Genomic DNA, 65,367 nt, shown 5'->3' with positions numbered 1-65,367 from the left:
GTGCAGACAAAGTGTTTACAAAGAGTCATTTTCTCTCACATTTCCAATCAACCAGAACTTTTTTGTTCTTGGCCAACAGAGGCCTTTTGGTTATTAAAATATTTGCAGTTCAAATGAGTGAAACTAAACTAAAAATTAACATCATTATGTACAACTGAGTTTTTCTCTCAAACATTTCTTCTTCTTTTGTAATTCCTGCCCTAAAATGACCTTCCTTGTTCTTCCTCTTCACTCCAGCTTTTGCTCCCCTCTCTCCAACTCTGATTATTTGTTCTGTCGTCCTCCTGCTGTGTTTTAGACTCAGTGAGACCAGCTGAGTCAGACAAAGGCCATCTGTCTTTGTAATTGGGGCAACGCTGCATTACACAAATAAATATTCTCTAACCCTGACCTAATAATCAGCAGTTAAGGCCATGTCAGTAGACATGGAAACACCTTTTAAACAGTCTGGATAAACAAGTTAGTCACAAGTAGAAAAATCGGGTTCTGGCACATACGTGGATTAAAATACAAGACACTGGTACCAACATAATGAAGTCAGCTGAATAAAAAACCCCAATCTGTTACTGATAAAAGGGTTGAACTAAACTATAAAAGACGAACAACACTTGTGACCGCAAGGGGGTTAAACGCCGCAGGGTCAGTAGATACAGGCTCTGTATGCTTTGCTTGGGTTTTCTCATTCTGTGCATTTCTTACTTTAAATCCAGCACACATTCATTTGTTTAGTATGTAAAAGATGGATGTGTCACGGCGATTGAGAAGAGCTGTGTGGAAAAGGAAAAGGAGGATCCAAACGCAGGCAGCCGTGAAGGTGATTTATTGAACACGAAAATAAAGAGAGACAAACGGAGAACTAAACTACTGAGCACGAACACGAACCTGAACCTGAACATAAAGGAAGGAAGACAATGGTACATGATGATGCCGGCAGGGACCACACGGATGAAACATGGCAGATACACAGACAGACCAGCAACTACAATGACAGAGGACACGACTAAAATACACGCAGAGAAACACAGGGGAATAACACAGCTGGGAATAATCAACGAGACGAGAGGTAAAACTGAACACTCACATGAGACAGACCTTCACAATAAAACAGGAAACAAGCGATCACTACACGAGGACGCAGAACTAAACTCACACAAAACATGACACAAATCCTTAACCACGAGTGAACAGAAACATGGAACTTAAATAGTAACCAACAAATCACAAAGGTAACACAACGATCATTCAAGAGATAAACGAAAACATAATAAACTCAAAATGCCGGGTCGAACCGACCCAGAACCGTGACAGGATGAAACCACAGTGATGTCATCCAGTGGTCTTTGGACTGTTTGTTTTATGGAGAAAAATGTTTCATCTCAGTTTGCTGCTCCGTTTGGTCCCATTTCATTAACAGCTAGAATCTAAAGCTAAACTAACTGTAGCATAGAGCAGCTCCAACACCACAGTGCAACATGCACGTATATAGTGCATATGTTCAGACAATCTGTGTGCTGTGCTGCACACCTGCACTGTTTTGCTACTGTCGTTAACTAAATGTTTTAATAATATTCCATCACCTTTTAATGTTATTTTATCCTTTTTTTTAGACTTTACTCTTTTTGCCAGAATTAAATTGAGAAATACAAGTTTTAGTTTATTTGGAGAGAAAGGTCACAGGCATGTTACAGATGCACGTCGATTCAAATCAGTTCGTAGTGTGTTTGGAAAAATGACAGCTGGATAAAATGTTTGGCTTCTGTCGCTTTTACGGTCTGCAGTTGGTCCTCTGCTGCCGCTCAGTGGACACAGGTTGAACTGCACCAAGCCTCCTTCAGCTTTTCAACATTTATCTGTTTTCAGTTATTAAAGTCACAGAGCAGATATCTGGTGTCTCACTTGGCAAACTCTTGAAGGCCAAAATCATCTGTCCAAAGAAAGAGTTTAAAAAAGTAAACCAGTGCCGGCTGGCGAACAACATAAGCCTGAGATCGTCTGTCCACAGCTCTGATCATTTATTTTAATCTGGAGAGTCTGTTTGACGAGTGTGCTGGTTTATAGTTTGAGATATTAAATAGCAACACAGACTCATAGCAGCATGAAATGAATTTCATCCACTGGTTCATGTTCCTGAACATGAAATTCAGTGTTCATGTACCGAACTGCAGTATGTGAAAAACTGCTGTAACTCAGAACAATCATGAAAGTGGACCTTTACATATGGACCCACATAAAATATGCAGTATGAGGCTTTGATGACTGCTTTGGAATTTAATTAGAAAAAAAGAAAACTTTATATTTTGAGACATTAAATTTTACTCAGTTTATGTTTCATAGTAAATGTGGATTGTTGTGCCAAACTGATGTGAGTTCACACTGGTTCATTTTAAGTTTGTTGCATTCATTTTTTCTCGCCTTTATTCCAACTAAAACACTGAATTAAAACTGTTCACTGCCAACTCATCTGTAGTATTTCTTGATTGAGTGTGAATGTAATTTTGTCGTATCATATTCAGCAGATAAAACCTTTGAAGCTAATAATATTATTTATTGTTATTCATTGGTGTCACACTTAGTCACGGTCTGCTGTGCTTCACAGTGTTTGTGTGATGGCAGTGAGTGTTGTAGGTAGTTGAGATCACGCTGCGACTCTTCAGAGGTCCATACACGCAGGTGTCGTGTCCCCAGGATATGGGTGGTGTGTAGGGTGGATGATGGCTTTTTCTGCTTCTGTTTGGGAAGTGACTTTGTTCTAGCAGCTGCTTGTGGGGTCTCAACACCTTATAGGGCTTTGGAGTTGACGTCACGCCGCAATGTATAGTGGGAGCGCGGCGCCACAAATCAAAACAAACACACTGTGTTGGAACGACGACGACAAGAAACACGGTTAAAAGCAGCTCAAAAGAAAACAGATGGTATAGAGACCGACTGCGTCCAGAGGCGAAGCGGCGGTAGGGGAGACCGGGGATAGTTGTAACGTGGGTCAGTTGTAACACTTCCAATTTCTCCAATCAGGGCTAAGTTTCAAATGATGTGACTCATCCTGTGCATGCCCGATTCAGTTCTGCTATCACATGTAAAAAATCAGCACATTTTGTCAAACACAGACAATTTAACATGAAAAAAAGTAATTTGTATGCCAAAAAGTAAGTTTTTCTACTTTATTTCAATTTCTAATAGCATTATCTGCTTTGCAGTTAAACTCATCAAACTTAAATTATGTTATTTGTATGTCTATGGGGATATATTCTGTGTAGGTCTTTAGTGCTAATGTTTTAGCCGTTGGCTGTAATGTTAGCTAGTTCATGGCTATAGGAGTCTGGGTCAGTTGTAACAGCAACAGTCTGGGTTAGTTGTAACAATAATGCAGATGTTACAACTTACCACACTATTACTTTAACTTATATTAAACAAGTTGGGGCAACGACATCAGCAGAGAGAGGTTCACTGGTCACCTTTGTATATGCGGTTAATGCCATTGGCAACACAATTCCTCCACTGTTTGTGTTCCCACACACACATTATGCAGACCACTGTGTCAGAGATGGACCAGTAGGAAGTACTGGTAGTGGAAATAAATCAGGATGGGTGCAAGAAACAGATTCCCTCATCTTTCTGAAGCACTTTGCAAACCACACCAAGGTAAGCCATGATAAAAAGTAATGGAATTGCGATGCTGGTGAACAACTACATTTTTTCAGCTTCATTATTATGTTCAAAATTGGTGCAAGAGTTGTAGGTTATAATGCCCACTGAGCCAATGAGGCCAAACTCAAGGAAGACCAACCAAAATTAAGGAAATATTCAGTTGCAGAAAATTCCATAATTTGTCTTTTTTGGGGGGTTGGTATATGTTCAAAAGTTAGATTTCTGTATTCTGTCACACACACACACACACACACACACACACACACACACACACACACACACACACACACTGACACACACACACACACACACACACACACACACACACACACACACACACACACACACACACACACACACACAGCTACATAAATGGCTCTAAGTGCATTCATGTGTTGAATAAACAAAGATTACATGTTAATGTTTTGTTAGTACCCTTATTTCATTGTGTTACATTTCACCCCAGGATATGTTACAACTAACCCAGACTATGGGGTTAATTGTAACATTTCACTCTTTGTGTTTGAGGCCATACCATGCAATGGGTAATTGTGCTGCAGAGAAAATAGCTGCACTATTTAATAGCAGAGACATGTAAATACTTTGCATTACATTTTGAATCCACTACCTTAAAAGAGCTCCAATTTACAGACAGAAATGTCAAAAATGTTACAACTATCCCCGGTCTCCCCTACTTGAAAAAAATAGAGTGCATCGCAAATGTGGACCCGTATGAAATACGGCCGTGGAGTAAAGACCCCGACCACTTACCGCCACTGTCCTACCTTCACATATCTTGTTTGTGGAGTACGCGCTTACACTGCGAACCAGTTTCGTAATTACAAGTCGCTGGAGGCTCACATCCAATTTACTAACGGCTGGGTGCAGATTTGGCTATTTTCAAGCCGCCAAACTGTGAGTACGTCATCATTCAAACCAGGGTAAGTCAGCTGGAGCGCATCGAGTGTAATAGCCATGGTTCACCCCCCACCACAGTTGATGTTATACATTAATCAATGAACTGCTAAAATCTCGTTGTCATATTATGTGTCCATAATTGTAAAGTTGATGCAAACTCCCACATTGATAATCGGGCAACATATTACATCCATTTCATAGGCAGGCTTCCCTACAGTTGTGCGAAAGAATTAGCGAATCGTTACATAACACGCATGTCTGCAAAGTCACTCCATTCGATGTTGGTTCGCAATTTCTATGACCTCCGAAACCACCAACGATAATATTATTAAGCTATAAAGAGTGATATGAACACATACAGTATGTAGAACTTACTGGAATGAAAATGTCCGGTAAGTTAAGTGAACTGGATATCAGCTCGTCTCACGGCTGCTATCCAGGCTGGACGCCTTCTTTTTGTAACGCCGCCATATGAGCTGCCTCATGGTGCTTCCAGATTGGCAAAGAATAAAAACACAAACCCTTTTTAAGCGTATTCCTGTGCCGGTTGTGCGATCGAACATTGCAGCCGACCACACAGCAAGTACGAACCACGGCTGTTGTGTGTGCTTTCGCTCCTTTGTCGCTTGCGCTTTGTTTGGACCCGGAAATGGCGCATCAGGCCAAAATCCTTTCCACGCCCACCCCTGTGACATCACGCTCCAAAGCCCTATAAGTGTTGCTGTCCCTGAGGAGTGTGCTGATTAGGAGTGACACAGTGCATCCACACTTTATCAGCCTCATAGTCTTCACACGCTGTGAATACTGTGAAAAAACAACACGAAATTATAAATTTTTTCAGAAGTTAACTTGTCTTGGAACGTATACACACCCAAAGTGGCGCGCTTTTACAGAAAACCTCCTCCCAAACACACCCCTCCAGGTCTCTTTGCCAATGTGAGCGTAGAAATCTCCCAGAAGAACAACACAGTCACCAGATGAAGCAGCTCCACTGCCCCACTCACTGACCAAACTGTAAGCAACCTTCTCATCCCTCAGTGAAACCTGCAGCATACCCTGCTCACTGCCTTTCACCAACTCCAGACTAGAACAGAGTCCAACCCCAGAGCTGGGCGTTGAGGTGAGCACGGGTATGTCTAGTGAAAATACTGAATATTAACTACAATACTAACACCACGTGTGTTTTAGTGTGTTTGACTCACATGGTGTGGGGCACCTACTGTAAACTGAAGCCTGCTGAACTGAACATTTTGTCAAATTAATGCCAAAAATGATGAAAAGAAGGTGATAAAATGTCATACTTAGATTCACATTTAGATACTTTATAGGAAAGAGTCTAACCTCGCTGACTGATTGCTTTCTTTTTCAGAGAAGCCACAGCACCCTGCGTCACACGCACTGAGGATGTAATAAGATTAACAACATGATCGACTTCTGTGAGAGCAGGATTTAGGTAGCTGCTCTGCACACAGATATAGGAAATGACAGAGGAAGGATCGCTTCCTTAGAGTTGCACACAGAAACCAGCCCTCGTGTTTGTCTTTCCTGGGGAAATACAGGTCTTGCATCATTTAGTGCTTCGCACCCAGGGGTCATGATAGCAGCTGAAGGCTGACCTGAAAAGTGTGATGAAGAGTGACATTCATGTGGTGTTGCATCATTCTGAAAAATTTCCAGTTTTGAGCAACATAAGAAACCAAAAAATAAAAAGGGACATGATAAGTGTTTTCACATAAATGATTCGACTTGTTGTGGATTATTTCCTGGGGTTCACCAACGTCTACACCAGCTTCTACTTGTCATCACAGAAGCTATAGACCCTGTGCACGAGAAAATGCTGACCTCCTGTATTAAGACCTGATGTAGAGTTGACCGTTTCCGGTAGCTTTATTTTGCGGTCAATCGCTAGTGCGAAGATGGACCCAAAAAACACAAAAACGGAAAGATTGCATTAAGTGACAAAGAGCAGAAGGTGGGAACACCCACCACTGCTGTGTCATAAAAACATCACATGCTTAATTTTGACGTTTGAAGAGTGCAGATCGATTGGTTGTTTACATCACTCAACACAAGCAGAGCTGCATTACAAAATCAGAAGCACATCTCTGTACGGGGACACTTCTTATGATTCAAACTACAGGTGAACAATAGTCAAAGGTTCCCCGTTAAGTTGATATCAGCTGGTCAAGTGCACACCTACACAGCATGTCAACAACAAAAAGCCACAGAAATAAATAAATGAATGATTGCTGGTAGGGGTCTCTATATATTAGTATTTACGAAGGGTATGTTGAGATCTTCTTATGGCCTCTGACAGCGGACTCATGTCCGTGCTTGTTCTGCTAGACCTCAGTGCAGCACTGCAGTGGTTTGTATCATATCAATCTAATAGACTTTGTTCACATAAATGGAGAGTCCTCTTTAAACACTAAGGTTCTGGAGTTCCACAGGGTTCAGTGCTAGGACCAATTCTGTTTACATTATACACTCAACAAAAATATAAACGCAACACCTTTGTTACTGCTCCCATTCCCCATGGGATGGACGTAGAGACCTAAAATTCATTCCAGATACACAATATAACCATCCCTCCCAAACAGTGGTCACAAATCAGTCCAAATGTGTGGTAGTGGGCACATCTGCTATATTGAGATAATCCATCCCACCTCACAGGTGTGCCACATCAGGATGCTGATCTGACATCATGAGTAGTGCACAGGTGTACCTCAGACTGCCCACAACAAAAGGCCACCCTGGAATGTGCAGTTTTTTGCGCTATTGGGGGTCTGGGGACCCAGAACCGGTCAGTATCTGGTGTGACCACCATTTGCCTCATGCAGTGCAACACATCATCGCATGGAGTCTATCAGATTGTCAATTGTGGCCTGTGGAATGTTGGTCCACTCCACTTCAATGGCTGTGCGAGGTTGTTGGATATTCGTGGGAACTGATACACGCTGTCGTATACGCCGGTCAAGCACATCCCGAACATGCTCAATGGGTGACATGTCCGGTGAGTATGCTGGCCATGCAAGAACTGGGACATTCTCAGCTGCCATCTGCCCTGAACAATGTGAACCATGATTCATCCGTGAAGCGCACACCTCTCCAACGTGCCAGACGCCATCGAATGTGAGCATTTGCCCACACAAGTCTGTTACGGCGACGAGCTGGAGTCAGGTCAAGACCCCGATGAGGACGACGGGCATGCAGTTGAGCGTCCCTGAGACGGTTTCTGACAGTTTGTGCAGAAATTGTTTGGTTGTGCAAACCAATTGTTCCAGCAGCTGTCTGGGTGGCTGGTCTCAGACGATCTTGGAGGTGAACCTGCTGGATGTGGAGGTCCTGGGCTGGTGTGGTTACATGAGGTCTGCGGTTGTGAGGCCAGTTGGATGTGCTGCCATATTCTCTGAAACGCCTGTGGAGACGGCTTATGGTTGAGAAATGAACATTCAATGCACGGGCGACAGATCTGGTTGACATTCCTGCTGTCAGCATGCCAATTGCACGCTCCCTCATTGCTTGTGGCATCTGTGGCATTTTGCTGTGAGACAAAACTGCACATTCCAGGGTGGCCTTTTGTTGTGGGCAGTCTGAGGTACACCTGTGCACTACTCATGATGTCAGATCAGCATCCTGATGTGGCACACCTGTGAGGTGGGATGGATTATCTCAATATAGCAGATGTGCCCACTACCACACATTTGGACTGATTTGTGACCACTGTTTGGGAGGGATGGTTATATTGTGTATCTGGAATGAATTTTAGGTCTCTACGTCCATCCCATGGGGAATGGGAGCAGTAACAAAGGTGTTGCGTTTATATTTTTGTTCAGTGTACATGCTTCCCTTAGGCAGCATCATCAGAAGCCATAGCATACACTTTCATTGCTCCATCACTCTGCATTTAATCATTACTTATTTTTCATCTCTGGCTCTCAGTGTCTTTTGTCCCGTCTTCCTCCCCTCACCACAGACTGATCGTGGAGATTGCTGGCCATCCCTGAGCCTGGTTCTGCTGGAGGTTTCTTCCTGTTAAAAGGTTTTTCCTTCCCACTGTTGCCGGGTGCTAGCTCACACAGGGTTTTCTCTCTATTGTTGTAGGGGTATACCGTGTAATATAAAGAAGCTTGAGGTGACTGATGTTGTGATTTGGCGCTATAATTGAATTGTGTTTTGCTGTTGTGGTTCTGTTGGCTTCATCAGGTAGTGGCCTTCAGCATACAATGGACTGGTTCACAGGTGAGTCTAAACCAGGGGTGCCCAATCCCGGTCCTCGAGAGCTACCGTCCTGCAGCTTTTAGATGCATCCCTACTCCAACACAGCTGAATCAAATGAATGGCTTGTTATCAGGCCTTTGCCAAACACGATGGCATGCTGAAGAGGTAATCAAACCATTTGATTCAGCTGTGTTGGAGTAGGGATGCATCTAAAAGCTGCAGGACGGTAGCTCTCGAGGACCGGGATTGGGCACCCCTGGTCTAAACCACCAGGAATGGGAATCAGCACCTCCAAGTCTGTTCATGGGGGAGTGGAAGATTAACCGATGGATTGGTCTGTGGTTAAGAGAGAGACTGCACACTTCCTCCAAAGGGTGCATGGGAGTTGCTGACACTTAGAAATATGGCAAAGAGTGTAATCATTTAGGAGAAACTCAGAGTGGAAGTGCAACTCCATATCGAAAGGAGCCGGGTGAGGTGGTTCAGGCCTCTTACTCAGATGGTGGCTGGATGAGGCATTCTGTGAATGTTCTACCAACAGGAGGTCCCGGGGCAGACCAAGGACATGCTGGGGAGATTATATGTCTCGACTGGCGTGGGAACACCTAGGTGCCTCCCCACATGGGCTGAAGGAGGTGACTGAGGAGAGGAAGATGTGAGTTTATTCACTTAAGATGCTGCTCAGCCCCTGATAATCAGGAGAAGATTAATGGGTAGAATATGATATAACAAACACTGGATGATATACATATATACTATATTAAACTGTAACATGAAAGAAAATGGAAAAAATCAGAGGAAACCATGAAGCAAAGTACGATGCAATGTATTTGAATCCAATTTCCTACATTTGATCAGTTTCCTTTGATTTTACATTTAAAGTTGTACAAGTTGTACATGGGAAAATGTGATTACAATTATTATCATGCACACAGTGTTGACTCATGAATAAATACAGTACATTTTCTAATAAGTGAAAAAAAATAAAAGGATACAACAGCAACACAAAGCGAAAATTACCAACAAAACAACAGTTAAACCAATTTTTTCTTTAGTCTTTTGTGGAGGCACAGTTTTTATTTTATATGAAAAGAATAATTCGGTGCTCCTACTTCTGATTGAAAACTGACCTAAAACAGAGTTTTTAATAATCTGAAAGCTTAAACGTTTACCCGTAGCGTTATTATTTGAATAGGGATACCACTCCTCAGCTTTCATTATTAATGTGTTTGATTCATGCATATACAGCAATAATCTGACCTTCTGATTATTTTCGATTGAAGAGTTCAGGAACATCTCAATAATCACTTCATCAACATTCATGATAAACAAACATCTGAGTAAACGTGATTCAGTAAAAACACACGATATGATAATAACCTCACTGTTGATCTTCATGTTAAGCTGACTTTAATGAGTCACAGCTAAATGAATTTCACTGTATAGGACATGCACCGCTTTTCACGGCCACAACTGTAGCTCCAGCTACAGCTCCCACTACAGCTCCCACTGCAGCTCCAATTGGGCCTCCTACAGCTCCAACACCTGCTCCAATAGCAACTTCAACAGCAAGTCCAACACCAGCTCCCAGACCAATACCAGGAATTGCTCCAGCAGCAGCCACAACGGCCTGGATGAACCAGTTGTCTTTCTCTGCCAGTCTCCGTGCTTCCTGGGATGTCATGCCTGGATTTTCCCTCAGAAGTCGGCCCATCTCCTCTTTTATGGCTTTCTCTGCCTCCAGGAATTTTTCATTGGTGTAGCAGCTTCCTCCGTTTCTCTGAACCATTGTGTTGATCTTCTCCAACAGCTCTCTGACCTGAGTGGGATCTTTCTTTCTGTTGTTAAAAACATGATATCTTCTCTGACACTGATCGAGGAAGTCATTGAGAGCTTTACTTTTATGGATAAATGTTTCTATGTTCATGTCGTCGGCCTCCAGGTTGTCTCCATGTGTGAACAAGGCCATAGTGTACTGTGCTGCTGTTTCTCCAAACACCTTCTGAAGGATTTTCACTGTTTCTTGTTCTTCTTTTGTGAATCTGCCAGCCTGTAGCACAACCAGGAACACATGAGGACCAGGAGCAACAAATGAGATTGATCTAGCGATCTCTCTTTTCACCTCCTTTTCAGTTTTGCTGGTGTCGAACAGACCCGGAGTATCAATGACAGCCAGCGCGTGACCACCAAATTCTCCCGTTTCCTTTCGGCACTCTAACGTTACTGTGGAAGGAGATGTTGTGGATATAAAAGTTCTTGTTCCTAAGATGGTGTTTCCTGTTGCGCTCTTCCCAACTCCAGTTTTCCCAACGAGGACTATCCGGAACTTGGGTTCTTCCTCTTCTTCATCATCTGCCAAACAATGTTAAAAACATGACGCTGATGTTAATGTTGATCAGATGTGTACATCTGACATTTTCGTTCCATTTTCCTTTGGAAGGAAATGTTTTTTTTTTTAAAACATCAGCTCTAAAAAGTATGCTTTAGTTATCTGGAGCCTAAACAGTAGTAACAGACAGTACCAGGCTGCTGAGATGGATGAAGGAGAAGCAAAACCTTGCAATTGTGATGAATTTTGCAAGAAAGAACTGCAAGAACGTTATATTAATACGAACTTTTAAAACAGAAGTTACATAGAATTTACAGGAAGCAGAGGGTCTGTTTTACGTGTGGACCAATCCATCTAAAATCAACCTGTTTTTACAACATTAACATTATCGTGTTAAAATGTTTAATAACTGGATATTTACAATATGAAAAGGTTCAGCAATCCCATATTTCAGCACACACTAATAGAGATTGACAGACCACGTGACTTTCGCGCATTGCATTTTGCATTTTGTATAAGTTCATACTCAAGTTTAAAACAACAACTACACTAAAGCTATTCTGTTATACCTGTATGCAAAAAAAAATATTTCATAGTTCAGCAACACTGATCAATCTAATAAACTTAAACCTACACCATCCTCCCTATTCTGGTATTTTAAAGAGTACTTAGCGTAAATATTAAGCAACCTAACTAATAGGGTTCCAACTCCCAGCAGCAACAAAAATAAATAAATAAAAAATAGGGAACCACCCCTCACGCTCCACCTCATGATGCTTAATCGACATAATCAACCTTAATTTGATGCAGTGTGAAAAAAAATGTACAGAAATCAATTATTTTTCAAGAAATATTAAATAGATTCAACATCTTTCTTCAGCAAAATTGCAGACTGCACAGATGGTACCTTCCCAAAGGAAAAAGTACTATAGCTTACTAGGGTATATATATTACCATAGACTTAATAGTCACTATATACAGTAATTGACTTCTATTCCTTTTACATCAAATTAAAACTTTGGGTGTCAGATAATTATTTATTAAAAGCTCGACATTTTAAATGAGAATAAGAAAGAAAAGTATGTCTTTGTGCCCCCTTTTCCCTGTTCATGCCGTATCGGCCCCCCTGGCTAAACTTTGCTAGATCCGCCCCTGGACAGTTACGTCAGCTACGTAGAAAAAGATCCTCGAGTAGAAAGTAATATTAAATAAATTCTAACAACAGCTGATCAAGCTTAAACGTGCTGCTGTTGTTCAGCCGCTGGTTTCCTCTTTCTGGTGCAAAGTGGGCCAAAAACAAACCAGAGAGACTCACGACAGAAAAGCCGATCAGCTGATCGTTAAGCAGTTTCATGACTGAAGTAGCAGCAAGAGGAGGCAGTCGCTCCATATATCGCTTGTTAAGCTTAACGCAGGAATGCTTTACAAACATTCAGAGATGGACTTACACACTTGCTTTACTTCTCTCGGGATAACTTTGTCGGAGATGAAATGCCGGGTTGCTAGCGAAGCTCCACATGCTATCCAGACCACCGACAGGTCCCGCATGCCACAGCCGCTCTATCACGTGATGCATACTGCTCCGACGTGCTAACGTTCTGAGGTGAGTTACGGCGTGTTGCAAGTTTTGTGAGGTGCTTTCGTGATATTTAATGGATCGATTACATTTTTTATTTTTCTCCGATATCCGATCCAGTAATTTAGGTCAGTATCGGACCGATACCGATACGTAATATCGGATCGGTCCATCTCTAGTACAAAGACAGACTTGATGAAAACTCAAAGAAAAGATACGAGGAAAAAATCAAAGGAGCGAAAGGGTCAGACCCTTACGAGCACACAGAGTGGACAAAAGACGTTAGCGTGCTGCCCAACTTTCACCACGCTCAGATTTATAATTATACGGTTCTTGGAGTGAGTGCATACACTCATGAAGTTTAGTAACTTCAGGTCACTGCAACAAGCCCAGGTACAGTTTACCGACGGATGGGTGCAGGACCTTGAAATGCACCGTGTAGAACGAAAGACCATCGTACCTATCATAAGTTTACCAGTCTCACAAATCGTCTCCATAAATACACATTCGTTAACCGTTTATTAATACGACCTTTGAGCTCAATGGTAATTAATTAGTAGTGGAAATAATTTCTGGTTCATTACAGAAATGTAGCAGTGACCAGTGTTGGTCAAGTTACTTGAAAAAAGTAATCAGTAACTAATTACTGATTACTTCCCCCCAAAAAGTAATCCCGTTACTTTACTGATTACTTATTTTAAAAAGTAATAAATTACTTAGTTACTTAGTTACTTTTTAAAAACACGATTTACAACCTGAATAGGTGATAAAGTGATAGATCTTTCAGCCCAATTCTACTTTTTCTGCATAATCCATCATACAAAATGTAATCAAATGGAAAAGTCTCTTTTTTAACTTGTTTTATTAGTTAAAGTAACGCGTTACTGCCCATCTCTGGCAGTGACAATTCACTATTTATGCACAATAAACAAAGGAGCATAGCGCGACAATTTCTGTTCAGCGCCAGACTTGCTTGTAACCTATATCACCAATTATGTTATGAAAATGACATATTAACTAGAGATGGCACGATACCACTTTTTTATGTCCGATACCGATACCGATATCATAAATTTGGATATCTGCTGATACCGATATGAATCCGATATAGTGTTTTTTAATCAACAAAACTGTTTTTTAAAATATCTTGCTGCATTTTGCAAGTCTGCAATTTCATACTCAAGTTTAAAACAACAACTACACTAAAGCTATTCTGTTATACCTGTATACAAAAAAAATATTTCATAGTTCAGCAATACTGATCAATCTAATAAACTTAGACCTACACCATCCTCCCTATTCTGGTATTTTAAAGAGTACTTAGCGTAAATATTAAGCAACCTAACTAATAGGGTTCCAACTCCCAGCAACAACAAAAATAAATAAATAAAAAATAGGGAACCACCCCTCACGCTCCACCTCATGATGCTTAATCAACGTAATCAACCTTAATTTGATGCAGTGTGAAAAAAAATGCACAGAAATCAATTATTTTTCAAGAAATATTAAATAGATTCAACATCTTTCTTCAACAAAATTGCAGACTGCACAGATGGTACCTTCCCAAAGGAAAATGTACTATAGCTTACTAGGGTATATATATTAGACTTAATAGTTACTATATACAGTAATGGACTTCTATTCATTTTACATCAAATTAAAACTTTGGGTGTCAGATAATTATTTATTAAAAGCTCGACATTTTAAATGAGAATAAGAAAGAAAAGTATGTCTTTGTGCCCCCTTTTCCCAGTTAATGCCCTATCGGCCCCCCTGGCTAAACTTTGCTAGATCCGCCCCTGCACAGTTACCAGCGTCAGCTACGTAGAAAAAGATCCTCGAGTAGAAAGTAATATTAAATAAATTGTAACAACAGCTGATCAAGCTTAAACGTGCTGCTGTTGTTCAGCCGCTGGTTTCCTCTTTCTGGCGCAAAGTGGGCCAAAAACAAACAAGAGAGACTCACGACAGAAAAGCCGATCAGCTGATCATTAGCAGTTTCACGATTGAAGTAGCAGCCGGAGAGCGAGAGGCAGTCGCTCCATATATCGCTCGTTAAGCTTAACGTGGGAATGCTTTACAAACATTCAGAGATGGACTTACACACTTGCTTTACTTCTCTCTGGGATAACTTTGTCGGAGATGAAATGCCAGGTTGCTAGCGAAGCTCCAAATGCTATCCAGACCACCGACAGGTCCCGCATGCCACAGCCGCTCTATCACGTGATGCATACTGCTCCGACGTTCTGAGGCGAGTTACGGCGTGTTGCAAGTTTTGTGAGGTGCTTTCGTGATATTTAATGGATCGGATTACATTTTTTATTTTTCTCCGATATCCGATCCAGTAATTTAGGTCAGTATCGGACCGATACCGATACGTAATATCGGATCGGTCCATCTCTAGTATTAACTACTAAAAAACACTGACCTTCGTGTAAATGCTTGGAGCAGACTAACCTGTGAGCTGGAGTGTTCTGGGACGTTATATTTGATCTTTGAATGGCTGCAATCCAGACCATCCGTCGCCTGTTTGTCACTTCGGAAACATGGCTCGAACAATTTCTCTTCAACGACATAATCCGATAACAACCGATCTCTTTACCCGTCGGCTTCCCGTGGCTGTCATGCGACCGGCTATTGCAGTTAATAATACAACAGCTTCTTGACATTTTTGTGTTTCTTTTTATCGCTGTGTAACTGAGTTCAATTGAAAGCCTGCGTGCGCTAGTACCTCTTGCCACGAGTTCCCAGAATCCTTTGCGGTTCTACCCGTGAATGACGTCACATTTTCAATCTCTATATAATATGCATGTTAAATTTTATATTTGGGGTGAAATATCAAGTCTTTTCAAGTAAACCGGTTCAAGTCCAATTCAAGTCCCAGGTCATTGGTGTAAAAGTCCAAGTCAAGTCACAAGTCTTAGAACATTTTTTCAAGTCAAGTCTAAAGTCATAAAATTAATGACTTGAGTCTGACTCGAGTCCAAGTCATGTGACTCGAGTCCACACCTCTGGCTCTTTGTTACTTCGGAAACATGGCTCGAACAATTTCTCTTCAACGACGTAATCCGATAACAACGATCTCTTTACCCGTCGGCTTCCTGTGGCTGTCATGTGACCGGCTATTGCAGTTAATAATACAACAGCTTCTTGCCATTTTGTGTTTCTTTTTATCGCTGTGTGACTGATTTCAATTGAAAGCCTGCGTGCGCTAGTACCTCTCGCCACGAGTTCCCAGAATCCTTTGCGGTTTTACCCCTGAATGACGTCATATTTTCAATCTCTATTTAAAAAAAAAACATAAAAAAACCCCCAAAACAATTACTGACTGAATATGTTAGATCAGATTCTACAAATAATAATAAAAACATAAAAACAACAAAAACAAAACAACCAAAGAAATAGAGAAGAGAACATAAGTGCTAAAAACAGACGTGTAGTGAGCTCTATTAGTTTCCATGTACTTACCTAGCAGAGCATATGTGCTGTCCATGTTTGTCCCTCTGTAAGCGGCTTGTTTGTAATTGTGTTGCATGTCTGACTGCTTTCTGTTTATAGTGTCTCAGTATGAGAGTCTGCTTCTAGTCCTGCCCTCAAACATGTGACATCGTTATACGCGCTCACAGATAGAAGAGATGAGGAAAAATGGGTAACCCAGGTTACAAATGTTACCATGATGCAGCTATAAGAAAAGAACAACTTGAACAATGAATGACATCAAATACAACGTTTGATTACAACAGCTGATTGAGCTGAAAATTAATTGCAATTTTCCTCTGTAGGTCTCTGTGGACCTTGTTTACATCCACAACACTAATGGTTGCATTTAACACGTCATAATCTACGCTCATATACTCATAAAGTAAAAAAATCGTTTGTGGCAATGGTCCTAACATGATGTGGTGGTGTGACCGTGAGTTTGGGAACTGTGGGGGAGACCCAAGCCAAACCCATGTGCTGTTACTGTGGCCGAGAGTGAAAGAGAAAGTTTCATATGCTCCAATGACTGGACAGAAAACCGCTGCAAGTGTTACGCAAGAAAAGAAGGAGAGTATTCATAGTAGGAATTATGACCGCTGGCCCCAGTCTTCTCTAACATTTGGAATAAAAATGGCTGCGTGGAAATGAACCCTCCAGAGAGGGCTTCTTTAACAGAGTTTAGACTGTTAGACTGTGTTTTAGTGTTTCCACTGAGATCTCAGTGAAGTGGTTTAGAGGATGTGGGGGTAGGGAGGGGGGATCTGGGTTTAGCTCTATGAAGATCAGTCATTTTATTGGTTCTATATTCAAAACATTGTTCATTCTTTTCCAATGAAGATGATGAAGATTCAGTGTGATAAGATAAGATAACCTTTATTAGTCCCACGCGTGGCAAATTTGGTTTGTTACAGCAGTGGACAGTGCAAAGTTGCACAGAAAAATTAGAAGAAGAAAAAAACACTGGAATAATATATCCATAAGATATTGTACACAATAGAATAGAATAAAACGAAATGCTTTATACAATATGAGTACAATACAACGATGCCAGAAAGAGTACTGCAATAGATGGGTAGACCGAGAACCAATCACAGTTAGTTTTAAAAGGATTCTGGACGTGTGACCGTGGTTAGTGATGGAATGTGAAAGACAGTAGTTCCCTGAATTTCATCTGGTTGTCACAATCAACGGAAGCAGGACCCAAACACAGACACGTGAAAATGAAACTTCTAACGAGCTGTTTATTATGGCTGATTAAGCAGTACAAAAAGAAAAAGGCCAAGTCAAAACAAAAGTGGACAAAACCTAAACTGGGAAATTAGAAACATGAAAAAACCCTAAACATGGAAACCTGACAAAAAATATCTGAATATCTGAAAGTGTGAAATCCTGGAAACATGGCAGGAACATAACAAACGACCTGACCGAGAATGAATGACAGCAGAACATAAAGGGAAGTGGACGCACACGGGGTACACCGTTGACACACATGGACATGACGCCTCATGGGAAGCAAAACTAAACACAATGACCACGGAACACGAGGCTGTCAAAATAAAACAGGAAGCAGAGACACAAACTTAAGTGGGATAGTTAAGGAGATGATGGGAGACAAAGACATCACCAAAACACACAAAGGGCGAGGGGGACTTGACAGATGTGACACTATAAGGCTTTGGAGTTGACATCACGCCGCAATGCATTGTGGGAGTGCGGCGCCATTTTCGGGGTCTACGAATCAAAACAAACACACTGTGTTGGAACGACGACTACAAGATGCTTAAAAGCAGCTCAAAAGAGAATGAACTGTATAGAGACCGATTTCATTCAGAGGCGACGCGGCAGTACTTGCAGAAAATAGCGTGCATTGGAAATGTGGACCCGTATGAAACACGGCCGTGGAGTAGAAACCCTGAAGACCAACCGCTATTGACGTAGCCTGACATATTCTCGTACCTTGTCAGCGCGTACAAGTCGTCATTCAAACAAAGGTAAGTCAGCTCGAGTACTGCGTGTGAAATGCGTTTGATTTCCCTGCAAATATTCATATTACTGCAGCATAAATTCATTCATGAGGGGAAATTACAGTGAGAACATGTGGAGGCTGTTAGGTGTATAACACAGTGAGTTCAGTGCATTGATGAGACACTGTCCTGAAGGATTTAGTTATTCTTTATGGTTAAAGAAATTGCAATCATTTATTCATGTTTATTATAAATAATCCTAATTATATATCTTGCTTCCATGTTTGTATTCTGTGTCACTAAAAATACATTTTATTGTAGTTTTATACTTTGATCAATGACCTGCAGAATCTCCTTATCATATTAAGGGATTCATAATTGTCACTTTATGCTTTCTCCATCTCTAAAGTGATGACATCCTTGCATTACATCCTTTAGGTTCATTTTCTGCAGGCAGATTTACACTATAACCTGCAGCGTTCTATAGATGGACACATAAAGAAATGAAAAATTACATGTATGTGCTAACTTTCTAAACACTTTGTTACATTTATGATAAAGTAGATTAAACACATTTGTGTCGGCCTTGGCTCATAGTTCTTGTCTTTAAATGAACTTTGTCTGTGTGTGTTTCAGGTCCTGCACTCTCAAAGACTGAATGAACCAGCATTGCAGCCATGGGTCACTGTGAGCATCACAGGGAAGGTTGAAGCCGCCCACTGCAGCTGTATGGCCGGAGTCGCAGAGACCTGGAGCCATGTCGCTGCTCTTCTGTTTAAAGTAGAAGCAACAGTGTTGATCCGTGGCACAAGGACTGTTACAGATGAACCTGCATACTGGGTTTTTCTGGGTAATATGACCAAGATACAGCCAGAGGTTGGCCATAAGATAGACTTCTCCTCTTCAGCTGCCCAAAAAAAGGCTCTCAATCAAAACATAAACAGACCATCTGTAGTGACAGGTAAAAGGAGCCGTCCTCAAAACAGAAACCTCCCACCTGCTACTGTGGAGGAGTCGTCACTGCTATAATGCCATCATGTTTTATCTAGGGGTCTAGATTTATGCCTGTAGTGCACTGCTGTGTAAATAATTTGCATTTACTGAATATGTACTGACTGAGTCCCGCTGTTCAAAACTTGAATAAAGAAACAAACTAATTTTTGCCTCTTTTTTTAAAATTAAAACCACTTTATAGAACATCACATCAGTTACAATGATGATGTCATTTATAGTTTACAAATGACAAAATGTTTACACAAAATCATGACAGTGTTTACATGATATCACCCACTACTAACATTACTTTATTTACTGTGTCTTTTGAAAAAATACAGCTATTTATACAGCAAAAGACTAAAGAATATTTAACAGGAGCAGGTTTCATTTTCCCTGGTTTTATTATCACACTGTTCGCCAAACGCAGCAAACCTTCACCATCTTATCCAGGAGGGTCACCTCTTCACCCTCACATGGAAGAAGTAATCTGATTGGCATGGTGGTCTGTTTGAAGCAGGTCCCTTGTGTAGCACTGGAACCCAGTCACGATGTTTCATCCATTTCATCGGCTGGTTTGCTGCAATAATGCCAAATAATTAGCAAGTCTATAAACAGAAGGTAGTTCTGCAAAATCATTCAGTAGGATGTTTGTTCTAATTTGCTCAGAGCGCATCAAAAATAAAACTAATAGGCTATAAAGATATGAACATATTTAGAACTTACCGGAATGAAAATGTCTGGAGCACCAACAGATATTTGGAGATGGAAGAGAACTGCACGTCAGCTCGTCTCACAGCTGCTATCCAGGCTGGACGCCTTCGTTTGGTAACATCGATACACGAGCTGCCTCATGTTGCTTCCAGGTGAGGAAAGAATGAAAAGATAAACCCTTTTCAAGCTTATTCTCTTGCCGGTCGTGCGATCAAACATTGCAGCCGACCACACAGCAAGAACGAACCATGGCTGTTGTGTGTGACTTCGCTCCTTTTTCGCTTGCGCTTTGTTTAGACCCCCGAAAATGGCGGCTCGGGCCAAAATCCTTTCCACGCCCACCCCCGTGAGTGAGTCAGTAATAAGCCTTAAATATTACTGAATCACTTTAAACCAATAATATAATAATTCCCAGGTCTTGTCCACACATATGTGGGCATTTTGTAAAATGCTGCTTTTTCTCAGTGTTTTGGCCAAAGAGGTGAAACTTTTTAGATGCAGAAGGAGAATGCAGATCACCCAACCCTCTCCCCGGCCAGCGGTCTCAATAGACCAAGTACACAAAATCCTGAGGAAGATCACCCCCCGCAAGGCAGACCAGACAACATCCCTGGACAGGCCCTTAAAGCATGTGCAACGAGCTGGCTGATGTTCTCACCTCCATCTTCAACCTTTCCTTCAGCCAGAGCATCGTTCCCACATGCTTCAAAACCACAACTATGATCCCTCACCCCAAGAAAAGCCCAGCCACCTGCCTAAACGACTACAGACCAGTTGCACTCACTCCAATTATTGCAAAGTGTTTTGAGAGAATGGCGCTGGCCTACATCCAGAGCAACATCCCAGACACTCTGGATCCCCTGCAGTATGCCTACGGCCCAACAGGTCCACGTCAGACGCCATCGCTGCTGCCCTTTACTGCTCACTCTCCAACCTAGAAACAATGACTCCTACATCAGGGTACTATTGGTTGATTACAGCTCCGCCTTCAATACTCTCATCCCACACAAACTCATCCACAAGCTGGCAAAACTCGGCCTGCACCCCACCCTATGTGACCGGCTACAGGACTCTTTGACTGGCAGGCCACCGTCCATCAGGATCGGCAACAGGACTTCAGCCAGCATTATTACAAACACTGGCGTTCCACAGGGTTGCGTCCTCAGTCCCACCCTCTACACCCTGTACACCCACGACTGTGTCGCCTCCAACAAAGAGAACATCATACGAGGCGGCTTATAGGAGAGAGGCGGCCGGTCTGGTGTCATGGTGTGAGGACAACAACCTCACCCTCAACACTGATAAGACAAAGGAGATGAAAGTGGACATGAGGAAGAAGAGGAGGCCTCACCAGCCGCTGTTTATCCGGGAGCGTGAAGTGGAAAGAGTGAGCAGCTCATCTCAGAGGACCTCACGTGGACACCGAACACCACACAGCTGGTCAAGAAGGCCCAGGAGCGGCTTTATTTCCTGAGGAGGCCGAGGAAATTTGGTTTGTCTGCCAAGATCCTCAGCAGCGTCTAGCAGAGCAGCACTACTGCTACGGACCGCAAACGCCAGCAGAGAGTGATAACAACTGCAGAGAAGATCACCAGGACTCTGCTGCCCTCTCTGCAGAGCATCTATCATCGCAGACCCCACACACCCCCAACACGGACTGTTCTTCTGTCCTCGGGGCGAAGGTGAAAGTGATGAAGTGTGAAATCTAGAACATCTCGACTCAACAACTCCTTCTTCCTCACTGCCATCAGACTCTTGAACAGCGAAACTACCTCAAATGCAATTTTGCACATCAGGACACTTTGCACATGTTTTTTTGCACATTAAGCTCCTTTGTACATCCATCTACATTGACATCTGCATACACACGTCTTCACTTACTTATATTTTGTACTTATTTATTTATCTCCATTATTTTTCTATCCTTATTTTTTATCTTATTTATCGCATTCTTTTAAAACTTTACCTAACTTGACATTTGTGTTTGGACAGCAAATGGAGGAATTTCATTGCACAGAGAAAATTTCTTCTGTATGACAATAAACACTTTGAATCTTGAAGGTGAGTCCTTCGTCTGTGTGGTTAGGGTCACATCTCCACCCGTTGCACCGACATTCTCTTCACAGCACTTGGGTTTGGCTTTTGCATCGTCATGTGGAGATAATTCCCCAAACTAAAGCTGAAACCTTCATTTAAACACACGCCTGTATGTTTGATCGTAGCCTCGGTGAACTGCTCTATCTACACCGACAGACGGGGTCTAGAGGGCACGTGCACAGTCAGCAAAACCAAAAAGGAAAGCCACGCAGCTAAACGTGCGCTAAACTGCTAAAATCTCAAATGTTGCTGTCATCATTTGAACAGTAACAGGAGCGACTCTTGAATTAGGCTGTGCATTTACTTATAATGGAAGCTGTGCTGAAACTCGAGGGTGAAAGTGGTTGTAGGCGGAGGGAGGACGGTGTTTGTTTCTGAGCTGCTCTGTGGGGGCGTCAGGCTGGAACCCGGCGGTCAGAACAAGACAAACACTCGCCCACTCTCTGCTGAACGTATGTGCACGCAACACGAAGGCTCCAACGTGGAGGATCATTGCACAAGAAACTGTGTTTCAGTCCAGGGAAACGTGGTGGCTCCAGCTTTGATTACCAGCTGTGCAGCTATGTTTAACTTAGCTTTCATTGTGAAGTTTAATTGATGTTTATTTGCTTTGTTCACTGCGGCCCAACGTTGGTATTAAATTAATTAAGCTTTTATCATTTTCCCTTGAAGTCTAACTGGGCACAGCTTCGTTACACTTATTTGAGCTTAGCTGTTTTAGTAACCTAACCTGTGCTGACTTGTGCAGAAAGAGGCTTCTTTGTTTATGGTTCTACACATTTTCTCAGCACACAATCATTTTCAAACTGCACTTAATGATTATAAAATACCAGCCTGCACCTACAAGTTATACTCGATTTTTTGGCTCTGAAATCAAACGGCAGTAAGCTGCTGTTCCAGCTCTTTATGACGCGTTTTCCCAGCTCTTTGGTGTTTTTGTGCCAGACGGCGTGATTGTTTAATTTTCCAGAAGATGCTTCCAGGGGCCAAATGATTGGTGGAGTTTGAAGGTTTAACCTGTTATTGAAAGAAAGTTTTATTATTTGTAATGTGCTCTGTAGATTCAGAGTTACTTTATTTGTCATTTTAGAATATTTAACAAAGCTTCTTGCACTGTTGCTAAAAAAAAGTCTCTCCTTGTAAAGTAAAAAAAACAAATGTAATAATAAAGTAAACATTTACCCAGAGGCTTCATGACTTATTTACACCATGTGTACGCTGTCAGTGTTAAATGATATCATGCTTTTTACCATAACTGTTGTTCTGTGTGAGCTGTGACTAAAGTAAAACCTGTGTTGGTGAAGGGGACTCACTTCATGCAGAAAGTATTTTGGACTATAAAGTTAACATTAAGAGAAAGTACAGCATCGTAGTATTACTTCCTGTTCATTGAAGCTAAATAACTTCCCAGCAGTGTTTTCAGTCTGGCAGCTTGTGCAGAGAAACATCCTACAGTTTGAAAAGCAGCTTGTCTGTCAGACTGTAGGATGTTTTTTACATTGCGTGGCGGCAGCAGGCACCGAGTTGATCATTAACTAGCCAGCAGAGGGGTGGTAGTAGTCGGGTCCAGGCGCTACGCTGTCCAGCCTGGAGAAGGTTGGTTTGTCTTTCTTTACTTTTATTTTATCTCACCTTTTAAACCCTTTTGATCCCCATCATCTGTCTCCACATCGGACAAAAACCAGGTGAGTTCAAGGATGTCTTCATCTACCGAAACCTTTGTGCATTTGATCTCTAGAGAAAAATTTGCAGTCAGCGACTTTTAACTACAATATCCGTACGTAAGTTCTTACATGTTGAAGTGCACTCTGCAGAGCAGTATGTATATAATGGTGAGCCTGATCCTTTTATGTAGTGATGGTGTATTTATGCGGTTCTGTTCATTCCCTGTCATGTGTATGCTGCGTACTGCAGCCAAAAGAGGTTCTGAAACAGTAACCTTTAGTCTCCTGGTAAACACAGCAGCCATATCTGAAACGTCAACTGAGTCTGAACCTAGCGAGGGAATATTTACATATCAATAACCCTGAAAGCTTTCATACGGAGGAGTGTGCAGATGTTGGTCTTATGTTTCATCTTAAACTGTTATCTTTGGTTCCTAGAGGATGAGACACAACTGTCACCACAGGGATGTTCTTGGTTTCCTTTAGCATTCAGAACAGGACGTAAACTCTACTTGTTCAGTGTTTAGGTCCAGTACAGAATATTTCTGAACCTGTTTCCCTGAGCCTCAGGCATAGCTGGACTGGCCATTGGGCATACCGGGCATTTGTCCGGTATGCCCGATGGTAATTTTTCGTTTTAAATGGGCGATGTTTTGTTGTTGTCTTTTTTTCGTAACCGTGTAAACAGTGAAAGGTGGCGGATTGGACAGATGCTGACAGACGTGTAAAAATAACTCAATTGTTTGGTAGTGGCTACGGTGGAGCTTTCACAGATTCAGTAAAATTAGCAAGTGGTGGAGGCCAGCAGGTGGATGGGGGAAAGGGGAGGTGGAGAGACCCGAGGCGGCTGCTGGTGCGAGCGTCAGGTGAACTGAACTTCAGGTAAGAAGTTATGACCTGCTGTCTCTGGGTCAGATATAAACTAAGTTTACATGGAGTTTATTTTTGTTATGCTGACTTTTTACAGTCAGTTACAATAACTCGCACTGCTACTAGCTAGCATGACGGAGTTTCTATACAGCTGGGTGGTGCTATGATGTTACTGATAGTGAACTTTATTTTATTCATAAGGTTAGTTAGTAGAGTTGCCAACTGTCCCGTAAAAAACTGAATCCTCTGGTATTCAGAGTTAATATTACGCGTTTCGTATTGAGCTGAAAATAAATGCGATTTGTCCCGTACTTCAGCTGCAATAAAAAAAAGACAAAAAGCTGGATTTTTTCTTCCTCTTTGCTGCACAGCTGCCTCTTCTTCTCTCATTCTCCCCCCTCCCTCTCCTGCTGCTACTTCAATCATGAAACTGATCAATGATCAGCTGATCGGCGTTTCTGCTGCAAGTCCCGTCTCTCTTGCTTGTTTATCTCCCGCTTTGCGCCAGAAAGAGGAAACTAGCGGAGGTCGCGTTAAACAGCAGAAGCGCCTTTAAACTTGATCAGCTGTTGTTAGAATTTATTTAATATTAGTTTCTAGTATCACCTGATGTTTGCTGGAGCCACAGCTGTAAAGCTGCTGGTCATGATGTCGGTTTGTATATGTGGTGAGAGGGAAACATGAAGATGAAACCAGGAGATGTCCTTACTGGATCATCAGAGCTGAACAGGTGATGGAGAAACAGGTTTACCTTTTAGGTGACATGAATGAGTTGAAGGGAAGTTATGAACTGTTTCTGAGAGAGTCTGTGAAGGTTCTCAGTCATCCAGGTCATCGTAGTCAAAGGAGCTTACAAAGAAAAGCGTCTGGACTTCTATAAGTTGCTTGAAGATACTCCCACTAGGTTTATATCTGGGACTCTCCACCATTTGACCTTAGAACTGAAGAAGCTTCTCGGATGAGAGGTGAAACATTAAATTCTTTTAATTTTACATTTGGAAAAAATGACAATTGAGAGTTAAATACACACAAAAGGACAGACAATCATTTCAAAATGAAGCAAACTGACAGAATAATCAGGGCTCTGCTCCAGGAAGCAGGTTCACAAACTCAAGTTTATTATATCCGAGATCGCCAAGTCAGTGTTTTTAGTTCGGTCAGAGTTAGTTTGACAATTAGCCATCATCAGAAGAGCATGACTCACCATGGCAACAGATAAGTAAAGGCCAGAACGTCCATTTTAATCCACTGGATTGAGGAATATGAATATGCTCGTGATACTAGGAGGGGAGAAATGATGAACTGCAAAAAGGTCGTCTTCTTTTTTTTATCGCACTCTGTTATTTCTGCCATTATGGAAACAATTAGTAAGATTTAGAAGATAAATCTGATTTCATCTTTAATCTAATCTCAGTCTTCACTGATACGGACACACCAGGCCAATGATAGTGACCGTTTCACACTGATGGAAGAAAGAAGCAGAATTTTTTTCAAGACTTAAGTAAAAGCAAACATGTTAAAATAAACATTGAACTATAGAGCTGTCTGTGTGTTGGACAGATAGATTTGAGATATTTCAGTTTAATTTTAGACTGTGGACAAAATCAGCAGCTATGATACGGGGGTTTATCCGGGGTAATCTGGAAAATGAGTCACGCTAAACCGGATCCAGTGTGAATCCTTGATCCATCTGGGAACTGCCCTGTTACAGAGCCTCGGATTCCTTCAGCGGGATCTGGTTCTGGGTCCACCCACTGAGACTGATTTAGCTGATTTTCAGTAGAAAAATATTGAGGCTCAGAATGTAAACATTTAAAATGTTGTTTGACACCAATCTGAATTTCAACATGATATGTAATCAGATTACAATTAGACCGTCTGCAGCTGCATTTAAAGTGATCGTGTGCGCTTTGCTGTTACACCACATGTGAGCTGAAGTTCCTCTGCTGCCTCTGGCGGATATCACTGAGTGTTTGTCGCCCTCTGATGGACACTCAGAGGTGTTGGCTGGTGAGTCTGGACTGCAGAGTAATTATCAGCATTTCATTAAAGTACAAATGTACTCATTTACATTACTGCATTTAAAATGTTGTGAACTGAGCTGATGGAGTCATGTCAGTGTTTCTCCTCAGCATCCTGCAGCTTTAAGGCTACGTCCACACTAGCTCGGATAGATTTGAAAACTCCACGTCCACACTAGCATTTTCAGTCGTTTTCACAGAGTTGCACATCCACATTCAAACACTTACGTTCCAGTCCTGCGCATGCGTGAAACACAAGACGATTCAACCTGCAACCTCAAAGGAAAACGCATTAGTGTGGACGTAGCCTCAGAAACTTTAGTCCAGAACAACAAGGACATCACACACAACGAGGACTTCTTCAAGCTTTGCTCACAAACTTTCTGTCCTTTTCCCTCCGTCTGGGAAGTGTTTCAGGAATCTCAGACGGGGTAATTGAGACCACATGTGTGCACCACACTGATGTGTGACCCACACCTCCCTGTGAACATTATAATCGCCCGTCTGAGAATGCTTTCCACCTCTGCTTACATTCTATTAAATGTTTCAGAAAAGTGTGATTACGTCAACTTCTAATGATTCACTTGATTAGTTTCAGTGGGTCAGGACTGCAGCTGCCGTGTGTCGTATGACAAAAGCACCTTCAGGTATCTCTGTAACCTATTAAAACATGTTGCCAGTAGCGCCCTCACAAGGCTAGTTATAGAAGTCAACTTAGGAGTTTTTCAGCCTCCTGCTGTCCCACACGCTTATATGTTGTTGTTGCTTTATTGTTAATTTATGATGTGATCTCCAGTGTTTTCCTGAAACTGGGGTCACCTGTTGTTCATGTATGACAATACTAATAAAGTTATAGTTCAGTGGTGTTCATAACACACACACATTGTGAATACAAACTGAGCTCTCTGTCTCACGGTTCCCTCTTCTCACTCTGCTGAAGTTCCAATGAAATGCAGACTAAAGAACTGGAGAGAGGTCTGAGAGCTGGAAGAAGCCGAACGTTTGTCATCTGGAAAACCTGGAACAGATGCAAATGAAGCCAGGCACCAATGAATAATTCATAATTCAAAAGAAATATCAACATATTGACAGCAGAACATGAATGCAATTCAATTCAGTTTTATTTACAGAGCACCAAATTCCAACAATCAGCTCAAATCACCTTAAACATCACCGTCAGCTCACAGTTATAGTACAGAGATGAAAGCCTGCACAGCTGGTGTGCTAGCAGCTGTGTGAGGCTGTACTTTGATCTAAATGCTAATATCACCAGCTAAGAGATATTCTGATCTTACCCTTCTGCTGGAGGTTTCTTCCTGTTAAAAGGGAGTTTTTCCTTCCCACTGTCGCCAAAGTGCAAGTTTTTTTCAGGGTCCCAACATAATTTCTTCAGAAGAAAGTACTGTACATGATGCCAGCATTTTCCCACATTTTCTAGATTCTGTACCAGTACTTTGTGTAAGATGCCATCAAAAAGTCAGTTAAGTTTTATTCTTTCTCACCTGTCTTTCTGTCTCCTTTCACTTTTAAAAGCCATGTTAGAAAAATATTTTGCCCTGCCGTGCTGTTAATTGATGTGGTAAATAAATAGTTTATGAAAATATCACTAAATCTGTCATTTATTATTTTTAATATTCAGTAATGGTCATGTCTCACCTCTAGTCTTCTCTGTCTTAATTTCAGGTTTCCACCATGTGTTGTAGATAGTTCAGGAGGTTAACTCGACCAGCTCTTTGGGTTTCAGCTAAGCACTGTTTAGAATACCAGAACAGGGAGGATGGTGCAGGTTTAAGTTTATCAGATTGATACATATATACCAACAAGACTGTACATCACTATCACAACGACGTTTGTTTTCATTCAAAGGCTTTATGGCTTTTCCTATAATACCTGGTGGGCCGGTCTCCAGTCAAAATGCCCGGGCTGATTTTTTGTCCCAGCCCAGCCCTGAGCCTCAGGTGTACTCGGGTGTACTCTGAGGTGTAACTCATATACTGTGTTAACATGGTAACATGATTTTTATTCCTAAAACGTTGTTGTTGTCTTGCTCATCACATCAAAACACAAAACAAGATTGGGATGGCAAAACCAGCGAGTGACATCACTGTAGCTGCGTTCTTATTGGTGCAAATGGAAAAAACTACTGCTGGATAATATTTTCTCAGCATTTCTGTAGCTGTGTTCTTTCTGGTTAAAAGACTTAAATTAGCAATGAGAAAAATAACATTTTTTTTAAAATAAGAAAGTAACATTTTATAAAGTAAATAAATAAAAATCACTGAATTGCACCCAGTGGGACTTTCTCTCAGGGAAACTGGGTGCCTGAATTCTTTTAATCAGTTCAAAACTCAATCAAAAGAGATCTTAAAAAAGAGTAACTCTGTACACGTGTCTGGGACGTCTCCAGTGTCGGACTTTGATGGCTCTTTCCATTTTCATTTTGCTGTTGATGAATAATAATTCTCATTAAAATGAAATATGTTCTTCTTCCTTACATTTTCAGGTTGACTGTTCAAAGATGAAGCTGTATCCTCTTCTTCTCTTGCTTTGTCTCTGCCATCTGGGACTCACTGTAAGAAGAACCTCAGTCTAAATAACTAAGGGGAAATACTCTCCCTGTAACTGTACACTAGAAAATAACCCAGTCTGTTCTCATGTCTTCAGGAAGAGCCCAGTCCAGCACCTACAAGTGTCAGTAAAACAGAAGAAGACGAGGCGTCAGAGGGTGACAGCTGTGGAGGAGCGTTCAGCCCTGAGGCACACAGGGCAATAGGAAAGGCCACCGAGCAACTGGGTTTGCAGCTCCTGGAAAATCTTCCTGTTAGTCCACAGCAGCCCAATGTCATCCTCTCACCGCTCAGTCTTGCTTTTGCCCTCGGTCAACTCACCTTAGGTCAGTTGTGGGTTAGAGGTTCATCTCTTTATCTGACAAACGTTGTGAAATATGATTTGCGAGCACCGTCACAAGACGAAACCTGTGAAATTCTTGATCACTTCCTGAAAATATGAAGACGAGGCACTGAATTTGATGGAAGGGTCTGGGCTTTACTGTCAACAATGTTAAAAATGGTCATTTCCACCTTCTAATGAAGTTTGATATTTGACTTCGTTGTATCCAGTGCCAGCTGGCTGAAAGTTTGGTTTGAACTTAAAGTGAACAAGAGAGACAGAATTAATATGAAAATAGGAAAAGCACAACTCCTGAACCCAAAACAACAGAAAGTCTGCCAGTAATTCTGATCTGGTTTTAAATGTGGTTTCATTCAACTACAAAGAAGCTGTTTGTCTAATGTGAGTTTTCTTTTTTCTGTGGCAGTGCACATGCAAAAGGAACAAACATCCTCAACACCAGCAGCCTACATTTAGTACTTTTCTACACAAGACAGAAGCAGACATGTTGTGATGAAGTTCAGGAGCTGGTATGAAATGTTTCTTTGGTTTTATTATGTGATCTGATTTTTCTCGAAGGTGCTCGCACTGAGACAGAGAAGCTGCTACTAAAGACCCTTCATGCCCACGGTCTGGCATGCTACCATCATGCACTGGGAAGCCTTGTACCTCATTTTAGCCACACATCATTGGAGGTAGCGGCACGCATGTACCTGAAGCCAGGTATGAGATGATGAATATTGTACTTGTGGTGATTTATCGTAAGATTGGTATAAATCTGGACTTCTATTTGTATTTTTCCTGTCCTTTCTCTCTCAGGATTTAAAGTGAAGGCGTCCTTTGTTGAAGAGTCTCTGCACAGGTATAATTTACATTTGGGAAAGTATTGCACAAAGTTCCAGAGAAGCAGCCAAGTTAAAAAAAACACTTTTTTGGTGGAATAAAGGGATAAATCGAATTTGTTTCATACGTTCCTGTTTGTTTATGGTTTTACAGTCTTCCAGTTTGCTAGGTGGTGCAACAATGCTCAAAATCAATTAAGATATTAAGAAGAACGCTAAAGAGGGCCTGAGAGCATGGTCAGAAATGTTCACTGCATAATACAAAACGTCATGTTAAAATATATAATTTTATATTTGATGCAGGTAAAAAAATAGGTAAAAATGAGAATAGATACCTCTCTTAAATGTCTGTTCATTACTCTTGTCTTGTATGTGCCATGTTGATATGAATTTTCCAGGTACAAATCACAGCCTGTTCCTTTAGTCTCTATGGACGAGGTCAACCAATGGGTTGAGAATGTTACCAATGGACACATCCCCAACTTCCTAGAAAGTATTCCACATGATGTGGTGCTTATGCTCATGAATGCTGTATACTTCAAAGGTGACCCACTCCACAAAACAAAACTCTTCATTATTGTGTTTTACAGTCAGAGAAAAGATGGAACAAAGCTAAATCCTTGCTCATTAACAGGACAAATAAATCAAAGTTTTCTAAAGGGAGAAAAAAGCTCTCAGAATTGTGAAAACTGCAAAAAAAAAAATCTGTCCTGGCCAAGGAGGACATCATTCTCAAGAAACAGTACCACTGTCATATAACCAGACAGCACATTGTACAAACCAGGGAAGCATCTCATGCTATTAATGAGCACTGTAAAGACAAGCCGTGATACAATGTGATTATCTACAGCCGCTTCAACAACTGAGAAATAAACTGAATTTAAGTTGCTAATGATTCTGACTTTTTTCCACTTTTCATCAGGTCAGTGGCAAACACAGTTTGACCCACAAGCAACATCAAAGGGAGAGTTTTACTTGGACAGCCAGAACTCTGTGTCAGTGGACATGATGAAATCTGTCCAGTACCCTTTACGCCTGATGTATGATTCCAAACTGGAAGCACAGGTAACACCAACGTCTGGGGTAGCACAACATTTAACATAGACAGAAACCATGTGCAGTGTTGCCAACTCCTCAGTAAGGAAAATCGCTATTGGCTGTCCTAAAAGTCGCTAGAAGTCGCTAAATGACGTCATCGCCTAATTTGCATAATCGGTCATGCTAATCTAATTGTAACCTACGTTGTTGGAGAGAGAAATGACATCGTGGAAGAGACATAAAGTGAGTAAAAAACGTCCTAAATGCATTTAGAGTTTATTTAGAACTACAAATTAAATTTATTTTAGCAATTATTGTTTTTTTAATGACACAATTCCAACCCTGCTCCTTTACCCGGGCTTGGACCGGCAAAAGTGACCCGAAATAGGCGCTCTGGTGGAGTTACTGTGTGTGTGTGTGTATAAGTAGTTTTACACTTTTACACTAAACAGCATAAGAGTAAAAGAGTAAAAGAAGAACTGACTGCGTTACAGCACCCGCTGCTTGTTGAGAGTAAAAGCGCTTTCGCGACTTTTTTTTAGAAAAAAAAGTCGCTAAGGGGTCTGAAAGCTCGCTAAATATAGCAACAAAGTCGCTAAGTTGGCAACACTGACCATGTGACTTGAAAAGCATATTTGTTGTTTGTGATAAGATCTCAAGATTAGTTATTTTTTTTAATTCTATAAAAATCTTAAATTTGTTTGTCTTATAGCAGCTGTGGAAGCTCACCTATGCCATGCCTTAATCCTGAGAACCAAAGGAAAATGAATCTTCCTATTAAACTTTTTTTGTGATTTCCTTCCTCTTTGGAGTTAAACACACGAGATATCAATGTAAAGCCCAGGATGTCATCCATTTAATACACCAGGACTTATTAGTCCCAAAAGTTGATTCTGTTCATCTGGACGTAACGTTTTCAGTGGGAGAAACGTTTCGTCACTCATCCAGGTGACTTCTTCAGTCTCAGCTGACTGCAGCTTTGCCCAACCTTATAAACAGTATATTTGCATAATGAGGTCAGTTGCTTGATCATTAATATACAACTTGTCATGCTCACTGATCAGTGGCCATGAGTCCCATTCACAGAGAGTTGGGGAATGGCTGCAATCACAGAACTGTAAGATGGTGACAGATGTACCCTTAGGCCCCTCCTCCATTCAGAGATGGTCTTTCCCTTTTCACGTAAATGGCCTCCTTGACTCCGCCCTCAAACCAGCGTTCCTCCCTGTCCAGGATGTTACATCCTCATCATTGAAAGAGAGTCCACTGGCCTGTAGGTGTAAATAGTCTGCAGAGTCCTGGCCTGACGAGGTGGCTCTTCTGTGTTGTAGCCAGAGGTTGTTTGGTTTCCCCGATGTATAAATCCTGGCAATCCTCCTGCACTTAACAGCGTACACTATGTTACTCTGTTTGTGTCGGGGACCCAATCCTTGGGGTGGACCAAGTTTTGGCGCAGCGTGTTTTGTGGTTTAAAAGCCACAGAGACTCTTTGTTTAAAAAGGACGTATTAGGATCAGTCAAAGAAATCAAAAGATGTAGACCAAAAACAAAAGTACATTACAGAGGACATAAATGAATAGGCTGGTTCTCAGGAGGTTAATCCATGGTCTCATGCCAAAGGCAACAACAAAAGTTACAAATGATTTCTCAGTTTCCCATCCAAAGTTGCAAGGCTCATCTTCCAGCCTGTTCCCTTCAACTTTTAGTTTATATGTTGAGATGAGGTTGGGGAAAAGACACAGACAAAATATCATCTTCTCTTGTCCAGGTTGCCAGTTTTCCCTTCAAGGGAAACACCAGCTTCTTAATCATCCTTCCCAGAGGAAACCTGTTGTCAGTGCTTTCCAAACTAAACATCTCCGACCTCTACAGATCTCTACCTCAGGAGAAACTGATGCAGGTGAACTTGCCTAAATTGAAGCTGGAGTACCAAAAGGAGCTCCAGGCGGCTCTGACCAACATGGGTAAGAAACTGAACGAGTCACTGAAGACATCTTGAATTTCGAGGATTTCCTTGATCTTTGGACTTACAGTTGAGGACAAAATTGTTAGTCCTGTTATGAATTTTGGATGAACACCGAAACAAAATTATTAAACAAACAAACAAACAAAAAACATAGTAGGGCTAAAGTTTTTAGGTCTCCTGATACTGACAGCCCGCAGTCACTTGTTGTAGTTTTCAACACGTCTCATATGCTTCTCCTGAGCAATCCCAGCCCATTCTTCTATGGCAAGTCTCTCAAGCTCCTCCAGATTTTACGGTCTTCTGACATTTACCTTCAGTTCATCACACACTGGAAGATTTTATATTTCAAAATAAGTTTTTCTGTCAAAAGTGTCTCCAAATGGGTGTTAAAGGGGGTGGATGCAACCTATTCAACCCTAGATGGCTCCCTACAATCGTACTGTGGGTGCTCTACAGAGAAACGTTTAGGTGACCTTTGACTAATCAGACAGTTGAAATTCAGTATTTGCAACCACAATAAATCAGAATCAGAATCAGAATACTTTATTGATCCCTGGGGGAAATTATATATACTTGACTGTACTCAAGTACAGTCAAGTATATATATATATATATATACTTGACTGTACTTGAGTGTATATATATATATATATATATATATATATATATATATATATATATATATATATATATATATATATATATATATATTAGTGCTGTCAATAGATTTAAGTCCAGCTCCATCCCAAGGTTTTGGCAAGATGGCGCCGGTGTGTGTGGCTGCTCGTCTGTCACTGCCAAGTTTGTTCCTGTTTATGTTATTTTTAATTTGTGTCATCCACGAAACAAAGTCTCTGCTGAGGTATGATCGCCAGACACTATTGGACCTCAAACCTGTGGTCCAAAGTATTGTGTCCTTTGGAGCTGGTGGGCAGCAACCCCTGCCCCCATTTGCATCGGAAACCCCGGGTTACCTGTACCGGGTTCCCACGCTACCTTCCCGGCGAAAGCGTCCTCGTCGCCGGGGTAAACGAAGCGGTCGCCTGGTGAAGCTAAAGGTTTACCTAAAGAATTATTCTGCTGTTTTCCGACCAGTGCATGGATTCTTGCCAAGGTTGTTTGCGTCTCGACGTTTTCTGGATCCTGTTGATGCCTGTTTGGTGCCTGTGGTCGGCTTTGATGATGATGCTCCTCGGCCTCGCTGCCCATGCCCTCCCAGGCTAAACCTCCGCTGTCAACATTATCGGAATCTGAGATTGCTGCGGCGGGTTTCTGGACCTCCTGAACCCCGAGCGCCAACTCCAGCTCCCGCTAGGATTGGCCTGGTGAACGCCAGATCACTTTTAAACAAAACTTCTATTCTTCGGGACTTCTTCAGTTCCCATGATCTGGATTTTCTGTGTGTGACTGAGACGTGGCTGAGTGTTGGTGAGTCCAGTGTTCTATCTGAACTTTTACCTGTGGATTGTTGCTATTTTAACTCGCCACGGACGTCAGGCAGAGGTGGAGGCACAGTGACTGTTTACAAAAAGGATTTTAAATGTAAGCAGTGTTTTCTACAGCCTCCGTTCTCCAGCTTCGAACACACCTCCTTCGAGGTGAGTCGTACAAACCCGATTTTCTGCGCTGTCATCTATCGCCCCCCGAAATACAATAAGAACTTCATAAACTACTTTTCTGATTTTTTAGCTGGGATTATGCCCAACTATGATAGTGTTCTTATTGTTGGAGATTTTAATATACATGTATGCTGTCCTGATAAGCCACTGGTAAAGGACTTTTTAAGCCTTATTGACTCTTTTAGCCTGGTACAGTCCATACGTGGCCCTACACATGAGCACGGACACACACTGGACCTTGTTCTGTCATATGGTCTGCCTGTCACTGACTTGGAGATTTGTGACTGTGCACTCTCAGATCATATGCCTGTGTTATTCAACGTTGGTTTGACATATACCGCAGTTAGATCTGGCGCTGCTACTCGGTGCTGTCGGGTTATTAACCCCGCCACTGCTGCACAGTTTTCTGCTGCTTTTAATCAGCTCGGCGGGCCTTCTGACTTTGTTTCCTCTGACACAGAAGACCTACATTCCTGGTTTAATTCTTGCTGTCAAAAAATCATGGACTCTGTGGCTCCTTTAAAAACCAGGCAGCTTAAGGCTAAACCTGAGCCTTGGTTTAATGAGAGCAGTCGTGCTGTTAAGAGGGAATGTCGTCGAGCAGAACGGAGGTGGAAAAAGGATAAACTGCATGTATCATTTCAAATTCTCAAAGACTGCTGGCATCGCTACCAGAACACTGTTAAAGAGGCAAAAAGGGAATATTTTGCAAATATTATTTCTTCCAACTGTCATAACCCACGTGTGTTATTTAGGACCATTGACACTGTTCTTAATACTCCTTTGAATGTCTGTTTGGAAGTTTCTCCTGAGATTTGCAATGATTTTCTGAACTTTTTTATTGAAAAGGTTGTCACCATCAGGGCTCTTATCACAGCTCCTGACTCTGACCCTCTGTCTCTGTCCCTTGCGCTGCTGTTTTCACTCAGTTTGAGCTTGTGACGCTCTCCACTTTAGAGGATGTGGTTCGCCATATTAAGCCCACAGGTTCCCCACGGGATCCTGTCCCTCCACAATTCTTTAAAGAAATTTTTCCTAGTATACAACAGTATGTCCTTGACATTATTAACAGCAGTCTGTCTTCTGGTGTGGTTCCTGCAAATTTCAAACATGCAGTAGTACAGCCACTGCTTAAGAAACCTGGCCTTGATCACACAGTTTTAGCGAACTATAGGCCTATTTCCAAGCTGCCTTTAGTCTCCAAGGTTTTAGAGAAAATTGTTTTTAGTCAACTGAAAGATTTTCTAGATGAAAATGGAATCTTTGAGGTTTTTCAGTCAGGTTTTAAAACCCTTCACAGCACAGAATCTGCATTACTAAGGGTTTTTAATGACATCCTTCTGGCATGTGATTCTGGTAACCATGTTGTTCTTGTCTTGCTTGACCGAACTGCTGCCTTTGACACAGTAGACCACAATATTTTAATTTCTCGATTACATGATGTAGTGGGTATTGGTGGCACTGCACTCAATTGGTTTAGGTCTTATTTGTCAGATAGAACTTTCTCTGTCAGCCTTCTCGGTTACGAATCGTCTTCTGCTCCTCTGTCATGTGGTGTCCCACAGGGCTCAATTTTAGGGCCACTGCTCTTTTCTCTGTATCTACTGCCTCTGGGTTCTATCCTTAGAAGGCATGGGATCTCATTTCACTGTTATGCCGATGACTGCCAAATTTATTTGACACTAAAACGCAAGGATGCCATCTCCATAAAACCTCTCTTGACATGTCTAGATGACATTAAAGCTTGGTTGGCTCGAAACTTTTTAAATTTTAATAAAAAGAAAACAGAAGTGTTGGTGTTTGGACCCAGTGGTCCCTGTGAGTCCTCCTCTGTTGTTTTAGGATCCCTGGAAGTCTATTTTAAATCTGTTGTTACTGACCTTGGTTTTAAGTTGGACAGTGATTTTAAATTGGACAACCAAATCAGAGCAGTGGTGAAGTCCAGTTTTTATCATTTAAGGCGACTGGCAAGACTAAAATCTTTTCTTTCGAGGCAGCACCTTGAAACAGTGATCCATGCTTTTATTTCTTCCCGCCTGGACGACTGTAACTCACTTTATGTGGGGGTCAGTCAGTCATTGCTCTCACGTCTGCAGCTGGTTCAAAATGCGGCTGCACGACTCCTAACAGGAACTCGAAAAAGAGAGCATATAACCCCCGTGCTGGCCTCTCTGCACTGGCTGCCTGTGTCTTTTAGAGTTAATTTTAAAATTCTTATGTTTGTTTTTAAATGCCTTCACAGTCTTGCCCCGCCTTACCTCTCTGAGCTTCTTCATCCCCACACACCCTGTCGGTCTCTCAGGTCAGCTGACCAGCTGCTCCTGGAGGTACCGAGATCCAGGAGGAAGCTCAGAGGGGGCGGGGCCTTCTCTATTGTGGCTCCAAAATTATGGAATAATTTGCCCATGCATGTTAGAGAGGCCCCCTTCACTGTCCACTTTTAAATCACGTCTTAAAACCCACTTTTATTCCTTGGCTTTTAACCTCAGTGAGACTTAGTTTCTTTTTTAATGCAGTAGTTATTTAATTAATGATTTCACTCTTCTTTTATTTGTTTTTTATTTATATCTCATGTAATTTTATTTTACAGTTCCAATGTACAGCACTTTGTGTCAGCTGTGGTTGTTTTAAAGTGCTTTATAAATAAAGTTGATGATGATGATGATGATGATGATGAAAAAAATAACTAATTAATCTTACAATTTTCTGTTATTAATTGCAATTACTTGATCAATAGCCTGGCTCCAATTACATTTTTTCAACTTTATAATTTAAGATTGTAGCAGACATTTACGCAATTCAATGAAGTAAATGCAGAATAAACACAAAGAATGTATGCTGGAATTCAAAGAGAGTTTTAATAGTTTTCATCAATCTTTAACACAGTGAATACTTACAAAAAAATCTTTAACCCTTTAAAGCTGGTCGGAGCGGGCACGCTCTGTTTTGCGCAACTATTTTTAAATCCCGATAGAACTGCAACCTCGTAAGCTAGCGCAATAATTTTTTTTGCATATGAAACCGGAGGAGTCGTACTTACATCTTATGCCATCAGCTTGTCCTAGGTCACGGTTTCCTTCCACATATAGCTTTGCAAAAATTGCATAAAAAGCACTTGCAGCAACAAAAACATAATATTCAGAAACACGCTTTGCCAATCCGATCAGCTGTTTGTAACACTTCCTACGTTGGAATAGACGTCAGCTCAAACTATCGCATGTCCACCATTACCTGCCCCAAGTGATGTCATTTTTGACGTATATATATATATATATATATATATATATATATATATATATATATATATATATATATATATATATATATATATAATGGTGGTGGCTAACCAACCGGACATAGTGGTGGTAGACAAACAGAAGAAGACGGCCGTAGTGATCGATGTAGCGGTTCCCAATGACAGCGACATCAGAAAGAAGGAACACGAGAAGCTGGAGAAATACCAAGGGCTCAGAGAAGAGCTCGAGAGGATGTGGAGGGTGAAGGTAACGGTGGTCCCCGTGGTAATCGGAGCACTAGGTGCGGTGACTCCCAAACTAGGCGAGTGGCTCCAGCAGAACAACACCGGAGATCTCTGTCCAGAAGAGCGCAGTCCTGGGAACAGCTAAGATACTGCGCAGGACCCTCAAGCTCCCAGGCCTCTGGTAGAGGACCCGAGCTTGGGGATTGGCTGCTTGCAGGGATCTCATAATTAATTATAATTATGAGAAATTATTGCCCTTAAAAATGTAAAAGGTTGTAATTTTTTTGTGCAGATAAAACAAAAAAACTAGTGCTGTTAGCAATAATCTCGTTAAAATGACCTTAACGCCATAACTGCATTAACGCGGCAAATCTCCGTTAACGAGTTACCGCGGATCACCCCGTGCATGGGGCTGGACAGCGTCAACGCGTTAGCGTGGTAAGCTCGTTAACGGGATGATCATTTTAATGAGATTAACAGTGACAGCACTACAAAAACATATCAATTTCTGAAATGGAAACCAATAAGGAGTGCATTCTGAAAAACCTTTTAGTTTTTATCTTTTTAATATTTACTATTGCTCATTAACAAGTATAAAGTATTTCTTCTCTGATTATGGTTGTTATAATCTATATGGCAGACTTAAAATTATTGGTTGGTCTTTTACTTTTTCTATTCTTGGTTTTCTTTACACTTGCAGTCACTGCTGGATGGCTGAGAAAATAAGATGGCCACAGCAAAGTTTTATAGGAGATTGGGGGTGTTCCATTTTGGGATGTGAAATGTTTCATTCTTTGCTTGTCAGTTACACTGAATAGACAAAGCTAATACTTTTTCAAATGTTATAACCAGTCAATAGTTTTCATTTATCATTATGTTAGAGGGAGTTGTTGTGCTGTCCAAGGTTTACTATTGGCAAGGTTATTACCTCTGTCTCTCCCTCCTCCCAGTAAATTATAATCTGGTCTTTAAGTGATGACTTGATGAATCCTGCTTCCGGGTCCAAACTACCCTGCGTTTAATAAGGCTTTTGTGTTTTTAACATGTTTTAATGCTTTATATCTTGTTCTATTTAATCTCAAAAAGCCCCTAAAAACAGTCAGTAATCACAGTCGGCTTCTCTCGGTTTTTATTACCGTTAATCATTTTAAAAACCTTACGATGTAACTACAGCCCAGCCCATGCAGCAGTATATGAATGACTAACCTCGTATTGTGGATGGATTATCTCAGTTGTTCTCCTGACTGAAGTTTGGTCCGTTTACAGCATCCTGCCATGCAATTACATTTGTCCCTAACCATCAGGAACCCTCATGTGAACTTTTACCGAGTGGAAAAAAAAGTTAGCGTTCATCCTCCACCTTCACTGTGTTTATGTTATGCTAACATAGCTGTGTAATTCAATTCAATTCAATTCAATTCAATTCAATTTTATTCATATAGCGCCAAGTCACAACAAAAGTTGCCTCAAGGCGCTTCATAGATACAGAGAAAAACCCAACAATCATATGACCCCCCTATGAGCAAGCACTTTGGCGACAGTGGGAAGGAAAAACTCCCTTTTAACAGGAAGAAACCTCCGGCAGAACCAGGCTCAGGGAGGGGCGGGGCCATCTGCTGTGATTGGTTGGTCGGGTGTAGCTAGCGATCACGTAGCACATCATTATATACCAGCTAGCCCAACTTCAGTAACCCTACAAACGTCACTGCTGTTTAGTTTTCTGTCTTCATTTATGTTGGAAGTGATAACAGAGCTGTACGTTTGAATTTTTCCAGAAATCTCTCAGTTAGAACATGCTATATTATATTTAGATAGGAGCTAGCAAGCTAACTTCCTGCTAACTTCTATCTTCGTTAAATTTAATAAATTCGGTTCTCATGGATGCCTGGATCCCCCATCCCATTCGCATTCGCTTATCAGGGTCGTGGGGCAAGAGGCGGGGGTACACCCTGGACAGGTCGCCAGTCTGTCGCAAGGCTAACACACAGGGACGCACTCACATTCACACCTATGGGTAATTTAGATACTTCAATTAACCTATCCCCACAAAGTGCATGTCTTTAGACTGTGGGAGGAAGCCGGAGTACCCGGGGAGAACCCACGCAAACACAGGGAAAACATGCAAACTCCACCCCAGCCTGATGGTGGAATTGAACTCAGGATCTTCTTGCTGGCAACAGTGCTGACCACCGTGTTAAACTTAATTTTTACACCTGGTGGAGCAGCCACAGTGATCATTTTATTACAGATGAAAGAATTTAGACAGTTTTTCAACTCTCAGTGATCCAGCAGTGTTCGTTTGATTTTGGGACCTGCAGCGGAATTTGGGCACAGACATGGCTAATAACGTCAGACTTAAAGACCTTGATTTTACCGCCAACCGCCAACTGACTATTACTCCAGTTCAGCATTCATTTTGGTCCTGAGAATGAAAAAAAAGAGCCAAACTTATGAAATTGTGTGGTTCCACAAGTTGTTGTTACCTGCAGGGACTGACCAAAACTTGTTAGTCTGCAAGCGTTTGACATTTTTCTCTCTCTCTCATTGTATCTATCAGGCCTTGGCTCTCTGTTCTCTGGTCCTGACCTCTCTGGGATATCGGACCAGCCCCTCACGGTGACCGGCATTCGGCACGCCAGCACAATAGAACTCAGTGAAGAAGGTGTCGAGGCCTCGGCCACCACCGTTGTAACCTCCATGCGCTCAGTCTCCATGTTCTCTGTAAACTCCCCTTTTCTTTTTGCTCTCGTCGATGACGCCTCCTTGACCCCCCTCTTCATGGGCATCGTCACAAACCCTGCCCCCGACAACCCCATGCTGAATGATGAGTCCCACAACAAGCAGTCATACAAACCCATCTCTGGTAATGGGAATGGTACTATAGACTTCCCTGAGTTTTGAACTGTGTAAAGTTAAAGAAAAGATTTTATTTTGGGAAAACAAACAATTTAGATTTGCTTACAGTAAGGGACTGGAAATCAATATACATGTAAAAGCACTTCTAAAGTTCATTAATTATACTTGATGTCTTATTTGTTTTATCCTAACTCCTTCTCTGTAAAGCAAAATTAGCTTATTTTCAAAAGTGTCAGTCATTTCCCCTTTAAAGCAGATTTAAGGCCCTTTCACGCTGGAAGCAGCACATGCAGTGCTGTGCTCGGAAACACATTCAGTTCTATTGTTTGCACTGCACAATAACAGTTTCCTGCTGTGCCAAGGAAAGCGCCAGCGCGGCAGCGTGAGTACACGTGCATGGTCAAAGTTCAAAGTTGAACTTTTCTAGGTAGCGGTGAGTGCGGTGCATACTGCATCTGATATGAAAGTGCATTTAGAATTACAGCAGAGGAAGCGCCTGGTGTTCACAAGTTATTGTAGATTAACAAAAAATACAGATGCAGGAATCGGTTGTTCCAAAAAGTTCATGCAAAAACTTTTAACAATGACATTTTAAAACATTTTAGGTTTCTGATGAAGTGTTCAGTGACTGCTGGTACATTTCAGAGCTTTACACAAAAATTCATAAAAGTTGTTTGATACCAAAAAAAAAAACGTTTTCCACAAAATTGTGCATCATGAATGTTGTTTTCTTACAGAAGTTTCATTTTTAGTGTGTTGATTTTATTTTAAGAGATGAAGTGGAATAAACAAAAAAGCTAACACACCTGTTACACAGTAAAAATTACCCACACACACTCAGAATGTATAATTCACATTTTATCATGAAATAACCTGCAGATGATTTTTTGTACAATGCCTGTATGCTGCAGGTTTCAAAGGTTTAATGTACTTCGTACTTTAACAGCCACTTTCTGTGTATGCAGCTTTGAACAGACCTGAAAGAATGAATGTTGGCATAGTTTCAAAATCTGGCTTACGTCTCTTGTGCATCTTAATGATGTTTCCTGTAGTTTACAGGTTACTTTAAAGTAATCCGTCAGTCGTTCTGTTGTCTCAAAACACAGAAACAGATTTTTTCAGAAATTTAACTTAATCAACATCCAGTGTGAGTGACAGAACAAAGGAGAAGGAATGTAGCAGGCTCACAGTTTAGCGGAGGCAGTTAGTCACACACTGTACAGTTTTTATAGATCATTAGTTTCCCTATCAATGCTAGCGAGAGCATTCTCATTCTCAATGCGTAACATACCGATGATTTGTCACAGAGGTACCCTTCTGCATCCTTATGAGACGCTCCGGATCCTCTTTTGAATCCAACAGAATGCCGCTCACGGCTCTAACACGCGCTTGAGCAGAGTTTCCAGTCCTCCAATCCAGCCCTAACCATAACCATAACTTTAACTGTATCAGTGTTTTGCAAAGGGATTCGGGATCAGAATGTAAAACACTTTTACATGTATGGATCCATTGGCTCTCATGCCTTTGGACATGTAACATACCTACGATTTGTCACATAGCATCAGTATGTTATATGTTGTGGTGCTAGCAGCCACATTAGCCACACTAACAGGGTTTTCTTATTGCTGTCATTGACTCGCTGCATTGTCAGGTCACAGAAGTGCAAAGTCAAGACTCTGTATAACAAACAGGCCGCAATGATTTGATATCAGATGTTGAAAGAGAGACATTGCATGAAAAATATTATCGACACTAAAAGTTGGGATGGTGGCAAAAAATAAATAAATAAATGAAAGATGCTGGAAAAGAAACAAAAGTAACAAGTAAAGAAATGGATGGATGGGCAGCCAATCAGGTTCATTTTCAGTAGGTCAGTAGACAGTCCATTAATCTACAAAAAACTGCATCTAAACATCTATAAATACAGCTACAGAGTAGTGCTCATCAACGTTAACAGTGAAAACTGAACATCTGATCAGAGTATATTATATCATCGAAAGATTTGAACAATCTGGAGAAATCTCTTTACGCACAGGATGAGGCTGAAAATCACTGGCTGCCCATGACCTTCAGGCGCTCAGCAGCACTGTGCAGAAACAATGAATTTAATAAACCAAAATAAAACAACAGTGGGACATGTAGTAGAATAAAGACAGCCAGATCAGTCACAGGTCAAGAAGGTGCTTTAACCAAAGTTTGAGGGTTTGATCAGGAACAGATGACAGATTTTTATCTGCTAGCAGGACCTCACATCTCCAAATAAAGTTCCCACGTGTGGGATTAATAAAGGTTATCTTATCTTAACTTAAAAACAGTGGTGGAGATATGTCACATCCTGGACGACAGCAGTGTTCAGATAATATAACTGACAGTTTTCATTCTTTTGATTCAAATGCACTCTGGGTAAAAGGGGCGGAGCATGAACACCTCCAGGTTTTTTTTATGTAGATGCAAACTTTGTGTTTGAACAGCACTTGGACCACAAACAGGCACAAGAACGTGCACAGAGACGTGTGGAGGCCAGAAACCATCGGGTGGTGTCACATGATCACATACATCTTTCATCTACAGTCTTTGCTTCGCGTCAGCTGATTTCTCTGAAACACTCCTGAGCTGTTGTTTCTTTGTGTTCTCTCAAAACTTCAGTTATTTTAAGGTGCTTACACTTTTTATTAAATACCAGAATTTTTTAAGCTTCGTTTTTTTCTGGATCTGTGCGCGCTCCCGCTGCCTCTGCTGGCAGCAGCTGGATGCGCGCTGCTGAGGGTGCCGAGACAAGAGGCGTCAGCGGGGTGGAAGACTCACTTTCTGAGCTGGCAGGGACGCTGATCGACGTGGAGCAGAGAGGTGAGTGACTCTCGCTGCACTAGATGCATTTCTGCGCTTTTTACGCACACATTTGAACTTTTTTTTTTTTTGCATCGTTTTATTTGCGCCAGCTGGAATAAAAAGTGTAAAACTTGGACGTATTCGTAGCAGCGCAGCTCAGACATGAAGCACAGGGAGGTTTTCTGCAGAATTCAAAGCGCTTTGATTCAGACTTTGTGAAAAACTTGCTGTTTCTCAGACACGCTGCGTTTTTCCTCCTGTTCAGCAGCCAGTCTGGGCTTTTCCACTCAGCAGGTTATATAAGAGCAGCAGGTCAGAGTCACTAAAACCAAGTAAACGATCATCAGCTTCGGTCTGTAAGGACATTTTTAATTTTTCTAAATTCTCATTGTTCGGATAAAACGGATGATTTTTAATAAGTTTGCAGGTTTGAAGATATTTGGGGTTGTAAAGAATTTCGTGCCAAGAAAAACATTTCACTGTGGAATATATTCAGGTTAGTGACCTGGACTTTAAAAATCCCTGATGTGATATCAAAGAGTTCACAAACAGCCAATGAAGAAACTTTCCAGTGAGGACCGGAGACAAGTCAGTGCAGGAACGGGAGCGCGCTGAGTCAGCTGGTCTGCAGGGGCGGGGGGATTAGCGCGCGAGCACACACACACACACACACACACACACACACACACACACACACACACACACACACACACACACACACACACACACACACACACAGTAGTCCAGGATGAGACGTCAACGACGTCACCTCTCTGCACTCGTTTACACTGACGTGTGTCGTTCTGCAGAAACACTGTTGTGTATCTCGGGGCGCGTGCGCAGGTATTCTTATCCACGCACTAAAGGGACAAATCATTAGGTACAGCTCACCCAGCCCTCAGTGCTGCTGCATTTTGATGCATCTCAATCATCCAGGAAAGTAAATCTCCAAAAGTTGATTCTTCATCTGGACGTAGCGCTTTGTGGGAGATCTTATACACAGGACATTTGCATGATGACTGAAACCAGCCCTGACCTCACAGGTTATGTAACAAACTCTGACCTGACCTCCTTCAGTGGGCTGGTTTCAGTCATCATGCAAATGTCCTGTGTATAAGATCTCCCACAAAGCGCTACGTCCAGATGAAGAATCAACTTTTGGAGATCTCTGCTGCAGTTTTCATTAACCCTGACCTCGGACTCATGGGCTCGAGCTTCCTGTCACTCCCTGTCTCACATCTCCAAGAAACCAGTTTGAGATGATCTGAAAGATTTTTTTATTTCTCTCATAAACGTTTAAACGATCTAACTGACGACATGTTATCTCTGAGTTTATGAAGCTGTAGGAAAGAAAAGATGAGACACACTGCGACGATCAGGAGGTTAAAGAAGAAGAAAGCATCTGGGTTTTCCATCAGGCCTGTGGTTTGTGGGTGTGTGTGTGTGTGTGTGGTTTTAGGTTCAAATGACAGACCTCTGTTTATGTAAAAGCTCGAGCACCAGGTCCAGATGTGTGTGGAACAAAGCAGGCCGTGTGTGTGTGTGTTCCTGTCTAGCTATCTTTGTGAGGACCAAAATCTGCATCCTACTATACTTGTGAGAACCAACAGTCACTTGTGAGGACACGCACACACCGGTCCTCACAAGTTTGAAGCCTTTTTGAGGCTCAAAATGTGGTTTTAGTGTCAGGGTTACAATTAGGTTATGGTCAGGTTTAGGGTCAGGGGCTAGAGAAAGCATTATGTCACTGAAGGTCCTCACTAAGACAGCTGAACGGGGTTGTGTGTGTCAGACTTACTCTTTCATGAACGCTGAGCTCAGACCTGAGATCATGATTTGTGTCCCGATGAGCAGCTCAGAGTTTGTTACATAACCTGCTATAAACTTCACAGAGTTTCCACAGCTCGGAGGTTTTCTGGCTCTGACTCTAATCTTTGTCTTTGAATTGTGTCTTTGTTTTGGATAATTTCGTCTCTGTAGCCTCTGTGGCGGCTGAACTTGTTTTCTGTACTCGTCCTCTGGACTTGGTTTGGCTCAGCCTTTCTTTGCACTTATGGAGAAATTAGGGGCGTTTGGTTTGGCGCAGAGGGTATCCCTGCCTGAGGAACAACAGCTGTGTGATGAAATATGGTTCATTTCCTTCACTGTTTGAGGAAATGTGTGAAAACTTGTTTCCTTTTGTTTGGATTTCAGGATGAAGGGAACGACTTTCCTGCTGCTGTTTGGAGTCGTGCTGAGCTTCTGTGACGCTCAGGTATCAACATCTGCCATCTGCACATATTTTCTATTCTTCTGCTTCCTCAGTTATGTAATTTACATCCCCAGAGCCAAAACGCTGGAGCCACAGACAGTAAAAAAGATGGATGTATCCAACGTCACCCCACCCACTGGTTTGATTTATGAAGCCTCGAGGTGAGCGTCTTCGCTCTCTCCTATTCTCACTGTAAAGCCGCACACTGATTGGCTAACTAATCTAAACCACGAGACAGACTTAAAATGAGCGAACGCGCCCATAAAGTGTCAGACGTCTCTGCAGCGCAGTCCCTCTGCAGACAGTCGCCCCCTGGTGGCCTTTAGAAAGAGCGCAGATTTCAGATACCTTTACTGGAAGCTACATCCATCTTTAATCAGTCTGTGGCTTGGACTTTGAATTTTAAAACATGTTTGAATTTGATGGCAGCAACATGCCTTAAAAAGCTGCGACATCAACAACACGAAGATGAAACATTGGTGGAAAATCTCAGAGCTGATGAGGTAATTTAGTGATGTGACTGTGTGTAAAAATACCACCTCACCATGCCCTCAAGGACGAGCTTTGACGCTTCAGGGTAGATCAATGAAGACGTGGTTTGACAAACATTAGAATGGTTTCTGGGTTTTTCCAGAGGTGGCTGCACAGGCTGAGACCACCCTCAGTTCAAAAAGAGCTTCACGGGTTTATGAGCAACATTTGCTGCCATCCACATGATGTTTGCTTCAGAGGAGCCCTGTCTGTCTGAGAGTTACCGGTGGCACGAAGTTTTAAAAGTTCAGTTAATCATGAAATCTTTCCATCATTGGTCCGTTGCAGTCTGACACCGGCGGCGAGGAGGCAGCCGGAGAGGAGGAACACATGGAGCTCTTCACGACTCCGACTACAAAGATGGGTGCTGCCACCTCCGACTTCGGTTACAACCTTTTCCGCATCCTGGCGAGCCGCGACGCTTCCACCAACGTCTTCCTGTCCCCGCTCAGCGTGTCCGAGGCGCTGACTCAGCTGTCCATGGGTGAAGACACAAACACACAAACTTAGTCCAAACCTGAGCTTCGGCTTTAGTGTTGGTACGAGCTCAGAGGCCAGACTGGCTCAAGGTCATTCTGTTTGCTGCTCCCAAAAACACCGTCAGTGTCACGGGACCAGTTTTGTTTTTTCTACTTCTGTCTGTTTTCGTACTTCCACAATTAGTTTTCCTCTGTTCACTTTCAACTAAGCTAAGATTGTACAACAGCGCCACCGTGTGGAGGAGGTGGACACAAGGGCCTTAGTGGAGAATATTAATTTAAAAACAGAGACATTCTTACAGTAAAAGTGATGCCCACGTCTGTTTCTCTAGTGAATAAAACAGTTGTGTCAGAGGTTTGTGACCTTAACACAAGCCCTCCTGTCCCTCTAGGAGGATCTGAGCATGCTCAGAGGCAGCTGTACAGGGCCCTGAGGTACCACACCCTGCAGGACCCTCAGCTCCACAACACCCTGAAGGACATGCTGGCCTCAGTCAGGACGGCGGGGAAAGGCCTGAGTACCGCTGCACGCCTGTACCTGGCGAGACGTGAGTTCACGTTGGGGTTGAGATGGAGTCTAAACATCAGCTGTGACTTTGCAGCTAAACCAAAACAACAGAACACAAATTCAGCTCATTTCTTTTCTATGTCCTGCGTCAAGTTTTCATTCCTACTCCTCCGAAGGAGCTTAGCATGATTTATAAAAACAAAAGGTCTTATTTATTTGATGTGTTACACAGAAACTTCAAAAAGGCCAATGAAAGGTGCAGTTGTAGTCCTGTACTGCCTCTTTAGGGACCTTATCCATTAAACCCAACATTTCTGGTTGGCTTTCTTCTGGAAGCCCGCTGAGGGGCAGCGTCTGGTGCGTGAGCCGGACCCGATGACCATAGAAAAAAAATGTGTTTGGCTCAGTTGTGTTTCAACCTTCTGGTAGAAATGTGAGGAGAAAAAGTCAACGTGAGCAATAAAACCATCAGAAGCCTAAAAAGGATTTTGGTGTTTAGTTGTTAAGAAGACATTGCAGTTTCATCAGATGCAGCCAAGTGAGCTAAGCACCTTCACCTTATCTTACACCGTAATTTAATGTTTGAAATGTTTGGACTGAAATTTGTGACTGAGACAATAAACTCTTCATGAACTTGTTTATAGAGGTGAGCTGGAGTAAAGGAGCCAGGTGGAACTGGTGGTTGCTCGCTGTCTCTGTGTTTGAGTCTTTACTGTGAGATCCTAATGTTCTCTCATGTTGTCAGGACTTCGTTTGAAGCAGGAGTTCTTTGGTCTTGTGGAGCAGCAGTATGGAGTTCGCCCCAAGGCACTGCTGGGAGGATCCAAAGATGTGAAAGAAATCAACGATTGGGTGTCTCAGCAGACGGGCGGGAAGGTACAGCGCTTTCTGACCAAGCCCCTCCCTCGTGCCGCCGGCATGAGCATTGTGAGCGCCGCCTACTTTAAAGGTACGTCTTCAGCTCTGCAGACACAGATATCTACGAATTAGTTAGAATTATCATATAAATAAAATCCATACGGTGATTCAGTGATCAATATTACTTATCAGATAACTGTAAGAGTTTTTTCCAAAATGCTCGTGTATGGGTTTATGTGTAGGTGAAGTGATCGGCTCACATGTTCAACGCACCTGAACTTTGGGGCACCTGACTAAAGTTTTTAGGAATGAGACTAACTCAGAGAGCTGACTATAGACCGATCGCTGCTACAAAGTGACCTTTATCTGTTTAGCGAATCTTGGAAAAGATGAAACAAATTCAAAGTGTATGGTTGTGTATCCATGTCCTCTGCCACTGAAACCATGAACAGGTTCTGACAAGTGACTGATCCTCAAAGTAAGTTTCAGCCATGATGAATAATGGGTTAGTTTCCTGTCCTAACAGGGAAGTGGACGACTCGGTTCGCTCAGAGTGGAGGGCTGGAAAACTTTCAGGTGGATGGCGCAGCACCTGTGCGCGTTCCCATGATGCAACAGGATAACTACCCAGTGAAGATGGGGGTTGACTCGGACTTAGGCTGCACGGTGAGCGTGATGAATAGCTTTAAACGGAAGCAGGTTATTATCCAGTTTCATTTAAATGGTAAATGGCCTGTATTTATATAGCGCTTTACATAGCCAGTCATCCACCCATTCACGCACACATCCACACACTGGTGATGGCAGCTACATTGTAGCCACAGCCACCCTGGGGCGCACTGACAGAGGCGAGGCTGCCGGACACTGGCGCCACAGGGCCCTCTGACCACCACCAGTAGGCAACGGGTGAAGTGTCTTGCCCAAGGACATTTATACAAATTTAAATGGACTTTACTGATAATGCAAAAGAATCCCATTTTTTACGAAGGAAAAAAATGATACAGGGTTGATATTTATTACTAAAAACAAAGGCAGAGAGGAAAACGCTGCTGAGCTCCCGATGATGGCAGAGCAGATCTAACAGAGCCATTCTACTTCCTTTCATTCATCCCATTGTACAAAAATAGTTCTGCAGTTCAGCCGTAGATGCAGTAGGGGGCACTAATGAGCTTATACTTAATGAATAGAAGTGGATAGAGCTAAATGACTAAAATAGTTTTATCAGGTCTTTGACAGACATTTCTTATTAAGTTTAAAAATAAAATCAAACAAGAATTCACGGCAGCTGTCTCCGAACGATGGCTACAGTAGCGTAACTGCAGCACATTTCTTCATGTTTTTCTCCTCGTTCAGATCGCTCAGATCCAGATGCAGGACGATGTCAGCATGTTCATCTTCTTGCCCGAGGATGTGACCTCCAACATGACCCTTGTGGAGGAGAGTCTGACCTCTGAGTTTGTCCAGGACCTCTCCATGACGCTACTTCCTGCCAAAGTGTCCATTACTCTGCCCGTCCTGAAGCTCAGCTACTCCACAGACCTGCTGCCGCTGCTCGGCGACCTTGGTCAGTTTCATCCACCACGTTTTTTACTCGAGGGTTCTAATATAGGAGCATACTAGTATTTATATATCAATGCCGAACTGTCCATTCAGGGAAAAAAACCACTCATGAAGCTGTAGTAGTGTAGGCTTTTTCTGCTGATTGATTAACATGGTCGTCCTCCTCTCCCTCTCGGCAGGTCTCTCTGAATGGCTAGACAACCCGGAGCTGGAGAAAATCTCCACTCAGGCTGCCAAACTTATTTCTGTCAATCACAAGGTCACGATGGAGACGGCGCCGGAGGGGAATCAGTACCCGAGCGACACAACGCCAAGCCACCTGACATACCGAGTGGACCGCCCCTTCCTCTACCTGATCCGGGATGAAACCTCAGGGGCGCTGCTCTTTATCGGCCGGGTGGTCAACCCCAAAAGCCTGTCGATATAAAGTGCACACACACTTTTGCACACCTGTCTTCACGGGGACCGCCATTGGCAGACTGTTTCAGAACTTATGTCCAAAACCTAGACTTAACTCTGAAACAGCCCTTTAAAAGTTTGAAAACGCCCTCACTCTAAAGACCTAAAACTCACATTGGTCCCCACAGAGGCAGCTGTGCGCGCACACACACACACACACACAGACACAGATATACACACACACAGACGCACACACACACACACAGACGCACACACACAGACGCACACACACACACACAGACGCGTGCACACACACACACACACAGACGCGCACACACACACACAGACGCACACACACACACACAGACGCACACACACAGACGCACACACACACACACAGACGCGTGCACACACACACACACACAGACACACACACACACAGACACACACACACAGACGCACACACACACACACACAGACGCACACACACAGACGCACACACACACACAGATGCACAGACACAGATATACACACACACAGACGCACACACACAGACGCACACACACACACAGACGCGCGCACACACACACACACACACACACACACAGACGCGCACACACACAGACGCACACACACACACAGACATACACACACAGACGCACGCACACACACAGACGCACGCACACACACAGACGCGCACACACACACACACACACACACACACAGACGCACACGCACACACACACGCGCACACACACACAGACGCACACGCACACACACACGCGCACACACACACAGACGCACAGACGCACACACACACACACACACAGACGCACACAGACGCACACACACACACACACACAGACGCACACACACACACAGACGCGCACACACACACACAGACGCGCACACACACACAGACGCGCGCACACACACACAGACGCGCACACACACACACAGACGCGCACACACACACACAGACGCACGCACACACACAGATATACACACACACAGACGCACACACACACAGACGCACACACACACAGACGCGCACACACACACACACACACACACGCACAGACGCACACACACACACACAGACGCACACACACACACACAGACGCACACACACACACACAGACGCACACACACACTCTTAGCAGGTCCTAGGAGGGACTTCAGGTGTTTGGCAGATGTCTGATTCTGATTATTTTTCATGTTGAAACGTGATCACGTTGATCTCGGCGGATACACAAACACACCCAAGATACTCAAAAGATTCTTTTTTTATAAAATCAAATATTGTCATTTCTGTTAAAAAGAAGTAAACACGACAATGAACCTGAGCACGTGTGTTTTGTTTGTTTCTCATTTACAACATCTCATTTTGGCTCCAAATGAGATCACGATTCACTGACTAAACTTAGCTGAGATCATGTTTACTGCTATACTAATAAAAGTCTCAAAGGTCGAGCAAGCAGCAGGCTCATTTACTCGCAGACACCAGGACAAGAGGAGACGCCCTCTACTGGCCACATTTTTCAGCACCGACCTCACTTTGCAGACCATGAAGCTCTGGCCTGGTATTCATAGCACAAGAAAAGTGCTGCAAATAGACAAGACTTTGTTCTGTTTTGTGTCTGTCACCATTCAATATTAGTTTGCTGGTTTTTGCGCTTTTGCATTCAGTCATCAATATAAAGACAGAGACGATGATTTTATCACAGATTTATCATCAGAATCAAAGCTGGAGTCTCTGTAACTCTGAGAGTCTGTGGGCAGTGATGCTGTCAGACTGTCGGTCAGTCTATGAACATTCGCTGCACGTTACTGCACAATCAGCTTAAATCAGCCTGATCAGTGTAAAGCTTTAAACAGAGCATGCCGATCATTCATCAGTCACAGTAATGAAAATTGTGTTTCACAGTTGGCTCTTGGAGATGATGTAAATATCTGAGTGAAGATGAGGCTGAAATCACTCGTAAACTGAACAAAATAATAAATAAATAAATAAATAAATAAATAAAGGTGCCAACTGGAACCAAAAGTGGTTCTTTAGACTGATGCCATAGAAGAACCTTTTTTGGTGCCACAAAGAACCTTTCAAACAATGGTTCTTTGAAGAACCATTTCTTTCAGTGGTTCATTGAAAAACCATTAAAGGTGCCCCAAAGAACCATCAAGAAATGATTCTTTGGGGCACCTTTAATGGTTTTTCAATGAACCTTTTTTAAAATGGTTCTTTAAAAAAACCATTTTAAATCTTTCAAAATAAAATGCATCATAAATTGAATTTCAGTAGGGTAAAATAAATACGAGCACATAGACATATATTAATGGTTTATTGTCATTTTGTAGTTACCAAAAGACAAAAAGGCATTTTAACCCTCAGCACAGCATCACTACTAATACATGTCACATTAGTGTTTTCAAACAATAATACCGTATTTCCCGGACTACAGAGCGCACCTGAATATTAGCCGCACAAGCTAAAATCAGGGGAAAATCCTGTTTTGTACATACATTAGCAGCACCTGACTAAAAGCCGCAGGCGTTTCAATGTTGACTTATCATATGTAAGAGAATATGCACAAATCGAATTGTCAGGAAAGAGATGGCTGTTTGGAGACACACCCCTTTTATTATTATTTTGAAAAACAAGTTATGGGTACATATTTGCACAACTTTTTAGGTATATGTACAAGTAGCGGTAATTACAAGTACGAAACATGTACTGTGCTTCATAAATGAGTAACAAATGTAGTACATAACAATAACCTACAGCACACCAGAAAAATAGATTCGGACTACCTTTTAGGCTCAGGTGCAGTGACACGGCTTTAACAAGAAGAAAAGTCAGTCATTCACCACCATCTTCCTGCGCACTAAAACCACCAAAGTCCTCTTCTCCAGTGTCGGACACGAACAGGCTCAGGATGGCTTCGTCATCCACTCTCAGCTCCTTTCCTTCGTTGTCACTTTCAAAACCAAACAAATCCTCGTTGTCAGTGTCAGAGTCGAACACCCTCAGAAGGGCCGTGGCGGTGTCCTCCTCTCCATCATGCAGCAGTCCAGCCCTTCGAAATCCGTTGGTGATCGTGGATGTTTTCACACTTTTCCACGCTGTCAGAATCCACTGGTGGAGTTGGGCATAACTTGCTGAAGGTGTAGCGCTACTTTGAAGTTTGTTTTTCGCGCTACTTGTACGGCACTATGTTGCCTGGCGGATGGACATGTGACCAACATACCACTCTTGAACCCCGATACTGTGTGTCTGATCACATGCCCTTCCGCCAGGCAACGTAGTGCCGTACAACAGCGGAACAAACAAAACAAATCGTCTTACGATATCACAAAAATCATGGACAATCCATAGAAAAGCCGCACCTGACTAAAAGCCGCAGGGTTCAAAGCTTGTGCAAAAAGTAGCGGCTTATAGCCCGACAATTACGGTAATTAAATATATTTGCTATACTATAAATAAATATATATAAATACTATATCTACAGATAACACAGCAATTAATACATGTATTGTTTAATTAATAAAACATCAGAAAGTGATAAAACACATTAGAAATAGCTTCATAACAGACCATTAAATCAACACATTTTCATCAGCAGATGTTTGCATGTTCAGTAAAAATATTTCAACAACAAGTTTATGATTAAAATGATCAATGAACTTCAGCCTTACGCTATGTAATGTACTTTTCATGTTGGACTCATGGTCCTTTGTTAGTCCAGTTTAGGATAATGTCTCTGACGTATGTATCATATCAAACATATGTCATATCAAAACAAGCCCACACCTGCAGTTGTTTCAGTTTTTCACAGGTGTTTCCTGTCAGCTGGTCAACCTCTCAGGCGGACATCCATATCAGCCAACCAAACGACAAGCTCCTCCCTTTGTGCTTCAAATCCCTCCCACTCTGAGACAAGGAGCTGAAAGAGAGAGAAAAGAGTCAATTATAAAGAAGAGAGAAAAGTGAAACCCTCCTCAGAAGGTCTGACTCGCATACCTGCAGTTGACCTGTGATGGACTCCAGTTTGGCGTTCACGTCATCCCTCATCGATGCCAACAGCCGAGTCTGCAGGGTGCCCTGGAAGAGCCGAGTTAATGTTCGACTCCTCCTGGTCAGGCTCTCCAGCTGGATGAGCCGAGGTCTCCCCTCTCGCCGCCGCCTCTTAACACAGAAACACAAATTGCATCTGAAGCAGGAGGAGCAGATTTTTTTTCCTATTCTTTTCTAAATCCAGGCTAGATCACGTGGAGGTATTTGGAAAACTTTTTTGGCCAGCGGACGACTGTTGTCTCGCAGAAAGTCAAATCGAATGTATGCGATACACAAGCAATTCACAAGAACACATTATAAAAAACAATGCTATATTGTGCTATATGCTATATTTGCTAATATATATAATAATCTCAAAAGTAATGCCTTGAAGCAGAAAATAGTAATACTTTATTAAAATTTAAAACAGAACAGTGTTTGGATGTGTGCATTGTGTCTACTGTTTGTTAACTCACAACATTCATAAATGTCTTAATAATAAATTCCATATTCTGTCACCACATTATTTGTGATCAGTGGGTTTGCGGGGTTAGGGGTGTTGGGGTTAGGGTCTTTAGGCTTTGGCCCCCACCCCTGCCACCAGTATATTTTTAAGTATTTCTAACTTTTATTTGAATATTCAGTTTCCTACCATCTGCTCTTGAAGGGTAATCACCAGGTAACCCACCTCCCCCTTCGCACACACATGCACACAAACAAAACACACAGTATAATTCACAGCCTCATTATAGTGAATAAATATGTATGCCATTTACACCATCAAACTTAGACAGCTAAGGATGAAGAACCTTTTGTTCTTTAAAGAACCATTTGTAATAGCTGAAGAACCATCCACAAAATAAAAAGGTTCTATGACGTATGATGGTTCTTTAAAGAACCATGAAGACATCTGAAGAACCATTTAAGAACCATCGTTTTTCTGAGAGTGGGACCAGAGTCACTAAGAAAACAATTGGTAACACGCTACGCCGTGAAGGACTGAAATCCTGCAGTGCCTGCAAGGTCCATCTGCACATGTACAGGCCTGTCTGAACTCGCCATGTTTGGAGGAGGAATGCTACCTATGACTGCAAGAACACCATCCCCACCGTCAACAAGGAAACATTATGCATTGGGGGTGTTTTTCTGCCAAGGGGACAGGACAGCTGCACTGCATCAAAGAGGAATTGATGGGGGCCATGTATCGTCAAATCGTGGGTGAGAACCTCCTTCCCTCAGTCAGAGCATTGAAAATGGGTCGTGGGTGTGTATTCAAGCACGACAATGATCCAAAACACACGGCCAACACAATAAAGTATTGGCTCAAGAAGAAGCATGTTCATTTATTTATTTTTCTGGCAGACTTACAAAATCATCAGGGGTTCAAATCATGTTTCCCTTACTGTATATTTATTGAAAACAAAACACCCTGACAATGTTTGGGGACCAAGTGGGAAATGTTATATATTTGGATCAGTCAGTGTCAGTCTGAATAGATTTGTACTTTATTCAACAACCAGATTTTCACATGCTCATTTTCAGTTTTTCAGTTTGTTAAGTAATGCAGTCTAAGAAGCCTGCTTCCTCAATCATTCACCAGCACCTGTAGGTGTGATCCTGTGGCTCTGCACTGTGTGAGGTGGCTGATGAGGATACCAACGCTCATGGTAGCTTTAGCAGAATGCGAGTTTATTCATTTAAATTTTTACAGTTACAGAAGCATATTTATGGTTCATTGTATCCCTTTGTTGTTGGACGTAGCGTTTTGCGTTTTGGGATGATTAGGAGTTTCTAGTTTGCATTTTTGATAATCTTGTATTTTGGTCATTTATTCTGTATAGTTATTTCACCTTCTGGTTATGGTGTTATGCTTTCCTGGTGCTTATTATTCAATGTCTTTACTTCCCTGACTGCTTTTGTTAACAGATGGATTAATCCTGTTGTATTTCCATTCCTTTGCTCTGTCTTGTTTACCTTTTTGTCTTCTGTGGCTTGTGTGTCCTGAGCCCAAATCTGCACTGTCTACACTGCCATCACATTTCACATGACCAGCAGATTCCACGCAGCCCGTGCCATGTTATAAAAAGCTCGAGTTAGGAGATGACGCTTATACAGCACATGTCTGGGGACAGTATGGAGAAAGTGAAAGAGCAGATCAAAGACCTACAGAAGGCCAATGAAGGTAGAGTATGATGCCAGGTGAGGGACGTACCAGCAACAGGAAGCCTCCTTCAGGTTAAATTATTTCCAGAACAGAAATGAGAAACGAACACTATTCATGGTGATGTTTTTGTTTGTTTATTTATTTATTGACAATTATTTTTAATATTACTTCTTCTCTATTTAATGTCACTTCTCAGCTATGTTGATGTCAGGCTGATGTTCCAGATGTTCTAACAGTTGATTTTCCATTTAACAAAAACAAATGTCCCACAGGTATTTTTACTGCACCAGTGAGAGGAGCCTACCACTTTGACTGTGTTGTACAAGAGTGGAAAGAAGATTTTCATTGCATATGAACACCTGCGATCTGGGGCTGGAAGTTCCTCTAAGTTTGCCTCACTACTTCTGGAGGTTGGAGATCAGGTGTTTTTGCGTCTCATTGCTGACACAAGAGTGTTATCATATTAAAGAAAGATGCCCAACGGATTTACTTTCCATCATAAAAACCATCAGACTACCTTCAGTGGTCATCTGCTTTTCACCATGTGAGAGGTGTGACAGCTGCAACACGTCCTGTTTAGGTTGTTTGGAGCTTTGCATTTTCTATGAATAAAACAGGAAGTAAATCAGTCTGGGATGTTGGAATGACTTGTTTTATTTGGTCATTTTAATTTTCTACTTCTCCTCTGATAACACTCAGTCAGAGCATAATACCCACACAGGTAATGATCTTTTTATGGATGCTGCACAAACATTTCATTATGTGTAGACTTGTTTTACAAAGTTGAACTGTGGACAGATGCTATCAGGGAAAGTTTGATGAATACAAAGTGGAATTGGTCAGTTTACATTTGTTGTTCAATAAAGCTTTATGAAGCTGAAGTGGCATTTGGTTCACACGAGACAGTCTGAAGAATTAAAAAGTATTATTTCTGTAAAATTGCAGTAGCTGACTGACATACCAACAGCTGTGTGATCAAGACCTGTGGCAGCACATCACTGTGCTAAGGTGAATTTCAGGTTCCTACAAAATGAGCTAGAGCATCATCAAAATCCACATACAGTAAATATAGTGATAACAGAAGCCCCTACGGTGCCAGCAAGAGAGCATCGAGGTCATATTCATCAAACTAACAGTTGGTTTTAAACCGCACGATAAAATTTCATTGTGAATCTGAAGCTCGAGAACAGTTCAATTTAATTCAATTCAATTATATTCATATAGCGCCAAATCACAACAAGAGTCGCCTCAAAGCGCTTCATAGATACAGAGAAAAGCCCAACAATCATATGACCCCCTATGAGCAGCACTTTGGCGACAGTGGGAAGGAAAAACTGATTTGAGCTGATTGTTGGAATTTGGTGCTCTGTAAATAAAACTGAATTGAATTGCATTCATGTTCTGCTGTCAATATGTTGATATTTCTTTTGAATTATGAATTATTCATTGGTGCCTGGCTTCATTTGCATCTGTTCCAGGTTTTCCAGATGACAAACGTTCGGCTTCTTCCAGCTCTCAGACCTCTCTCCAGTTCTTTAGTCTGCATTTCATTGGAACTTCAGCAGAGTGAGAAGAGGGAACCGTGAGACAGAGAGCTCAGTTTGTATTCACAATGTGTGTGTGTTATGAACACCACTGAACTATAACTTTATTAGTATTGTCATACATGAACAACAGGTGACCCCAGTTTCAGGAAAACACTGGAGATCACATCATAAATTAACAATAAAGCAACAACAACATATAAGCGTGTGGGACAGCAGGAGGCTGAAAAACTCCTAAGTTGACTTCTATAACTAGCCTTGTGAGGGCGCTACTGGCAACATGTTTTAATAGGTTACAGAGATACCTGAAGGTGCTTTTGTCATACGACACACGGCAGCTGCAGTCCTGACCCACTGAAACTAATCAAGTGAATCATTAGAAGTTGACGTAATCACACTTTTCTGAAACATTTAATAGAATGTAAGCAGAGGTGGAAAGCATTCTCAGACGGGCGATTATAATGTTCACAGGGAGGTGTGGGTCACACATCAGTGTGGTGCACACATGTGGTCTCAATTACCCCGTCTGAGATTCCTGAAACACTTCCCAGACGGAGGGAAAAGGACAGAAAGTTTGTGAGCAAAGCTTGAAGAAGTCCTCGTTGTGTGTGATGTCCTTGTTGTTCTGGACTAAAGTTTCTGAGGCTACGTCCACACTAATGCGTTTTCCTTTGAGGTTGCAGGTTGAATCGTCTTGTGTTTCACGCATGCGCAGGACTGGAACGTAAGTGTTTGAATGTGGATGTGCAACTCTGTGAAAACGACTGAAAATGCTAGTGTGGACGTGGAGTTTTCAAATCTATCCGAGCTAGTGTGGACGTAGCCTTAAAGCTGCAGGATGCTGAGGAGAAACACTGACATGACTCCATCAGCTCAGTTCACAACATTTTAAATGCAGTAATGTAAATGAGTACATTTGTACTTTAATGAAATGCTGATAATTACTCTGCAGTCCAGACTCACCAGCCAACACCTCTGAGTGTCCATCAGAGGGCGACAAACACTCAGTGATATCCGCCAGAGGCAGCAGAGGAACTTCAGCTCACATGTGGTGTAACAGCAAAGCGCACACGATCACTTTAAATGCAGCTGCAGACGGTCTAATTGTAATCTGATTACATATCATGTTGAAATTCAGATTGGTGTCAAACAACATTTTAAATGTTTACATTCTGAGCCTCAATATTTTTCTACTGAAAATCAGCTAAATCAGTCTCAGTGGGTGGACCCAGAACCAGATCCCGCTGAAGGAATCCGAGGCTCTGTAACAGGGCAGTTCCCAGATGGATCAAGGATTCACACTGGATCCGGTTTAGCGTGACTCATTTTCCAGATTACCCCGGATAAACCCCCGTATCATAGCTGCTGATTTTGTCCACAGTCTAAAATTAAACTGAAATATCTCAAATCTATCTGTCCAACACACAGACAGCTCTATAGTTCAATGTTTATTTTAACATGTTTGCTTTTACTTAAGTCTTGAAAAAAATTCTGCTTCTTTCTTCCATCAGTGTGAAACGGTCACTATCATTGGCCTGGTGTGTCCGTATCAGTGAAGACTGAGATTAGATTAAAGATGAAATCAGATTTATCTTCTAAATCTTACTAATTGTTTCCATAATGGCAGAAATAACAGAGTGCGATAAAAAAAAGAAGACGACCTTTTTGCAGTTCATCATTTCTCCCCTCCTAGTATCACGAGCATATTCATATTCCTCAATCCAGTGGATTAAAATGGACGTTCTGGCCTTTACTTATCTGTTGCCATGGTGAGTCATGCTCTTCTGATGATGGCTAATTGTCAAACTAACTCTGACCGAACTAAAAACACTGACTTGGCGATCTCGGATATAATAAACTTGAGTTTGTGAACCTGCTTCCTGGAGCAGAGCCCTGATTATTCTGTCAGTTTGCTTCATTTTGAAATGATTGTCTGTCCTTTTGTGTGTATTTAACTCTCAATTGTCATTTTTTCCAAATGTAAAATTAAAAGAATTTAATGTTTTTCAATGATATTTTCTGTAAATTGAAAGTAAAAATTCAGCACAAGACAGAAGTAACCAGAGTCCTTCATGAGACTGATGAATGAAGCGATTGCATAAACGAAGGCTGTGACAGAGAACGACGTCGGATTAATGTTACATACTGTTTACTCAGGAAGTCAAAGGGAGCCGACGCGTTACAACATCAGCGTGAGAACAGAACAGGCGCTTTGGCAAAGCACACGGCAGGTGGATGTACCCACAAGCTGATTGCAGGCGAGGGTTCAGGTCTGCTGACACCTGGGATCTAGATAGATATCAGATAATGTGGGAAAAGACGTGGCAGTGAAATTAATTTGTGTTGTTAAAACATGTTGGACACGAAGATCCAACATGTTTTTTTTTTTTGGTAAATCCTGATATCCTGAAAAGTTTTTTTATGATAGAAACCTTGAATTTTGTTGTCCTTCTCCATCTGACAAACAGTCTTTGGGAGTCTTTGCAGCCTTTGAACCCATCTGTCACTTTCTGTGAATTTAAGCTGTCGCTCGTGTTTTGGTTCAAAGACCTCATGGAAGAATTCAGGAGGAAACGACACCTGACAGGAAATCTGCTGAAGAAGGAGGTTGGAGGTCATGTTTATACTCGAGTGAAAGCTGCCATGCTTTTTTTATTGCTAAGGGACAAAAGTTCAGATGGAGGGGTAGATTGTCTTTTCTACAACCAGGAAGCTGCAGCTGTGACATTCCCGATACTGGCATAAAACTATAATAAGCAGCTGTGCCTCCTGTCTCGACCCCTTCTTCCTTTAAAAGGCTCCGTTTATTCCAAAAAGTGGGAATGCTCAACTATAAGTTAAGTATATAAATAAATAATCAGAAAAAAGTCAAAACAACTGGAGAAAAGCAAAGGTACTCATGGTGAAGGTAGCAGAGCATCCCAGGATTAGAAGAACCCAAAGATCCGACAGAGACAGAGAAATACTGAACCCAAAAGTAAAACAAACAGTATTAAAATGCTACAAAGTCCCCGATCAGTGAAAATGAAAATAAAAGCCTTTAAAATAGTTTCATTTAAAAACAAAAAAGTTAGATTTCACATGAACAAACTGAAAATGAAAAAGGTATTAAGATTTTAAATTCAAATTTAATTTGACCCCAAAACAAAAGAAAAAAAATCAACTGCCGAATAAATTCTTTACAAATCCTACCATGTGGATTCATGGATTTTTTTTTCACATTCTGTCTCTCACAGTTGAAGTGTACCTCTGGTGCAAATTACTGACCTCTGTCATCATTTTAAGTGGGGGAACTTGCACAATCGGTGGCTGACTAAATACTTTTTTGCCCCACTGTAACAACCTGTTGTGTAAAGAATATAAGGAGGTTCACATAACACAAATCAAAAATGCTGATCCAGCAGTTTGAAATCATCACTGTTCAAAAAGTTTGTATTTCTTTTTTTAGCGTGTGGTGAGCACGTTCTGCTGAGCCTTCATGAATGTCTACGATATGAACCGTGGTTCAAATTACAATTTGCTTTCTCAAAATCTACAAAAGCAACAGAGCCCAGATGAAGATGGAGTTTTTTGGAGCTGTCGGTGCAGTTTTGTGGTGGTGCTTTAGCTCTGACAGCACAATGTCTGTAGGAGAAAGCTCACTTCCTCCTCTGTGTCACAACATCATGATGAAACAGACCTTTAGCCTGAAAAACTGTTTCCTTTTTGTACAGCGCTACAATGTAAGAGGATGAAAGCATGCTGCATCAGTTTAAAAGACAAAAGAGTCACTCTTTAGGTTTGGCATCGTGGCTCTGTTCTGGGACCCGTCTGTGCTCTAACTCGTCATTAGGAGTGAGAACGTGTTGGTCTGTGCTTCACATCTAAGCCTAGAGCAATAAGACGAGCAGCGAGACCCCCCACAGGCCAGGCCCACCACATTTCTACTTTACTGATGATATTCATGGAGATTAAGCAGGAGAGATGTTCTCCTCTTGTTTTTCATACTTCCCACACAGAACTGGGGCCCACAGACTGACTTTGAGTTTTTACATTTGAAAGAGTTGAGATGTTACCAGTTAGTCGGCGCTATAAAAAAAACCCATATATTTTGCTATTGATGTAAAGGATGTCTCATCAGATCTGTGATGGCTCTGCAACTTCATTAGCATTAGAAAAATACTACCTACTAACAAAACTAGCTAATAATGATGACGTGTGTTTAGTTCAGTGACAGCATGGAAGGAGGAGCTAGGGTAGAGGGGGGTTGCAAAGGGGCTTGCAGATGTAAAAAAGCTGAAGAAGTTTAAATATGGAGGAGATTTTATACTGCTGCTGAGGTCTATCAGCTGAAACACTACAGAAGACTGTTAACATATGAATACAGCCTGGACTTCACTGTTGGGCTTTTTCTCCTTCTTTGGTTTCTTTTCTTGAGCTCACTGTTGGTCACACAGATGAAACTTGGATGGATTTTTTCAACATGCTTTTTTCTGGTGCTGAACCAAGTTTGCCTTTGAAAGTATGAATCACATTGCACTTCCTGGAGAGCCCTACATTGAAATGGGAGCTATCACAGAGCTTTGATTGTTCCTGTTTCCAGGAGTATGTCTGTGTAGGTTCTCAGGTATCCATGTCATAGTAACCTAAGGAACTTGGAAAGGAAAGCGACTGAAACTTAATTTTCTTGAAGACGTTTCATCTGAGAAGCGTCTTCAGTTCTAAGATGAAATGGTGGAGAGTCCCAGATATTAAAGCCTGGTGGGAGTTGCCACTTAAAATGGTTGTTGATCCACCATTGATCATAGAATAGAATAGGATAGAATAGCCCTTTATTGTTATTGTACATGTACAACACAATTATGCGTGCCCCAGGCAAACTCTGCAGGAGTAAAAAGCAGAATATAAATAATAAAGACATCAGGAATAAATTGCAAAAAGAAGAGAGATGTACAGTCAAGACGAATACATACAAAACAAGAGAAAGGCACACAATGGAGAACAAAGTGTTTGGAAGCAGTGCAAAAAGACCTGAGTTCAGAGTCAGTGTGTGAGTGGCCTGAGTGACAAGGGTTACTCAGACCATGGCTCAGATAGTGTGGGACCTGATTGATCTGCGGTGCTGTCCAGAGGGCAGCGGCTCAAACGAGTGGCGGCCGAGGTGCGAGGGGTCACCTGCGATGGCCCTGGTTTACCTGAGACAGGAGGATCTGGCGATGGCCTTCAGGGGTGGCAGAGGGCAGCCATTGAATTTTTAGGTGGTGTTAATGACCCTCTGCCCGGCCTTACTGTTCTCAGTCATGGCCCCTGAGTACCAAAACCCATGCAGGAGGAGCACGCTCTTCACTGAGGAGCTGTAGAAGGCCAGCAGCAGTTCCTGGTCCAGGTTCTTCTTCCGCAGAGGTCTGGGCATTCCTCGCTGCACTGTACAGCAGACACCACATTGTTAAGTTTGTGTTTAGGAGTTTTGTCTTTGGGATGAACCAGTTTTTGTCTGAGTGTGTGGCTGGATCTAAAGTACACTGTGATGTTGTGCTTGGAGAAGACTCTCCTGGGTTTGTCTGACAAACTTGCTGCATAAGGGATAACAGTGTTGTTCACTTTGTCCTTCTTTTTTGCTGCTCTTTGTCTCGTTGTGTTTTTGTGGTTTTCTTGCTTATTCATGTTTCTTTTCTTATTTTTCTCTTATGGGATATTTTCGCCCGTTTAGCCATTTTCGATCTCCTTTTGTTGAATTTGTATCGTGTTGTTCTGGCTTTGCATCTCTTTCTTAATGTTTTTTTTTTCAGGTTTATATGTTTTTCTGTGGTCGGGTGACTCACCAGCTATGTTCAGGCCAAACTGTTGCAGGCATTTTAGATAAACTTAGAAACATGCCGCAGAGTCTGCATTTCTTCTCTGTTGTTTTTGGACTTTTTGTATATTTTTAGTATCTTTTCTTGGTTTTCTTCATGAATTTCTTCACAGCTGTTTTTAGTCATTTCTCACGTCTCAGTTAGTGTTCATATTTCTTTGAGTTTATTGACATTTCGATGTGAAATATTTACCCTGTATTGTGAATTGCTGCACTGAAGTGTGATGCCGCATGCTACGCCTTTGCACATACCTGTTGTGTGTTGAAGTAGGAGCAGCACACATGTTTGAGCCTGCAGCAGATACACCATCAGTGCTCCAACTGTCACAGACTTTCAGCCAATGACATCTTAAAGCTTCTGCCTGAACTTGCCTGTTTGTGCAGGTGGTCCGACCTCAAAGCTGGAATGTTTTATGAAAACTTGATGAGGAGCTCGATAAATCTGTCAGTTGGAAAGAATGCCTGTTTAGGCTTCAGGAAATTTGGTCACAGTTTGACAGATCTGCTAATGTGTGTGTGCGCGCGAGCGACATTTTTGTTTTAATCTGAATTTCAGATCACCTCCTGTGTTTAATGGTGGCATCTGTGGTGCAGTGATCTGGATCCAAACACTGAAAATGCTGAAAGCATTAATGTGAAATGTTTTAACCGAGTTTTCATATATACATTACATATAGATACCACATTTAGTTTGATTTTCTTTTCTCTATAACACTGTCTTCATGTCTTCAACATATTTTTTTTAATATGGAAGAAGCTGAGTGCGGGTATTTTACTTCTTTTCTATGAATCTAAAAAAATAAAAGGTGGCACTAATATTAAGATCTTCTGTTTAATTTACTGAAATTATGCTGTTACTCCCAATGCTGTCACATATAAAATATAATGAAAACTACAGTTATTCACAAATATTTCTAACAAACGAGCTACATAAAAAATCCCCAAGGTGTTAGGACATTAAAAACAAAAAAATCAATAAATTTTGAAACTTTAAAGTGGATTTAAAAATGGAAGAAACAAAAACAAATCAAAAGTAAATGCTCAGAAAAACCGAGTTGCTTTTTATTTGCCAATTTATCTTTTACACAAAAAGCAGTAAACAATGTACACATGTGCACAAATCACATGTGGAAAAATAAACACAATAAACACACTTCAACATTAAATGTGTCAA

General features: G+C 41.9%; 3 protein-coding genes across 3 annotated transcripts; 2 read left to right on the top strand and 1 right to left on the bottom strand.

Moving 5' to 3' along the window:
- Positions 1–10,075: 10,075 nt before the first annotated feature.
- Positions 10,076–16,182, bottom strand: LOC146661323 (GTPase IMAP family member 9-like). The gene is made up of 2 exons (XM_085421526.1): positions 16,158–16,182; positions 10,076–11,136 (listed from the first exon to the last, which is right to left on the bottom strand). Exons 1-2 carry the CDS (start codon positions 16,180–16,182, stop codon positions 10,220–10,222), a joined length of 942 nt encoding a protein of 313 aa, XP_085277652.1. The 3' UTR covers positions 10,076–10,219.
- A 7,316-nt stretch (positions 16,183–23,498) lies between these two features.
- On the top strand, positions 23,499–41,766 carry serpinf2a (serpin peptidase inhibitor, clade F (alpha-2 antiplasmin, pigment epithelium derived factor), member 2a). The gene is made up of 9 exons (XM_085421419.1): positions 23,499–23,622; positions 28,996–29,064; positions 29,157–29,385; positions 29,961–30,104; positions 30,201–30,243; positions 30,622–30,767; positions 31,146–31,288; positions 33,030–33,225; positions 40,885–41,766. The coding sequence occupies exons 2-9, from the start codon at positions 29,011–29,013 to the stop codon at positions 41,226–41,228; spliced, it is 1,299 nt and encodes a 432-aa protein (XP_085277545.1). The 5' UTR covers positions 23,499–23,622; positions 28,996–29,010; the 3' UTR covers positions 41,229–41,766.
- A 1,947-nt stretch (positions 41,767–43,713) lies between these two features.
- serpinf1 (serpin peptidase inhibitor, clade F (alpha-2 antiplasmin, pigment epithelium derived factor), member 1) lies at positions 43,714–51,944 on the top strand. The gene is made up of 8 exons (XM_085421417.1): positions 43,714–44,030; positions 46,206–46,266; positions 47,083–47,278; positions 47,666–47,821; positions 48,527–48,730; positions 49,166–49,305; positions 49,993–50,203; positions 50,379–51,944. The coding sequence occupies exons 2-8, from the start codon at positions 46,207–46,209 to the stop codon at positions 50,624–50,626; spliced, it is 1,215 nt and encodes a 404-aa protein (XP_085277543.1). The 5' UTR covers positions 43,714–44,030; position 46,206; the 3' UTR covers positions 50,627–51,944.
- Positions 51,945–65,367: the final 13,423 nt, after the last annotated feature.

The sequence above is a fragment of the Rhamphochromis longiceps genome, linkage group LG10, assembly GCF_057381845.1.
Source record: "Rhamphochromis longiceps isolate RC_006_pf linkage group LG10, R_longiceps_female_GT1.1, whole genome shotgun sequence".
Taxonomy (NCBI): domain Eukaryota; kingdom Metazoa; phylum Chordata; class Actinopteri; order Cichliformes; family Cichlidae; genus Rhamphochromis; species Rhamphochromis longiceps.
Note: the sequence above shows the minus strand (reverse complement) of the source record. Positions and strands in the feature narration are given on the sequence as shown.

Bases quoted from the DNA above. Each gene is read 5' to 3' on its own strand.
- serpinf1 (XM_085421417.1), top strand. From the start codon at position 46,207: ATGAAGGGAACGACTTTCCTGCTGCTGTTTGGAGTCGTGCTGAGCTTC. The intron at 47,279-47,665 runs GTGAAGACACAA...CTGTCCCTCTAG, and splicing joins GCTGACTCAGCTGTCCATGG to GAGGATCTGAGCATGCTCAG. The intron at 50,204-50,378 runs GTCAGTTTCATC...CCCTCTCGGCAG, and splicing joins GCCGCTGCTCGGCGACCTTG to GTCTCTCTGAATGGCTAGAC.
- serpinf2a (XM_085421419.1), top strand. From the start codon at position 29,011: ATGAAGCTGTATCCTCTTCTTCTCTTGCTTTGTCTCTGCCATCTGGGA. The intron at 29,065-29,156 runs GTAAGAAGAACC...TCATGTCTTCAG, and splicing joins TCTGCCATCTGGGACTCACT to GAAGAGCCCAGTCCAGCACC. The intron at 30,105-30,200 runs GTATGAGATGAT...TTTCTCTCTCAG, and splicing joins ACGCATGTACCTGAAGCCAG to GATTTAAAGTGAAGGCGTCC.
- LOC146661323 (XM_085421526.1), bottom strand. From the start codon at position 16,182: ATGGACAGCACATATGCTCTGCTAG. The intron at 11,137-16,157 runs GTAAGTACATGG...ATTGTTTGGCAG, and splicing joins CAGCACATATGCTCTGCTAG to ATGATGAAGAAGAGGAAGAA.